The sequence below is a fragment of the Pteropus medius genome, unplaced genomic scaffold, assembly GCF_902729225.1.
Source record: "Pteropus medius unplaced genomic scaffold, Ma_sr-lr_union100, whole genome shotgun sequence".
NCBI lineage: Eukaryota > Metazoa > Chordata > Mammalia > Chiroptera > Pteropodidae > Pteropus > Pteropus medius.
Window position 1 is genome coordinate 28,010,854 of NW_024349802.1, and position 66,666 is coordinate 28,077,519.

The window sequence follows — 66,666 nt, forward strand, 5'->3', positions numbered from 1 at the left end:
TATGGGCTAGCATTATACTAAAAGCTTTATGTACATTTTCTTATTTATTTATTTTTTAAAAACCACACAGAAGGTCACACAGCTATTAAATGGTCACACTAGCCAACCCAGGTCTTATTCATTTCAACACCTGCACTTCTAAAATCTACTGTCTTCTCAAAATGAATAGTCTGTAGAAATTTTGTCTTTTTTTATTCAAGGAGTGAAATCATTTTAAGATAATCAAAAAATTAAAATTCTATAATGTTTTCAACAATACATTGATCAATATGGTATATAACAAAATTTTATTATTACATTTTCTACCCGTTATTATGTTTCCCCCTGCCCCCAGCCTCTTTTTAGTAAAGTCATTGAAAACAACTATGAATTAATGAGAGCATGTGGTTTAAGTCATATTATACTTCAGAGGACCCCTCACCTTTAACTACAGGTGGATCAACCTCACAATTGAGTTAGTATTTCACATCCATATGGAAATATATTCTTTTATATATCCCCTATCTCCCCACTCTAAAAATGTACCTTTTCAGGCCTGTTGAGAATAAGAGCCCAATTCCAAACCTTATTATAAATATTAATGATAATTTTTTTTTAACTACACAGAGACCAAGCTAAAAACAAGAATCCCCAAGAATAAAGGATCTTATAAATTCTTAGTCAAGAAAATTGTCATTTTTAGTTTATTTAGAGAAAGAATAGTTGTTTTATTCTTCTGCTTGAATGCGCACCCTTGCCAGAATGACTGCTGTGAATTTCTTCCATCTTCAGAAAAGCTATACCTCAATTTAGATTTCAAATGGGAAATAATTAAATATAGTCGTGTCAAGGGAGGACTATAACAATAGAGATGTTTACCTAAGTTCATCCAACCTTGTTCACAAGTTGTTTATTTAAGAATGCAAATAAAATAAATAATAGACATAGAACACATTTTTATTATTCATTCAGGAATAGAAACAATATATTATTTTTGTCTTGAAAGAATGTGGAACATTATATAATTGCATGTTTAGAGGCATATCCTATTATACACTGCAAAGAACAAGAATGAACAAGGCAGGCATTACCATATCTAAAATATGGTTTCTATATTTCTGAGCAATATATGGTGTTTCTCATGTCGTCTCACGCATTAGAAAAAACGATCATCTGAAAGTCACAGTGAAAAAGCATATCTTGTGCACTAATTAATTAGGAAGCCATTGTTCCTCCAGATAAGGCCTAACTCCAATTTCAGACAGTACAGTATTCTTTGTAGAAGTAATGTGATATGGAACACAGGCTCACCAGCTGAGAGCATGCTGGCCTGAGTCTCCAAGGTCCCTGCTGCTGAGTTGCGAATGTTACCGGCTGAGTTTCTCCCCAGTCTTCTCCCTCAGGCAAAGGCAGGTATCACCATATCTAAAGAACTTCTGAATTTTCTTCCTCCCCGGGGGCAGACTGCAAAGTATCCCAGGCCTTTAGCTCAGAAGTGGGTAGAGAGCTCCAAAAGGCCATTCCAGTTTCAGATTTGCTGATGCCACTGTGGCAATTCTGTTACAGTCCAACCTCACCGGTGCTTTACCTAGTCCTGCGTTCTTTCCTGTATCACAGGTGTAGATCCCTAATCCACCACGTGCCCTCAAATCATCTCAGAGTCTGCTTCTTGGGAATCCACCTAAGACACCACCAACGTTTTTTCTGTCTTACTAATATACAGAATATGCTTTATTGTGCAAAAGCATCTAAATTTAATATTTTCCCCACATATTTTTTCCATGTGATCCCTGTATATGAGCTTTATCATAAAAAAATGCTAAAGGAACAAAAAGCGATCTAGCATTTGTCGTCCAGGTATTTTATATGTATCATCTGTTGAGCCCCAATTACCAATTCTGCAAAACAAGTTATTTTACAAATAAGATAGCCAAGAATAAAAGAGATTAGCACACTTGCCAAATAACTGTTTGTTTATAAAGTTGCCCATGTCTATATTATCAACAACATACTAATCTCCCTGGTAAATTTACACTCAACTGTCAACAAATTTATGACATACATTTGGGTATTTTCTTATTTTATTGACTTTATGTCATTTTTCAAAGCACTTAACGTACATCGTTACAACAAAGCCAGTGTTTCCTTAAATTTTTTTTCACCAAATCTAACTGCTGTAAATATTTTGTGCAGAATAGAGTCATGTAAATAGATCATTTTGTAATTTATTACCATGTATTCCCTAGTATTCCAGAGATACATTTATTTTTATGTTAGCACACTGTGCAAAGAGGAGGTAAAAAAAAAAAAAAAAGAGAAGGTAAAATACCGACGTATCAGATGGGTAGTCTATAATTGAATGCTTAAACATACAGATTCTATCATATTCTGGAGATTTCATACTTCATCCTCTCATGAAAACAATAAACCAAAGAAATTAAAATACAATCTGCCTACCTTACTAACTTTCTCTTTGGATAAAATTGCTTTTATATTTGATTTTATATTTATGAGGAAGTTAAGTTTTGCAATAATTATTTTCTTATAATAAAAATAAGACTATTCTATCTGGACTGTACAGAAAATGTACAAAAATAAAATAAAAATTACCCAAAATTCTGCAAAGGTAACTACTTCTAAACCTTTTGTCATCATTCTATCAGGTATGAAAATAAATATGAATAAGCAATATTATATGTACAGTATTACATACATTATAGCATAATAGTGTTTGCAGATCATCACATTTTTTATGGATGCATATTTTTAAATTACCCTAAAGAAATTAATAAGGAAGCAAAATGTATGGCTAAATGTTGAGATTGTGATCACGTTTGTCATTTTGCTTTCCAGCTATGTGATATATTCCAAAACGGAAAACCCTTAACATTGTAATGAAGTTTAAAATGAAATATCATAAAGGTTTTATCCAAAAATAGAAATTTGAAGATTAGAATTAAAATGCTTCTTTGATTCAGAAGAACATTTTGGAATACATATTACAAAGGGTACAAGTTTCAGGACGTTTGAAGTTTCTATGGCTAAATAATTTAATTGAATTTTATGTGCTCTCCATGGTTAAGCTGTTGTTAATGCTTGTCGAAGGACTGAGTAATAAGTTGACCTATTCTGGCAGCTTTATTTTATTCACACTGTCTTTGTCATATTTGAGTTATTTTATTAAGCCTGGTTTTCTATTTTTACTGGGCTGAAACCATTGAAATAATTCAGTTTTATCTAATAGTATTCCAGAGTATTTTAGTTTTCATCATTTTGTAGCACATAAATCTGAAGTATTGTCCCCTTTATCTATACTCTTAGCATTAAATGTTCTTTTATTTAACAGAAAAGCTAAATAAAATTTTACTTTCTACCTCTCACTGATCTATTCTCTTTTCTCTTTCAATCGATTGTCTCAGAAGAGGTTTAAAGTGTCAGTAGATTTTCAATTTATAAGATGCTCCTTCTTCTGTAACAGTGCTAGTTAATAGAAACAAAATAGCTTCATAGAATTTTTTGGTTCCCCAAGACTTGATTTTATTTATAAACTCCTTTATATATAAATTTGTTTCATCTTTTGATCTCCAAGAACTATTTGTGCTTTTATAGAATGTCAATAGACCAATGAACTTGCCAGTACATTTGTGGATTCATAGTAATCTATTTTGGGATCATTTTATTTAATAATGAAGACTGCCTTCTTAAGTGCATCTTATCCAAATTAATATGTGACATATTGCAATGTGGCAATAAGGAATATTGCTTTGTTCATACTTCTCTCTCTCTCACACACTGACCATATCCTTTAGAAGGTTCAGTCAAGGGGAGACAATGAAAAAATGCTGATATTAAATTGCTCAACATTATATAATGACATTTTGTACTTTGAGTAACCTAAGTTTCTTTTTTATCATTGAAGAATGAAAATATGGGAGAGAGTAACAGATGCTAATTTTACCATGTTCAAATTTTTACTAGGTTTCTGATTTTTTTTTTTCTCTCTCTAAAGAAAAAAACACAGTGATCATTTCAAAAGGGATAGAGTCTTAGATGCAGCCACTTGCTTTACCTGGACCTAATATTAATTCCATTGGACGATACCATCTTTTTCAAAACAGAGATTTTTTAAATCCAGTCTCTGTCCCTGAAAAACTCCTCTTTACTGGCATAATGGTGAGATTTCACAATCTGAGGCTGATAATCCAGCCTGATCCCTGTCTGGAGACCACCCTAGTGGGCTACTGTGCACAAGAAGTGAAACCTAGTTCTTCAAGACTCTTGTTATCAATAAAAAAGTTAGATGAAATGACCATTAATGAAAGACTTGAGAGAGAGACAAAAAAAAGGATGAATTAAATCATGCAATTTAATTTGGAAATAGAATTTATTTGGGATAGAAGATATTTCCATGTCATTCTCTGTGTGTATATGTACATATGTGTTTGGGGATGTTTGAAGAATTGCAGGAATTGGGAGTTTACATCAGTGGTAGCATAAAACTGAGAGTACATAATTCTTTTGTGCATCTGAACTTCACATCTGTTTAGCACAGGTAGAACTACCTCTTGTTTCCTCACCTTTTGCCTCTTTCAGTTATCAACCACTTCCAGTCTTAGTGGTTCTCTACCCTTCAATCTTAGAAAAATGATCAATTTTCCCCTTTTCTAGGTTTGAAAGTGTGTTTTTATTTACTTTTTTTCTTTATATTTCACCTAAAAGCAATTTGCTCATGGTAACAGGGCTTTAGGTAATAGAGGTGGGATTCTTTCATGTATGCATTTCAAGACCAACCCTATTTAAATTGGCTTCCCAGTTTCGATAGCTTCAACCAGGCACGGCATGCTTCATCTTTTTGTGCATGTTTCTCAAAAACTCTAAGCAATGATATGAGCATGTGACTGTGTGTTTAAGATGGTTCTATTGATTAATTTATTAAATAGACTTTTAAAATATTAATTTTAAGTCTTTAAATAAGAGATGAGAAAGTAATTTCAAAAAAAAAGCAGACTGGATACATGCATTTCCTTTCCTTTTTTCTCCAAATTGCAGTAAAGTGACACAAGAAATTTGAGAAAAGCAAATAAATCCATAGCAGCACTGCACACTTGAGAAGAGTAAAGTAGGCATTTCTGAAAGATATAAAGGAAATGGGATGAAAATTAGATAAATATTAAATTGAAATACAAATAAGGAAATTCACAGAGGTAGGAAAAAGGGCCCTATAATTTAGGTTTCCAACAAAACTTCAAAATAATGCTAAAATTATTCTGAAATAACATTAAAGGTGGGGCTCACTGTTTGATAAACACTGTGATGAGTTTACTTATGTTGGTTTTCAGTTAGAAATGCGACCTAACTGACATGCCTAAGCGAATACTGGAAAAGTGAAGAGCAAATGAGTCTGGGGACTAACAAGCCAGAAAGGTCAGAGTGAACAGCCTGGTGTGGTCAAGGATAGAGAGGGTAGAGGGAACAGACATGCCTAATGAGAATTTTTAATTTGTTACTTTCTAATGTGTGCTATTATTCCCTCTTACATCTTGCCTATGGAATCTCCAGTAAAGACAACTTTATGTGAAATTAGATTTCTTCTTGGAGAACTGAAATGGGCACTAAAACTATCCAGGTTGGGATTGATACGGTGCATGCAGGTAAAAGGACAAAGGATGACTTATGTATGCATTGCCTATTTGCAACTACTTGTATTGGGTAGTGTTGAAATCAAAGATATGAGTAAATACTACTCGCTTAAAATTTGCCAACCATGAGAGGGGAAAGAACATAAACAAATTTTAATTCAAGATTTTACCTGATAGAAAATGTGATAAAAAACACATATGGCTTTACTTAAAGATTTTATTTCAGTGATTCAACAGAAGCATAGAAATATCGAGTATTATGTTAACTAATTGATGAGTATGATGTAAAAAGTCTAAGGTTTCCAAAAGAGAAGAATAAAAGCAAAATTAATGTAAACTTATTGACTTTATTTAACATATATTAAACACTTGTGTATGCAATAGTAATTATAATGAATAATTCATACTCCCCAATTCCAAAGAAGATTACATAAATCTTCTAACAAAAGCCATTGGTACAAAATATATAACTCACAACAGGAATAAATTAGTGAATACAGCCTGAATGAGGAATTTACAAGGTTCTTTATTAGAATCCTGTTTGCATGCTTTGAGGTTGCTATTACATTAGTTCAGAATAATGTGGTTGATGTTGAGAAATTGCACAGAGGGAAAGCTGATTAGAAGGTAACAAAGATGATAACTTGACCTATGTACATATTTGATTTGTACAACTAAGATGTGGATTTTATCCTCACTATTAGGATAGTTATAACTGAAGGAGTTATAAAATAGCCAAAAGAAAGAAGAAAAGGGAAGCAATCTTAAATTTATTTTTTGCAGGAGGGAGAGAAAGGGTATCCTAAGGAGATAATGAAGGTATCAGAAATATAAGTGCTGAGTAACATTTGTTGTGCATTTACTTTGTTCTAGGTATGATTCTAATAACTGTATGCATGTTTATTTAATCAGATTATGAATTGGTATCTATTATGTAGATCGTTAAACCAGACAAAAGAAGTTAATTTGTCCAAGAAAAGGGTGGAGCCAGACCTTGAACCATAGCAAGTTGGCTCCAGAGTCCATAGTCATATTCATGATGCTACATCACTTCTCACACCTGAGAACAACTGGGATTTCTCCATAATTCGGAACAAGGTGATAGTTACTAGTGGGTGCTGAAGGCTTTTTTAGAGAGGTCAAGAAAGGCTACCTCTATTGGAGGAAATTGTAAAATGACAGGTTATCTTTGAGAAATTAACTCAATGAAGTGGAGGAAAGCTGAATGGGACTTTGAGAGTTTAAGACAGTGTTTGATTGTTGGTCTTTACACCACCTGTTTCAGAATCATTGTGTTTTTAAAAATTCAGATTCTCTAGGTATATATTCCAAACTTCTTTAATTAGGATTCTCCAGTAACATTTAATTCAAAGAAATAGAAGATCAATAAGGGGATGGGAGAAACAAGAGAAATGGGATGATCATGGCCTAATTTACATATTTCATTCCCAACAAAAGCTCTGCTATACAGGCTTTTTAGGGACCATCGGCTTTTACTTTAACATGTACTGGGGAAAGACTAATTGCAAGCCTAAGAGACTAAACAAAATATTTTCTTCTTATATTTTCAGTAATGTTTTAGGAACTCTGATAGATCTACAAATTATGAAACCAAATGGCTATCTCCCTCTCAATCTAGCTCTGGTAGTTGTAAGTGGGTAAATTACCTAGTCCTGTAGGTAATTTAAGGAGCAGGTAATCCCTCTATGAAGGAGCAGCAGGATCGTGAACCCCAAAATTTGTCTCTGGTCTTGATCTTTTGATTAACATTCTGACTGTCACATTTTACAACATCATCATAAAAGAGTATCCAAGTGTATATACTTTATCTCCTAAACAACTTCCTTTGGCAATATTTTGTATGTTTTTCTTTTTTCTTTTTATATTTTTACATGTTGAGGATATTGTCTTCATGAAGTGGTAAGTTATTATTTTCCCAGAAGTACATTTACATATTAACTTGATAAATACTCATTGTACAATTATCATCATATGTTTATGCCCAATATTCTGTCTTGTCTCTTTTTCTATTTTCCGATACTTATTACACATATGCTAAAGGCTTTACTTCTAGGATATCTTTGTGCCTGAGAGAGTTACTGGGGCAAACGATCTTTAGTGTTTTTCTTTCATTTCATCCCTTATCTAAAATTCAAATTCTATACTTGATAATTGATTTTAACTCTGGGGTATCGTCATATTCTTTTGAATACCATTACTTTTGCTTATGTTTAATTTATCCATTATTAAACTATATTCTTATTTCAACAAAAGTTGAAGAACTATTACTACTATCATTTTTTTACCAAGACAGTAAGAGGTTTAGAATTATTCTTATTCTAATTTCAAACTCCAGTTTTTAACACAGAAATCATAATTTTATGAATGTAGAAACATTTTTCTTTATTATTTGAATATTTAATCAGAAGTGCCTAAGTTCAAAACAATAAATTAGAATACTGTTAAAGAAACCTAACATATCTTATAGGTACTCAATAAATATTAATTTATGAATATAATCCAGTCAGGCATATTTTATCTACTCAACTAGTCAAGGACCACATTTGTCAACATGACTATTAAAAGTGTCCCAATGATTGTAATTCCTGCTATCAGGTTTTTGGTCTTACTTCCATAAAATACTTTTCTTCTTAAAATTTCCTTAAGAAATTTCTTCAGTTCTAACTATATCTATTGTACAATAGTTTCATGAATATGAGCATCAAGACCTATTTTATTTCTACTGTACTTTTGAGATAGAAATAAAAAATAAAAGAGGAGACCCCTACAACCTATGTGTCTGATCCTGAAATATTTTACCAAACTATCAATAATATTGTCATTGTCCATGACATAAAGAAATTGATTGAGTTATTTGGTGATGTTTAAAAATCTGTCTTTTCTCATTATATTGTTTAACGACTGCCTTTATTAACTTAACATAAAAGCCTACCACCAAATATTATATAACATTAATTTTTGAAGTTCACTTATCATCAGATTTTATAAATCAAACAACATATTTCTTTTAACATCATTAGAAAAGGAATGTTCTTTGTCTCCTGTGGTCATATGGTGTTAGGAATTCAACAGTTGAAGTATTTTCAAATTTAAAGCAAAATAAAGCTATCTAAAATATTCTTAAGTTATTTACTATTATGAGCAATTTATAATCATTTGCTTATCACGTGTGACTTTAGGAGTTGTTGACATTAGAAGAAGGGAGATAGTTATAGGGTAAAACTGGAGGTGAGACAAGAAGTCCCAGAGAGAGAAGATATAGTAGAGAGGTTTATATAAACATTAAGACTTGAAGGAGCTTCTTGGTTCATATTTGATTTAGGACTGTAGAATAATTCTACTTTGTCAGTTTGTGCCAAATTAGAAAAAGAGAACTTAGTTTACACACTAGAGTGTTCCTCAGTTTCTTTCTGATGGAGTGGAGGGACTCAGATACTTCCCTATTTCCCTATACAGTGAAGCCGTGTGTAGCTGAGTTGAGTTGCTATGGGGTCTAGCATGGTGAGGGGCAAGGAAAGCCCACATCATAGACCTGGCTTGGTTCAATGACATAGGAGGGACTCAGATTGTGCTGCGGCATCAACATGATCAATAAAAGTCAGGTTAGCTGGCAGATATACTAATTCCTGATCTAGATGAAAATGACATGGGCTTCATTTCATAGCAACATGACTTCAGCAGCAAACATTGCAAAATACCCTCGGATGGTACCCAACCAACCACACTCCAGTAGACATCAGCCAGCATATTCTCAAGGACCAGAGTTCCCCCTTACTTCTAATTTGTTCACATAAGACAAGTTTCATATACCAAAAGTTTGCTTGAACTGGGGAAGAGAAGATTAACAGAGATTAAGCCGAAAGAATGAATATTAAAACTAAAAGTGACTGAATTATTCAAAAGGAGGTATTTGAATCAAAATACACACATACACAGAGTGTGCTATAATTATTAGCACATTTAGATATTCATTTGCAATTCTGCTATGTGTCCCACATTGTGTGGTGTGGAGGTAAAAGTTATTCTGAAGTTCCTGTTAATATTTAGTTAAGGATGCTGACTGTGTGCAGAACTAGCCACATAATTTTCAGGGCTCAGTGCAAAATAAAAATGTGTGGTCACTTGCTCACATTTGTTAAGAAATTCAAGATGCTTATAGTAGATCATTGAACCAAGCATAAGGTCATTTTGAGTGTAGGGCTCTGTGTGACTGCACAGGTCACAGGGCTATGAAGTTGGCCCTGGCTATGAATTTGCATGTTGTGGTTAAGGCTTCATGGAAGATGTGGCCAGTGGGTGATGGCTGCAAGTCAGACCACTAAGTCCAGCATGTAATGGGAGTCCCAGTTTGACTCAATAGGGACTATGGTACCAAAGACAAAAGGATGAGGCCTAATCAGCATAGGAGATGTAGCTCTTTCTCTGTGGAAGGATTTCCAAAGCAAGGAAACAGAACATGAATTCACCAGTCACAGATTTGTACATTAGAGGTCTGCAGGGAGCCCAACAACTATGCAGAAAATGGTTATATGCAATTAATTGTATGTTAGTGAGTGTTTAACATTTCAAGCTACTAGCATAGCACACAGAACACAAGAGTATGGGAGAAATATACACAATTGATTCTTATGAGCCACTGCCAGGCTGTATCAAATCCCTGGTTGTGTGTATGACCAGTGGGTTTAGAATATAGTACAGGGACTTATATATGTTGAATATTGTAGTATGCCAAATAATATCCCCTTTAAGATGTCCTAATCTCTGAATATATTGCCTTAAACAGCAAAGGAGACTTTGAAGATGTAATTTAGTTAAGGATATTAAGATGAGAAGATTATGCTGGATTACCTGGGTAGAAGAAATGTAATCACAAGGACTTCATGAGAAGGAAGCAGGAAGGTCAGAGTCAGAGAAGGAGATGTGATGACAGAAGCAGAGATTGGAATGATGCACCTTGAAGATGGAGGAAGGGTCTAAGGAGTGCAGGTGGCTTTTAGAGGCTGGAAAAGGCAAGGAAATGGATTTTCCTCTTAGAGCCTCCAGAAGGAAAGTGCCCTGTGAACACCTTGATTTGGACCTGTAGGACCTACTTCCGACTTCTGACTGTAAGATACATTTATTTTGTTTTAAGCCTCCAAGTGTGTGATGATTTGTTACAACAGTAATAGGAAGCGAATGCAGATGCCGTTTTCTTCTTTAGTGTTTATTTGAATTTATCAATGTGATCTCGTAAGAAAATATGAAATTCATTGGTAATAGTAACATAGAAACAACAGAATTCTTTATTACCATAACAGTAGTGGGTAATGTCTTAATTCTAGTGCAAGGCAAAGTATTAAAAACAACTATAAATTATGTTGGTGAATACACAATATAAATAGATGTAAATTGAGAATCATTCTCTCCCTTCAGTGCTCCCAGAATGGTTGACGTTTAGTCCCTTATGAAATAAGCCTTCCCAGGAGCCTTAATATTCAGTCAGATCATCTCCTTAGGGATTCACCCACATATGCACTTTACACATGAGCAGATAGGTCTAGCTTTTCACATGAGCATATCTCAGATTAAGCTAAAGCCTTCACTAGTTATATTTATTTAAATTTTATTCTGGATGCTCTTAGTATATTAAATATATTTTAAAAAACTAATATGTGAGTTCACAGCAAGCTTGTTAAGTCAGGTCTTTACTGCCCCTATCCTTCTGTAATTTAATGTCTTAACAGACTAATTGGATTAGTGGCCTAAAGGAAGAAATTAAAAATATTTATCTCCTACTTAATGTAATGGATATATCTTCTATGTAAAGAATTCCTATTCAGAACCTAGGAGAAAAGAAAGTGAGCATGAATTCTCATTATTAATTATTCATCTAAGAACATTTTTTTTTTGCCTATTTTAATATTTCTGGGGATGTTATTCCAAGCATCTTATACTTGATTTATTTAGGTAAAAGCTGATATAAACATAACTCTTGCCTACTAAGGAATGTTTATGTAAAACTATGCATTTGTATGTATACAATACACACACATAAACACACATAACTAAAAATTACTCTATAGCTTTGAAACATGTGTAAGACCCTATTCGAACATGTAGAAAAAATGGAAATATGGCTATTCTGAAAGGAAGATCTTCCTAAACTAAGACTTTTTTTGCTGTTGATACTTTATTTTCAGTTCCTTCTAATTATTTCTGGCATTATTTTATTTACCTTGCCTATTTAATAAGATTCTTGAAAGAAGAAAATGAGGTAATATAGGTGGAAGTCTTGTAACAATTTATCTTTTTTTTTTACAAAGATGTGAATTTTAATTAGCTATTTCCTCTAAAGTAACGCTGAGTTATTTGAACATAAAGGGTTCCAAGAATTTAATAAGAATTTAATTCCATATCAAAACCTAGAGTAAAAGTTAAAGGAATAAACTCAGAATTTGTGAAATTTCTGGAATGTTTCTTACACACAGAAATTACCCATTACTCTGTAGTACTTAGAAGTGACAACATCAAAGTCAAAAGATTTGGGACTGAAGGACAGTATGGAGGACATGTGGGGAAAGTGCGCTGTCTTTTACAGGTGGCTTGAGAAAGGAGGGGGAAATGAGCAGTGACAACTGTGAGGAGAGAAGCACAAACAGAACCCCTAGGACTAGCCAGAAAAAAATAAATTGAAAGAGTGTGAAGAACAGTTGCACCTGAGAGCTGAATTGACAGACACTTATGTTTGGGGCCTCTATGTTAGTGGTTGTAGTCAGTATCACCCCCAGAACTGGGTAAAACTCAATTCTTGGGGGCCTACCCCAAATTTATTGAGCCAGAAAATCTGGAGTAAGCCCAGCCATTTATGCCTTAAAGAGTTCTTCATGTGCTTCTGTTGCAGCCTCAAGTTTGAGAATCACTGCTCTGTGTAATAAATACCACCTCAGAAGCAATCATTTTTAACATCAAATCCAGTGATTTATGTAATGTGTTTAGTGCAAGCATGCAATTAACATTCAATAAAATAAGTGTTAGCTGTAATTAAGGCTAGCTCTTTGTTCAATACTGAAAAAGTCAAAGTTGAGAAACTAACATATAGATAGTCATAGATTTTTAGGATTTGTAGTGTCCTTAAAAATTGTTCAGGGACCTCTAACACTTTGACCTGCACACAAATTACATGAGGATCGAAAATGCAGATTTTGGTTCAGACAAGTCTGGGGAAGGACCTGAGACTGAACATTTCTAATCAGCTCCCAGGCGATGCCATTGCTACTGGTCCAGGGACCACACTTTGAGTAGCAGGGATCTGGCCCCTTTTACTTCCACTTGCCAGTTCTTTGCAGCCACCAAAGCCATCTGAAACAGAAGTTTGAATCTTCATAGGAAAACTAAAGGATAAAAGGTGGGTAGCAAGTTGGAACTCTCTGGGGTTCATGTGGTTTATTCCTTTGATTTGTAACTTTTGCCTGTCTTTCTTAGGAAACAATTTAACACTTTTCAGGAAAGAGAATTTGTAAAGTATTCATAAATTCCTAAAGTTATATGGTCATTCCCCATTAATTACATTACTTCAGAAGGAGACAAATAGTACTGCTAGACTAAATAGACTAAATAGAAAATGAGACAGATGCATTACACAAGCCATATATAACTACCATTAAGTAATCTTACTTAGCAAACCCATCTAGAAGAGTCAATGCTTCTGCTTTGCTGAATCAACGTTTCACATTTACTTTTTTGAAGCTAAATCTAGTTTGAATTGTTTACTCATGTACATGGATTCTTGGTAGGTAGCCACATGGATCCCACAAGGGGAATATTAAAATAATTAAATTATATTGAATTGTGGTCAGCCCATCCTTTGACAGTTTCAAGGGTTGATCAAGAGATGATTGAAAAGATGGTCTACACTTTAATAGAGGAAGCCTAGTGGTGTTAAGTGGTTCTGTCCTTTAACTAGCATAGTAAGTTTTTACAAGTGATGATGTGACAGACTAGAAATACCCCAGCTTGTTTAAACAGAATCTATTGAAGCATGAGACTTTTCATTGCTTCTGGATTCTGCTCTTCTAGGTCCCATAAATTCAATCGCTCCATCACGCATGGCTGAAGATAAATTGATAAAGCACAATTTCTAACACAGTTGCATTTCCTTGAATTCTGTTTTGTATTAAGATTATTTATACACATTTTACATAATTGGAATTACATTCATGAAGCTCTTAATGTAGAGTGCTATTGAATACTAAGGATTAGCCATAATCAAACTACATTTTTATAATAAATAATCATAAAACAGTTATCACAGAAATGCAATATTTACTTAATTTTGGCCTCAGAAACTTTGTTTTTAAATCTCCATTCCTCCGGTCGACCTTCTGTGTTGAAACCACCATTCACAACTGTTCTAGTCTTCCATTTTTCCAACCCCAAGTTCAGAAAAAGAGACTCTCTTTCCTAGTTATTACAGCAAAAAGCCTCATTTATCACGGAGTTCTATGGTGAATGCAAGACTAGGGAAAATGGATAGTAAGTTCTAGAGTCAACACTGACTCTGTGGAGAAAATATTTCCTGAATGGAGGTATCTGGAAAATTGCAAATTTAAAACCCTTTTAAGTAATTACAGACATTTGAAGGATAATGGACATTAACCAAGCTCTTGTATGGATCAAGAATAAAATCTCCTTTGATGAAAATTTCTATGGGAAAAAGATCACATGTTCTCTGGAAACTCAAAAGGGACATGTTAGTTGTAAAAGAGGTTAGGAGTTCTTCAAATCCTTAGGTCATAGCCTCAGTTTTATATACTTTGTATATAAGTATATACATATACTTATTTATAATTTAGTTGATTATTTGAATTTTAAAATAATTTGAATCTTTGCTGAGAATGTTAATATTTGGACATGGGAACATTTTGTTGCCTGCTTTGCTAAGTTTAGGTTTTAATACTTAGCACTTAGTACAATATCGTATTTTTCATTCACAAAGAAAAATCTTTTCTATCACATCCTAACCCCTTCAAAAATTCCATCCAGGACTCTAAGAGCACTTGAAGAGCTAGTTTATTTGCCGTTATTGAGTGCACATCTTAGTTTGTTCTCAGAAACAGCCTTCTTTTAGAGTTTCATTGTTATAGATAGAAGTTTATCTTAGAAGGAGAACTTTTAAAAACCATATATTATTTGAAAATATAGTTAATTTTACTTCACAAGGCATCTTAATAGTGAAATGGAAGCATTTTAAAGAATAATCATAAGTCAATTATTTTTTTTACGAGTTGATAGAAAATGTAGATTCCAAATGAAATTACATTCTCCAGAGTACTCATTTTAAAGATGTTTTCTTTTTACTAAAATGCAAACACACATAGAGTTTATCCTCTGTTAATTTTTTGTTTAGGAGGATAAATTATATAGTAGACCTTTATGTTATTTCAGTATACTTGATATTGTTCTTATTAATATGATATTATATTATTCGGAACTTTTAGTTGTAAATATCAAGGAAAAAAATCCAACCAACAACTTAAAATGGGTGTTTGACTTATTTAATGAAAATTCAGGAGTGGGGGCCGGAGGTTGGGGTATACCTAGCTTTAAGCACAGCCATTTTTAATGGCATGACCCTCTGTTAGACTGTTCTGGTTCCACTACTTACTAGCTCTATAAAACTGCACATTACTTAAGGTCCATGTGCCTCAGATTCCTCAACTGTGTAATGTGTATAACGTTATATTTTTCACAGTGTTGGTGTATTAGTACACATGAGGTACTTAGAATGAGACCTGATACATATATAGAAAGCTTATGGTATTACCGTAAACATTTCATTTCCAAATCTCCATTCCTCAGGTGAGCTTCCCTCTGTGTTGATACCATCCTTACTAGCAGGTCCAGACTTCCATTTTCCCAAAGCTAGGAAAATATCTCTTTCCTAGTTATTATAGCAAAAGCTTCAGGATGACGTTCACCAAACACTGAGTTGAGTTATGGCCAGTCTCCGTGGATATGTGGTCACTTGCCAACCCTTGGACCTGGCATCAATCCCACACAGTCTCAGAACGGAGAGAGGTAGTTTTCCAAGGAAAACTGAAGTCTTCTTACCAGAAGAAAAGGACGTAGATTTGTGCAGACAATAACAGCAACTATTTATTTTTAAAGTTCTTTGAACCCTGATTCTAACACGTTGGCTACATCATTATGCTTGTTCTCAGTTGTTTGGTCTCTTTTTATTGTAAGTATTTATAGAATGGCAATAGGAATATTTAGTACTATAACTTTAGTTCATTAAACCTAAATGTAATATCAAATTCACTAACAATTAACATGGAGCTTTTGGTTACCAAAATTTTTGTCACATTTAAAGAACTAACTCTATTGTTCTTCTGTTTTATCTCCTATTAAGTAGCAAAAAACAAAATAGTCTCCTGAAAACAAACAAACCAAAACCAAAAATCTTCATAATATGCTTCACGATTTAGAAGAAATTCTAGAAACATTGGCTTATAGATCAAATTACTTTATTTTAAAGATTATCATTAAAGTGTATTATTTTAGTCTGCTCCATAATTTAGTGTTTTATTCATCCAAATTTTTCTTTGAAGATATTTTCAATGATGCACAGATTTTCAGGTTTACAAAATGTCAGACTGAACATGATGTAAATGTAATCAGAAGCAAAAATATTTTATGTAATGTGCTTATTCATTCATTCAACAAATATTATAGAGAACCTCTTTTAATCAGGCAAAAAACTGCCTTCATAGAGTTTATAATTTAGCAAGTAGAGATAGAAAATAAAAATGGACACCATAAAAAGTAAATTATATTGTAATAATATAGAGCCATTGTAGCATAAACTAGAATGGGGACTATGTAGATTTTATTTTAGGTACTGAATGTGATTTATTTCAGCTTCTAGCTTTAAGTCAAAGGGGAAAGATGTACAAAAAATTATATTCTGTCCAACCTATCACTTTAGTCTTTTGCATTATAGCAGTTAATGATATTAATGGAGATCACCTACAGAATGCTTGTACTTTTGGCATGCTTAATTAAGTAATAGGAAATAAAATAATTCTAACTGGAGTTATTTATCTAATATTAATGTATATTTCTATTACATGAAACATTGTAGAAATGTTAGGTCAAATCCTATAAATAAAAATGGATCTTTATGTTTTTATTAGACCGGATGATTCTCCCTTGGGTTAATTAATGCTTTCCTTGGATGCTCGCAGGACTTCGTAAACACATTTACACTGTGCTCGTTGCAGTCCACAGTTTGCTGTGTTTCAGAGTCAGGTGCATGTGTTATTGTCATTAGTCCTGCAGGTCACTCTTTCATTCTCCATTCAATGATTAGTCACACTCTTCAAGCACAGGCTTTCATCATTGCATTCCTTTTGCTCTAAGGCACGCAGTAAATCTGTTGTTTATCTCAGCTGGGATGGGGAAAACCTTGATCCTATTGCTTTATTGGGGAAGAATGTTCCCTTCTTGCTGATCTCCGACTACCTGGAGATTTATGCCTCTCTAACTCCCATTTTGACTTGGACTACTGGCCAGTATGGTCAATGTCTGAGACAAAAGGGTACCTTGTTGGGGAACCACTGGCCTGTAAACTCCATTTTTAGGCTCTCTACCACTCCAAAGCATTATTATTTGTTCTAAATGCACAACAGCTGACTCTTTATTTTTATAAATAAGCTCTTTATGTCTGAGTTCTTCTCTGCTGCCTCCTTGACCCAATCAAGTCTAGTTTTTGAAACTCGAAACCCAGAAATTGTATTGATTTTTTCTTTTTGTCCTATTGAACTATCTCTTCCTTTAGATATAAATCTTGGGATGCCTCATGAGAAGAGAGCTAAGGGTAGGAGGAAATAATCAGAAAATAAGCCTAGAATATTTCATAAATAGTATTCTGCCTTTTATTACCAATTTACCTACTAAATACTGAGTTCTCTTCACAGGCAAAGAGTCTGTCTAGTGAGAAGAGAACACAAGATAGTTCCAACAGTAGGGGCTCTGAAGGTGGGGGCACTTGCGTTCAAATAGAGGTCTGCTTGTAAACTGTAGGCTTGGGCATTTACATTTCCTAGCCTCTGTATCTTCAACATTAAATTCACAAAATTATAGCTATTTTTCATGGCAGTTGTTAAGAATACAGAAAAATGTATATAAAGAATGAAATTAATATTCACTCAATTAAAAAAGTATGCTATGTTTATTAATGTTCAAAGAAAATGCTCTAGTAATAGCTCAGGTTTCATAACTATACATATATATGTATATCTTACTATATTTATCTATTTATCTATCTACCTATCTATATCTCACCAACATTGCATTTTTAAGATTAGCTCTCTCAATTATGGTTATTATTTTTTTTAATAAGGACATGCTTACATTTCTAAACATTTTATATTTTCTGTCAAGTAGCCTAATGCAACCAAAATTTCACAAACCAGAGTTGGAGTAAAGTTATAAATGATCTTTTACTTTAATTTTTAAAATAAAAATAACAATATATTTTATTAAATTTCAACTTTCATTCTCATGTATTTTAACTTGTCCCTTATTTATTTGAATTATATACATATAGTAAAAAGAGCAATCATTGTTGATCTGTATGCAGTATTAGTGATATCAACTAATTAAGACTACCTTAAATTCACTGTCATATCCACTAAAAATATAAATAAATGTCTGAAAAGTATACTTGAGAAGTATGAAATTGCTATACTTTAAAGTGATTTAAACATATCATAAGTTTATCACATAAACATTGTCTTTATATTTGAAATCCAGGTTCTATAAGTATTCTTTGTGAAATTACAATTGTCTAATTTTAACTAAAAATTAAATCTTGTATAATTGTCAAAGTCTGTGAAGATATCTTTATCAAACATTCTCTCGCACTTTAAAAGAAGTTGTATAACGATGATGTTCCAAGTAATGTTTTACTCTAATTAGTTTTTCTATAACATGCTAATGTTGGAAAAACAAAGAAGCATAAATAACACAGACTTAGATGATAGTATTTATTTTGAGCCCCTGTTATTTTTAAAAACATCTTTTAAAAAATTTCCTTAGAAACTACTAAAATTAAAAATGAAAAAGATATCAGTGAGTACAGTATTATTTGTAGAGAAGCAATGAGTTTAGTAGTTAAAATGTCACATGAACTTAAGATCAGAAAGTTTTACTGACCCGGAAGATAAACTTGAACTCCAAACGAAATTCAATTACTAGATCGTAATTTTAATAAAATTGTTTAATGAAGAATATGATCTTGAGTAAGGATTTGTTGAGTCATTTATTAGTTACACATATGGATGTTCATTACATTATTACTGGTAAGAGTATAAACATTTAATAAATCTAAATAACCATCGTAAGAAAAAAATTTGAAGACAAATCACAGAAGACTATATATCAGGATTCCAGTGTACCAAAGAGAACAAATGATCTGAGTACATGTGTGTAAATGGATACAAACATATGTGATGTATATATAAGAACTAGTTGCAATTGCTCCTTCTGGGGAGCACAGAGGTTTGGGGTAAGAGGTCTCTCACCTTACTTTGTCTTTATTGTTTTAATTTTAATGCATAAAACATGTGCATGATTTGGTAGAATACATCAAATTAATCTTTCACCATATGTATTTTATTATCAATCATCTTTCACATCCCCAGGAGAAGCAAATGACACACTCAAAGGGGTGGGCAGTATAAAGAGAAACCTAGGCTATTAATAGTGAGCAGCTATCACTACTATTTGTGAAGGATTGAGCGCAGAGAACTTTTGAAACCCCCCCAAAATGAAGAGAAAAGTCTTTGGAGAAGGCTGTTTTGAGAGTGTTGTGTTCTTAGGCATGAAGACACAGCTAGACCCATGTGACCTGCAGGGAGGGAACCAGGAAGTAAAACACCACAAAACCACTGAACTCACTGACCTCATTCATTTTCCCTGGCCCCCATCTCTTGCTGGGGCTCCATTGACTGAAGGCTGCCAGAAAGCAAGGACACTCATTGATATAGTCTATACAGATAAGTTTGTCAGCTTGCAGATGAGGGTAGAGAAAGATAGAATAGCTGCAGGATCAAAAATGATATAAAAATTTAAACAAATAAATATTTATATATACATAGATACATAATTAAATTGATTTCATCAGTGTATTTTGTTCATAAGTTTGGGACAACTACCCCATTTTGTGATTTCATTTGGTTTTCCACATTGAACTTTATCATACATCATTAATTTAAATTTGACCTTTCTCAGACTTTAAGGAAAATAGATCTGAAGATTAAAAAGAAAAAAAACGAAAGAAAGGAAGAACAGCAGTTGAATTTAAAATGAAACTCAAAGGAGCAGACTCATTATAGGTATAAACTCCCAATAAAAAACTAGTAAAAACAAAACTAGTAAAAACTCCTAATAAAAAAGAAAACAGAGGGGAGAGGAGTGTGGGGGCTGGAATAATGGGGTGAAGGGTTAAAGAAGCACAAATTAGTAGTTGATAGTTGGTTACGGGGAGGAGGAGCACGGCAGACGGAATGCAGCTAGCATTAATATGATGGCTAGGTGGAGGGCCAGGGAGGGAGGAAACAATCGGGGGGAGCGTTTTATGAACAATATAGATATCTAACCAATGTACTGTATACTTGAAACTAATTTAAATAAATAAATTTAAAAAAAAACAGTTTTGTTTAGTAAAAAAAAAAAATACTGAAAAAAACAGTGTGAAAAAACAAACCAATGATGAGAGGAAAAAAGAAACAAAAAACCACAATAATACTGTGGACTAAACATACCCAAAATAGAGATAGTTCCTAAGGTAGGCTTGGATGTTTTCCAGTGTTCCTTCAATCCCTAAGTCTTTTTATGTCTGAGAATTGTACGTTCTCATGTTTCTGTTACTTGGAATAAGCTGTCAACCTGATGATGCTTTTTAACTGTCTCTAAAATTGACTATTATTTAACCATGAATTATGTGGACAAATATTGAAATGAAGTCAGTCAATGTCTTACAATCCATACATGTTCAAGAGGCTATAAAATACCCCAAGGCAAAGAGTACGGCCTTTAAAGATAAAGAGATCTAAATTTGACTTAGCTAATTGTGTGTCTTTGGTCAAAGTATTTACTATCTTTAAGACTTAGTTTCCTCACCTATAAAACTGAGAAATGAATAACAATTTCTTGGGACCGTGTAAATTCCCTGAGATAACACAGAATAAGTATTGGTGCATGTTTATTCAACACAGGTAATTTCCCTTGATGTGCTGCCCTCCACCTGCTTCCCTAGGGCAGTGCTTTCAGTTCTTAATCTGATTCTTTTTTTAAAAAAAAGTAAATTTATTTATTTAAATTAGTTTCAAGTATACATTGATTAGACATCCTGCTGTCTTTTCTCAAAATATAAACAAATCCAAATTTAGAACAAGGCGGATGGGGAACTAATTCATATACTTTTGAAGTGTGTATTTTATAATAATAAAGTTACTCTTTTTTTGTTATCTTTTTGCTCTTTTACTGAGATGATTTCAAGAGAAAAGAAATATATTGTTTGAGAATGAGTCTTGCCAGAGAATTATTACTTTTTTAACAAGAATCGTTGTTTTGGAATTCTTATCTTACCATCCCATGAAGAACTAGTGACTCTATTTGTGTATAAAGCATCCAAGGAAATGTTTAAATTTCTCGTGTTTTTTAATTTCTTTATGAGCTGTACAAATCTCTCTTGTATTTTTAAATAATGAAATATATTGCTTTTTAAATATTTGGCTTCCAAATGTGTTACAGTAAATCTTTTAATCTCTGAGTATTTATTGCATTAAAAATTGCTTAGGAATAAAATTCCAGGAGCCTTTATGTACAATTTGTGTTTAACGATTATATGAGCTTCAATATACCTTATTTTATGTAAACCAAGGGTCAGCAACCCCAAAATATAAGTGATTAAAGAAATAAGGTATTGTCCATTTATCCTTGGATAAAAATGTAACCAACTCTAGCACAAACTTGTCCTGCCCTTGGCCTTCAAGAAAATAATTTTAGAAATGGCAGCATCCTAAGAGTGTATGTTGACTCATATTTCCTACAAATTTATCAACTTTATTTTATTTTTCTGGATGCATTTTAATTTTTTTGTTTTGAAATAATTTGACTGTTAAAGTGATGCAAAAATAGTATAGTTTTTTTTTTAAAATTTTATTTTATGTACCTTTTACCTAGCTTTCTCCAATGATAACATCGTCTATAACAATAGTACTTTATCAAACCAGGAAATTGGCACTGGGATAATACCATTAAACTATAGAATTATTTGGATTGTACCAGATTTTACATACATTTTTTTATTTGGCTTTGTATAGTTCTGTACATCTATCACATTGATAGATTTGTATAATATCTACCACAAGTCACATACAGAATTGTTCAATCACCATAAAGAAACTCCCAATGCTGATCTTTAACTTCCTGTCCCCATCCACAGATATATTCTTCATTACTATAATTTTTTCATTTCAAGAATGTTATATAAATGGAACAATACAGTATATAACTTTTTCAGATGGCTTTTTTTTAATGCAGCATAATGAATTTGAGATCATCCAAGTTATATGTTTCAGTAATCCATTCTTTTTTATTGGTGAGTAGTATTCTATTGTATAGGTATACTGAAATTTGATTTATTCATTCACCATCTGAAGACATTTGGCTGTTATAAAAAAAGCTGCTATAATTATTGATGCATAGGTTTTCATGTGGACATAAGTTTTATGTCTGCAGGATAAATACCCAGAAGTGCAATTAGTCAGTTGTACGGCGATATATATTTAACTCTATAAGAAACTGCTACATCAGTTTTCATAGTTACTGCCATTATGGGTTCCAACTAGCAACACAGGAGAGATACAGTTTTTCTGCTTCCTCATCAGCACTTGATTTAACTTATTAGTATTTTTTTTTCAATTTTGTTCGTTCAAATAGGAGTATAGAAGTATTTCATTGTGGCTTTAATTTGCATTTCCAAAGTAACAAATAATACTCAGTATCTTTTCACATGCCTATTATTTATGTACTCTTGTTGGTCAAATGTCTGTTTAAGACTTTTGCCCCTTTATTAATTGGATTTCTTTCCTTATTCTTGATTTTACAGAGTTCTTTATATATTCTGAAAACAGATCTTTTGTTGGATGTCATTTAGTAATATTTTCTCCCAATCTGTGACTTATGTTTTCATTATCTTAAGAGTGTGTTTCATTGAGAAAAAGTTTTTAATCTGATGATGTCCAGGTTATTGATTTTTTTTTTCTTTATTGATTGGGTTTTTGGTGCTATGCCTAAAAATTCTTGACCCTAGGTCAATAACATTTTCTCCCATTTTTCCTTCTATTAGTTTTATAGTGTTATATTTTGCATTAAGAGTTTTGATTTATTTCTAGTTAAATTTTGTATAAGGTGTTAGTTTAGGTTGAGGTTATTGTTATTGTTGTTATTGCTTTGCCTGTGAATGTCCACTGTGTCAATACCATTTGTTGAGAAGCTAACCTTTCTTAATTTAATTGTTTTTGAACCTTTGTCCAGTATCAATTGGCTGCACTTGTGTGGGTATCGTTTTGGACTCTACTTTGTTCTGTTGATCTATGCATGCTTTGGCCAATAGCACAATGTCCCAATTATTATTGCTTTATCTTATGTTAATATTGGGTAATGTAATGACTCATTTACTTATTCTTTTTCAAAATAATTTTAGTAATTATATCTCCTTTGCTCCATTTTCTTTAAATGAGTCTTAGTTACTTTAAACAGTAGATTCAGCTTATCTATATATGAAAAAATCTTGCTGGGATTTTGATAGAATTATATTAAACTTATTGGGTAGTTTGGAGATTTGACTTTATTATTATGTGAGTTTTCCAATCCATGAACATACTGTATCTCTCCATTTATTTAGATCTTTGTAGTTCTAGCATACAAATTCTGTATATACTTTCTTAAGCTCCTACTTTAGTTTTATAGTTTTGGAACTATTATAAACTACATTCTTAATTTCTGTTTTCAATTGTTCATTGCTTACATAAAGATTGACGTGTGTGTGTATGTATATCTTAGTAAACTCTCTTATTAGTTGTAGGAATTTTTTTGTATTTTTCTTGCAGATTTCTATGTAGCTAATTATGTTGTCTGCAAATAGGCAAGGTTTTATTTCCTCCTTTTAAATCTGTGTCTTTCATTTGTTTTTCTTGCTTTATTGTACTGGCTAAATTTTCAGTATAATTTTGAATAGGAGTGGGAAGATTAATTGTCCAAATAATTGGAGATTTTTCTATTTTCTTTATAAGATTTTTAAACATGATCTTCTTATGATCAGAGAAATACTTTATATAATTTTTAAATATTTTCTGTTTGCTGAGATTTGTTCTATTCGCCAAGATATGGACTCTCTTGATGAAAGTTCTATGTTCACTTGAAAAGAATGTGTATTCTGCTGCCATTTGGTGGAGTGTTCTATCATTTCTATCAGATTTTGTGGGTTGATGATGTTATTTAGATCTTCTCTTTACTCGCTAATTTTCAGTCTAGTAGTTTTAGTGATTACCGAAAGGTTTTAAAGTTCCTAACAACATTTCTCCTTCTAGTTCTGCCAGTTTGCTTCATATATTCTGAAGCTCTATTATTGCATGCATATCCATTTAGTGTTGTAAAATCTTCTTTGTGAATTGACCCTTGGTGATTTTCTTTGTTCTGAATTTTACTTTGTCTAATATTAATATTGTACTCCAACTCTCTTTGATCAATGTTTATATATAATTTTACCCTCTTCTTTAATTTTTTCCAGCTTGATTCATATATAATGAACATATAATATTATGTAAGTTTAAGGTGTACAATATGTATATACATACATATATATACATATATATATCAAAATGATTGCCACAAAAAGGTTATTTAACATGTCCATTGTCTCACATGATTACCCTTTTTTTTTGTGGTAAGAAACATCAAAGATTTATCCTCTTAACATTTTCTTTACCTGTTCATTCATTGATTATTTAACCTACCTATATCATTATATTTGAAGTATGTTTTTTGTAGATTGTATATAATTGAATCTTTTAATCCATTCTGATAATGTTTTTATTGGTCTGTTTAAACCATTTACATTTAATACAGTTATTGATATATTAGCATTTAAGTCTGTCATTTGATTGTGTTTTCTATTCTCTCTAATTTTTGTTTCATCTTTCCTGCCTTCCTGTAAATTACTGAATATTCTGTTCGTTTTTTTTTTTTTTTTTTAATATGGCCCCCTCATGGCTCTGCTCAGAAGATTATACACTGTTTAAAGAATCTCTTTCACCAGTAATGTCATCTCCCATAATTCTCCCTTCTCTCCTTAGGGGTGGGGAGAGGTGCTACTCTCTACTATCATTTACTTAGTTTATGACCATGGAGAGAATGATCAACCAGGTTCCTCCTCACAGTCTCTACAATTCCTGTGTCTCTGGAGAAGGGAAGGATGATGGCTTCTCCTGTGTTAGTGGAGGGTAGGGATTGCTGAAAGATCATACCTTGAGTACTGAGATCTCTATCCAGTCAGCCTTCTTTCAATCTCCTGATGGTTGCTTTAGGTTTCTTTTCCCCAGGGTTTTAGTTGTACTTAGTAGGAGAAATAAGGTAGAATGTGTTTACTTTATCTTGCCTCAAACCAGAAATGTGATCTGTATCAAATTTCTTAATCGTTCTTATTTTAATATGGCCATTGTACTTTGGTCTAGGATAGCATAAAGTAAAATTATAGCAGTTTTTTTTTTTAGTCTATTTTTTATATAGTCATACTCTCTCTCTCTCTCTTTCTCTCTCTCTCTCTCACACACACACACACACACACACACATGCACACGTGCACACACACTTCCTCATAGCCACAGGACACATAGATAGTCTGTGTTCAGTATTCTACTCCATAGTCTAACTAAATTGCTTTTTAAACCTTAGAGTCTTTATGTTATTGAGTAAGATATTAAGGAAACTTTATTTGTGGAGATGAAGAAGAAAAAAGATGTTGAAGATATGAAGTATTTCCCAAAGCCAAAAAATATTTAATTTAAGAATCCATATCCCTTGTTTATCCCTGCAAGGAAGGGAATATTTGAAGGTTTTTACAAAAGATCATTTATATAAAATTAACTACAATTTTATTAAAAGAGATAAATTAACTGTACTTCAAGCTAATAAGCCATTTAAGAGGTTTCATACACATCTGGATTTTTAGTCCCCAGAGGTTCCATTGTGCTTTTCTATTCTGATTCTTTTATTTTAAAAAGGAACAATTTGAGCTAACTTTATAATATTTATAGTCTGACTCTATTGTATTTTCATAAGTTAACAGAATTTTCAATGAACTACTTATACTAGTTAATCTCTTTCTTAAATGTTGAAATACCATTAACATTTTATACAAGGTATATTTTCTGGAATTTCAGAATAGGAAGAAATAACTACTAATACATTATATATATATATATATATATGTATATATATATATGTAAATATACTTCGAGTGCCTTTTAAATCAGTTACTGCTAAACACATGTGGTTACATTATTAAAATTTTTAAGTATTAATGTATCCTGGGCACTAAATCATTGCAGTAAATTTCTGCAATATTAATTAAAGACCATTAGTTATTATTATTCACTAATGCTTCTACAATTTTTCTACAGGATTGTTTTTACAAAATGTATTTAATGGAACACTGGTTGTATAGTACTTTGAGGTGTATGTTGAAATACATTTGGGTTAAACAATTCCTTGCATTGCTTTTACCATCTATCCACTAAAAGTTACCTTTATCTTGTTCTTAGTTCTCTCCTTATCTAGCTTAAATTACACATTTTATCATCATAATCACTCCTGTGCATATACCCTAAAATTCTTTCCTTCCTTCTCAATTGGTGGACAACACATCTACTAGTTCAATCATGCCACTCTTTTTCTACTTCATGTCTACATTCACGCAGGCAAACATATCTGATTCATGCACATTTAAAATTAATGTTTCATTTTAAATTAATGACCATTTACTTCCAGTGGGCTCTCAATGGTGCTGAATAATCATACTATATTTTCTTGGTTTATTTTTTTCTCCTAATCCACTAGATGACTGTTTTATGTTTTCCTCATTCCTCAAACCTTGATAGCCTTCTTCCCATCTTTATTCTCAGCTGATGAATTTGCTGCCTGTTTCATTATAAAAATAGAAGAGATCAGCAAGGAACTTGCATGAGCTTCCTCGGTGGCATCTTCCTATTTACTTGTCTCTGTGCCCATACAAAGTGTTCTATCACTCCTCTTACTCTGGATAAGCATTCATACTCTTGGCAATGGCCTTCCCCTCCCTTGTGCCCTAGATCCTGTCCTCTTTCACAGTCCCAGTCAGACCTGCAGCAGTCTTCCCCGTTCTCCTCTGACACATCATTTTTTTTATTCTCTCGTGGGTATTCCCTATCACTATTCAAACATCCTATTTATTCTTTCATTTTAAAATTATTCTCTTCATTTTTCCCTTTACCTTCAACTCCACTTATCTTTCCCTTTATAGAAAAACTCCTTGGAAGACTTATTTATATCAGCTATCTCCAATTTCTGCCTTATAATTTCTTTTTTGAATCTACTCCAAACAGGCATTCCTTCCTTCACTTATTTAGTTAAACTATTCTTTTCAAGGTCACCAATGACTTCATGCTCATAATCCAAAGGTCAATTCTCAATCCTCATTTTACCTGATTTATTAGAAGCAGATTATTCCCTTCTCTTTGAAAGATGATCTTTTTATGTCTCTAATCTTCTGGCTTTCCTCTTATCTTCCTGACTACCTCTTCTCTATCTCTTGCTGGTTCCTCACCTCCCTGACCTCTGAATGTTGGAGTACTTCAGTACTCAGTACTTTGAAATTTTCTTTATTCTATACATATTGTTTCCTTGGTAATTTCATCCAATGTCATGGCTTTAAGTGTTCTCTAAACATTAGTGATTCACAAATTGTATTTCTAGTTTGCATCTCTCCTCTGAACTCAGATAGCCACATAGGATCAATATAGCCAATTGCTAGTTAATGTCTGTATTAACATGTAATCAACAAATCATTCTCTCAAACTTAGAATGTATAAAACTGAGTTCCTGATCTTCCTTCTTTAATATCTGTCCCTCCTAACTTCTTGACAATGTGATATTCTTTTCTGTTCTGTTCCGTTCTATGCTATCCCCCCCATTCCATTCCATCTCACCCCATCCTATACTACTCCAATAACTCCCAATAATCTATCCTCAATATATCATCCAGAGTGTTTCTTTAAAAACAAAAGTCAGTTTATGTTTTTTTCCTTTCTTTCTTTTGCTTAAAATCCTCCAGTGGCTTTCCATTGCACTTGGAATAAAAGCAAATCCTTATAGTGACCTCCAAAGCCCTATCTATGTAATTTGATTCCTACCTTTCTTCATTCCTTGATTTTTACCCCTTTCGGTTATAGCATACCAGCCATACTAGGCAATTTCTTTTGCTGATGCAAACCAAGCTTGATTTCACCTCAGGGCCTTTGTACTTGTTTACGCCTCTGTTTAAATAATTTTTTACCCAGAAAATTGCATGACTCTTTTCCTTACCAAATTAAATTTTTACTGAAATGTCATCATCTCAGACCTTTCTTGGCACTTTCTATATCCAAATGTGACTCTTTCATACGCATACTTTTTTTTTTATTTCTCTCCATAGGACTTATCATCATTCAACAAACTATACTTATTTGTTTATTTCATTTATTTTTCTCTCTATACTTGAAACTAAGCTCCATGAAGGCAAAGCATTTTATTAGTTTTGTTCATTGCTATATCTCCAGTACCTAGAAAAGACTCTGGATTATATTGTACGCTCAATAATATTTGTAGAGAGATTAGAATAAATGAATACTTCATACAGGAAAGGAATCTATTCGATGTAATTGTTATAGCTTTATTTGAGAGAATACTATTGGGAAATGCCAGCTACAACTAGTATCTCTGCAAAACCCAGAATCAATTTTAGTAGAAAAAACAAAGAATTTCTAGGGTAAAAATCGAATCACTTTTAGGTCTTAAGGGACTATGTTTTGCAGGTTATCTATCTTGTTTTTATTATAAATAAAGGCCACATCATTTAATAACTTTAAGTGTTTTTTTAAGTTCATGAACATGATGACCAGTAGGCATTTTTTATGTCTTGTTTTGCATTTGTGTGTTGGAAACCCTTTGAGCATTGTTCACACTGTTTATGTTGCCCAGCAGGCTCGCCAACTCAAAGCATTTTCTTTTCTCATCTGAACAGGTTACCATTTTAAGATTCTTTAATCAATACCTTTTTCCATTTACATCATATTAAGAGGCAATTTAAAAGTTTAATCAAAGACTTCAGCAATTGTTGTTGATTATGCATGCTGAATTAAATCCGGGGGCTGCTGACTGTGGATTGATTCCTATATGAGGTCCTCCATGGTAGGAAATGAAGGGAAGCATGATTTCTCTCTGTGCTGTAAGCACTTGCAGGAGGAGTATTGATCTATTTGCCTTTGTGCCTCAGTGCTTGCCTGGTCAATTATTTACAGATCACTGAGACAATGATTGTTCAGCAGCAGGTGAGAGAAGGAGACTGAATTTTCTGTGCCTAGTGTTTGGCGTTAAAGATGAGGTTGATAAAATGGAAACACACTATTTTAAAGAAACACATATCACAGAGGGTAACAACCAGGTGGCTTAATTAGGGCCTCTAAATAAAAACAATTTGTATATAAAGAACCCTGCATTTCTATGTGTTGTTTTCAGTGGGCTTCCATATATTAAATATGGCCCAGTCGAAGGAAAAATATGAACTTTTTGACTGATTTTGGTTTATGGGTTTAAAAATAGATGGTCTAAAAGCTCCTTTCTACCATTAAGAATCGCACTTCTAATACTGTACACGTTTTGTACAATACTTTTACAAGTTGTTTGTTTCAAGTCCTATGTAATGTCCTTGGAATACAAGAAGTAAATAAGCATTTTAAAACATATTTTTCTTTAGGAACTACTTTATACGGGTGTTATGAGTATTAAATAAGTTAAGCAATAGTACTATGAACTAGATTATGTTGTTATGTATTCACAAAATATAGAAGAAGTTAAGACAGCTTTCTTTTCCTTTAAATGATTTGTGCAGTGTTATAGAGCTAGTAAGAAGTGGATGTGGAATTCAAACTATGTTGGCCTGAATTCAAAGGTGGAACATTTATATGCTATGTTGTATACTATGGACTAAATTGTGTCCCCACCCCCCACCCAATTCACATGTTGAAACCCTAACCCCTAATGTTACTATATTTGGAGATAGGATCTTTAAAAAGATAATTAAGGTTAAATGAGATCATAAGGGTGGTCCCTAATCTAACGTGACTGGTCCCTTTATAAGAAGAGGAAGAGATATCAGAGATGCAGAGAAATGGCCATGCAAGACATAATGAGAAGGCAGCCACCTGCAAACCAAAGAGAGTTACCCCAGGAGAAACCAAACCTGTAACACCTTGATCTTGGCCTTCCAGCCTCCAGAACTAGGAGAAAAAAATTTCTATTGTTTAAGCCAGCCAGTCTGTGGCAATTTGTTATGACAGCCTTAGCCAACTAGGACACTACATATTTCCCAAGTACCCAAAATTCCTCCACATTTTTATAAATTTGCCACAGTACCTAGCATGTATTAGAAGCTGAATAACTAGTAGAGGCTCATCAAACAGCTCCCCAAAATATTCAGTAGAGGGGTCCCAACCAAGCCTGTGATAGCAAATCCATTGAATTGATAATTGGTCTATTTTCCAATCCACCACCACTTGAGAGACCCTAGCATATGACCTGCCTGGTGACTGAAAGAGATTATAAGAAAGCCCTAGAAGCAGAGCAAATGATTAGAAGCTATTGAAGGAGAGACAGTAACTCAAAGGTGATCAACTACTCTAAAAGTGTAGTTGATGAAGAGCCTACTGTAAAAGCAGAACCAGTTAAAGAACTAGAGACCAGATCAATAAAGCGTAATGAGAATTATTAATAAAAATTATTTGAACATACACATACACAAACATACTCCCCCCTCCCCAAATAATTTCTAAATATTTCATGGACATTCTAAATGGAAGTAAATCACTCTAGAATGGGTTCCAGTTCATGTGCCAAGGAAATGTGATTTTAGAGTCGATGTGTTAAAATTTGACATAGCTCAATGCCTTTTTTAATGTTTACTTAATATTTCTTCTAAGTTTATAGTAATGAAGTTGTTCACTTTTAGCCTTAATCCTAGTCGAGTAGCTGACTAGGTATTTATCTTATATTAAGTTTCAAGCAAATCCCTTTTGAAGGCAGAGCCGATGGCAAAGTTTATCTGGCAGGTGGCATTCCTGGCAATCCCACACAGGCATCTCATTAGTGAGCTCAGTAGCTTCCCTAGAACAGTTAATCTGGACTCGATTCATTGTTCTCTAATGTTTTCTTCTTTTAGAGTTAGATGATCCCTGAAGAAACAGCACAAATAGCATGTGACAGTGTCCCATGTTTTGGGTCATATTCTATGTTCAACAACTAAAAGTGTTTTCAATTCAGTCGACAATATTTTAAGGCTTATAACTGTTTCTACAAATTTTAATCAAAAAAGTTGTAGTAGAAAATATATGTGGAATGCTTGTATTTCTATGATTGGAATGAGCTAGTGTTAAAATCGTGCTTCCATCATGTTCCTAAGGCCTGTGACATTCTAAACCTGGAATTGCTACTGTTAGCTGAGGATGTGCTAAATTGGGTCAAGAATGTTATGCTGCAGAGATATTATACCTATCAGCTCTTTGCTCATCTTAACTATGCATAGGCTTCACTTACACACCAGTACCAATGAATTTTTTAACCTCCCAATGATATCATTGAGAAAAAAATTTTATTTCTTAATTCAAAGTATTAGAAGTCCTAACGGCATAATTTGCATGTGTGATATCTTTTAAAAATATCTTATGTATACAACACCCTTGGGAGAGGTAGTCTCTAATCTGTACAACTGTATGCAGCAAACTTCCTCTCATTCCCTCCCTCCACCCTTATAACCAAAATCTTTTACTCTGAACACCATGCTTCTATTTCTACTTATACTGCTATTTCCTAAGATTTCTTACTTCTTGCTCAATGAAGGAATTTATCAATATGACAGTACAATTTATCATTTAGAGTGATTACCAACTTGAAGTCATTTGTTCTCTGCCAGTCATCCCAGATTGCCAAACTCAGGGAAATAATAGCATGCTTTAGAATCATAGGATTTCAGAAGTGAAAGGGGCGTAGTAATTCCGTAGTACCACATTTTTTTAAATTTACAATTATTGTGAGTGTCTGTGTCTAAACATTTTGTGATATTTACTGTAAATATAACATTTTTCATGAAGAAAATGGCACTGCTTTTTTATTTTATGGTGGTACTGTTACTTATCACAGGCTTCATTTAAACAAAATCCCTTTTGTTAATTTTTCTTGAGGCGATGAATTTATTCTTTATGCTACTTGTATAATATCCAGGAGAGGGCAGTAGAGTACCTGATTCAGATGTTAAGAAATTGTGCCACATGAAATTCTTTTTTTAAAAAAATTGCAACCTTTGAGTGACTATTATGATCATGTTAGAGTAAAGAGATTGAGACCTTTGTCAGCTAAATGCTGTGATATACAAAGGTGAATATTTTTCTTAATTTCTTCTTTTATGTGAAATTCTCTCATGTAAATATATTTTATTCATTAATAATAATCACCGATAATATTACCAGCAATATTCATCAAGTTAGAGCTTTATAACCATTAAGGTTATTTGAAAGTAAATACCTAAAATATTCAATTTGAGTCTTTTTTAAAATTTGATAAAATATTAAGTGTTTGTTAAAAAAAATCAGTGGTGTGAATTAGTGTGAATTCAGATGGCTTTTCTATTTAACCTGTTACTTAATTGTTTAATACTAGTTATGCTTTAGTAAGATGTCTATGCCTCGTCTTTTCCTCCTGAAGCCAGAGAAATAAGCATTTTCTTACTTACAAAATCATCATTCATATAATCATCCCCCCATATTTAAGTTCACTCAAAGCTAGCATTCCCACACAGCAAGTTAACTCAACTACAAGAAACCCATTCTGCAACCTGCTTATCTTAGAGGGAACATTATGAAATTATATTGCTCAAAGGAAGGCTTATGAGTGGTTTACTGAGTTCCTATTTACTCTAATCTCTCAGAGAGGACAAATCTCAGGATATCCAAAACATGCTTCTACTTGTAACATTTTAAGGTATTTCTGTAAGCTCCATATTGCTGGTCTTTTCTGTTTGTAACTACCTAGATATCATGACATTTGACCTAACTAGTGGAAATCCTAGAGCCGAGCATCTTAGAGCCTGAGTTTGGAGTCATCAGTTTGAATCTTGTCCACACCCCCTATGGATAAGTGATCCTGGACAATTTATGTAACTGTCCGAAGCCATTTCCTTGATCTGTTGGAAAAGGTAATAATGTTGCTTATTGTAAGGTAGTTATGATGGGTAAATGATCAAACACTTAATAAATTGACTAGTGTGTAGGAACAACTTAATAAATGTTTATATTATTAGTTTTAGTGTTTCATATAGTCTTTCTAAAGAGACTATTAGAAATAGCTTTATAAATCCTATGGTCTAAAAATATTTTTGAGGACAATGTCACTATATTACTGAGCCCCATGGAAGAATTGTGTCTCTAATTTTTATCACTGATACACCTTAGATTATGTTGGCAATTTATTTGGCTTTATTTGATAATCACTTTGAATTAACTATCTGTCATTATTCTGTCTTTCCATCAGTTTTTAGAAAACTAATATTCAAAATTTCACCTCATTGCAAGGAAATTTTGCATAATTTACTCTCTCATATTTATTTATATCTTCTTTATATGCATTTTTCCCTTTTCTGTTTTATTAATTCCCTTTTGTTAAATTTTATTGTATATATTTTTGCAAGAGGCTTTATGTTCTTCCTCGGACTAGTTATGAAGTTTGTACATCCATGCAGGCAAAAGAACAAAATTAATCTAAATGATTCCTGAGGAGCAAACTTTCTAATTTATTGGAAAGGAAGGTGGTATATATTAACCACTGAAAATTTCACTCTGCGAGTTATAGTAATTATGACCTCAATAGTAAATATTATATAATATCATGTCCCACACATAAGACCTTTCTCATTTTTACTTATAAAATTATAAGTAATATTATATAATATCAAATACTAAATGTAGATATATAAGAGCATATATATAATAGATTTAAGAGAAAAGGCAAAGGAAATAGTATAAACTTTTATTTTTGTTTTCTCAGTTATCTACTTGCTTCATGTAATATCAGCATAAGATAATTTAATACCTAGATACAGTCCTTTGTCACAATAACTGAGAAGAGTAAAAATTTGCATTGTCCTTCATATGCAGAAAGACCACTTAAGCTTTTTTTACACAGGTACTTATTGAGACTGATATTGCATTCTGAGTTGAATTCAATGCAAAAAAAAAAAAATCTATCAAGATATTGTCACTTTAAACTATAAGTACAATATATCCTATGTAATTGCTATGTTGAGAAGAGAAATCAGATATAGATGAGGAAAAAAGGTGCTTCTGTTATTTACATATATGCTGAGTTTTATTAAAGAAAAAATTGGAATGGCGTTATTTATGAAAGTTTTCTCTTTAAAAGGCACACATTGTGATTTTGCTATTTATAGTCATGTGCTTCATGGTCTGTAGATCATGGAAAACATTACTATTATTTAATCAATATCCTCAGAAAGTCTATATAATAATTTTATATGAAAATTCCAAGTATTACATGTTCACTGTAAAAAAATGAAAAAGAACATTTTACTGTAAAATAAACATTACATACTCTGATGTACTCTAAAATAACATTTTAGCATTAAATTATTAATCATCATAATTGCTGAATAGTCTTGAACATTATGAACAACATAAAATTGAACAATTTAAAAGCTATCTTTCCAAGCATTTATCAATAGTTTGTATTTCTAGAAAAAAAATTGTTATGTACATGTTATTTCTTAATCTCTCAAATACTACAATTCTCATAACTGTAATATAGAGTTCTAGAAAAGGTAGAGCTTTTGTGATTTTTTTAAAATTATTTAATCTTGTGTAATTATTCTAGTGATTATTATTGAAGTTTTTCCTTAGTTATGTGAGGGATTTTTTTACCCTCTCAGATTTTTGCCTCTTTCAACAAATCATTAATCTACTTATCATGGATCTTAGTATTAAAAGATAATTTGAAAGACTGAAAATGTTTTTTCAGTAATTCTTACCCTGTACTTTAGTACAGCATAGAAATACATGAAATGAGTATTAATACTGTACTGCTATGCTTTTAGTAGACATCAATAATCAATCAGAGCATTCATTCCTACTGAGAGCATAAATATTCTTCAAATCTTTCTCAGTATATGTCTCCCGGAAGCTCCAACCAATGAAACGAAGCTGACAAAATAGATTAGTTCAGTTTGTCATTTCGAACATAGAAGTAACCAAATATAATTTATGTGCATATATATGTAAATTGTATATCCACATACATATACATACATATCTATACAGCCTATCTAACTACTCACATTATCTGTATGAAAACGTATATGTATTAATACTTATACTTTTGCCAATATAAATATTTAGTATTACATAAATCCTTACCTATAGATGATTTTTATAGAGAAATATACAACAAACAGAAATAATTACTTTCATTTAGCCTCTAATAGTGATTTGAAATTTAGACATTTATATGTTCATTCAATTACTATAAACATCTAATTTTAAATGGTTATAAAGAATGTGATTTATATTTTCTTGTTTTCCTTATTAAATATTTATTAATGCATTTTTAAGACTGTTAATACTTATAATGCTTATGTAATCAGATTTACTGCTCTTCTCGATTTGATTATGTTAAGGGAAAATAAAAACAATCAACTACCACCATGGCTAGGATTGGTGACTTGAGATCTGATGAATAGACTTTAGTATTTTCATTTAATTTTTCTGATCTAGATTAGCAAAGTAAACACATGCACTTTAATCTTGGGTAGTAGAAATGATCTTTTGATATATTTATTCTTGAAAAAAAGACAAATTTTCTTTCTTCCTTTAATGAAACAGATGCCGAGTAACATTGTAGAAACAGATGGGTTTCTTTTGTATCTGGGTGTCATTTTGTCTATTTCCCACCACCCACATCCATGACTTCTAGACACATCCATAGTATTTGGCAATAAGACCAGTCCCATGATCTCCTAGTTTCTGAATTGCCTACTGTCTATTTCAGTCGGCACTACTCTTACTGACAGTGATGTCCCACACATAAGACCTTTCTCATTTTTACTTATAAAAACATATTTATCACAGATCTCACTTTTTCTAAGATCCTCTATCATCATAGGTTAACTATATTAATCAATTAACTTAAACCAAGGTGTTAATGATTAGTAATAGGTCAATCTGACAATAGCTGCCTTTATCACCTAACCAAAGGAATATGAACTAGAAAAATTTAAACACAGTGTAAGGCAATGCAATTGAAGGTAATAAATTTTTAAGCACTGGGAACTTCCCTAAAGTCTGTTAAAAGATTGCCTGTTTCTTCTATGTGTTTCAGCATCACCTATTATCTTGATATTAAATTATAGAGTCATAGAGATTTAGAACTAGAAATTACCCAACGATAAACCAATTCAGGAGTAGCAGATAAGCAGCACTTGAACTGCCAAAGCCTCTATCTACCCCACCCCCAGTTCTTACTCACTGAGCTGGGACACTAGCTCACAATCTATTTCAACAGAGAACACCAAGTAGCTTCTTCTAACCTACCACTATTGTTGCTAACATGAAATGATTTGTCATTCTGGACCTAATCTACTTCCTTATTTTTACACATGAGATCCAGAGAGATTAATGGGGGTGACCAAAGCAGCACAGCTAGTTAGATGAAGAACAGAATAAAAAGCCTATACTTCCAGGGAACGTTCACTTTCATTACCCATGTATGTTTTATCGCTATCATGTTTTCATCTCTGGATTGACTAAAGAGAACATGAACTGGGTAGAAAAAAATGCTTCTTTATTTTTCTCCCTTGGGAAAAGTGACAGTTCAGCCCCTGAGAAAACAGAAGCTTAACCAAGAATAGAACCTGTATTTCTTGATACTTCATTCAAATTTTTTCCTTTTCCAAGAGTGGAACTCATGTCTCTTGATCCTCTGTGCACACCTTTCTTAGTTTACCACCTAGATTCATCGTTTCAAATTGCATCTGCATATATCCAGCCCTCATTTATTTATATACAGTAAAAATAAAACTAATTCATAAAATAGTTCTAAGTCCTAATAATTATGAAATTGGTATAAATAATTATAAAATATATTACTAGATTATATATGTGTAAATTGATAATATCAATAAATATAATTTTATCAAGAAATAAAGAATTAATAATATGATTAGTAAAGTCATCACCCACTATCATTCTAGTTTTGTTCTAAAAACTCTATACTAGATAATTGTTCTGTGCTATTTTTTTTGGTTTCTGATGTTTAGAGGAAAATGGTAAATCTAAAATTATTAATTATTGAAAAGATTTCTTATGGTTACTCATTAATTATTTTAATTTCCAAGACTATAAAATTCAAAAATTATTCTATTTATAATTTATGCAAAAAAGAGACTTAACTTTGCATCTAAAGCTAATCAGATATAAGGATAATAAATAATACTCTATTAAATAATTGCCTTAACAGTTTCTGAGTTCAGGAAACTGCTACTCTAGTTGCATTTACATGTTAATTTATGGTCTATTTATTGGCTTTTGCTGCAGCAAAATTAGTGTAAACTGAAGTAAATTTGGTTGCAAGCTCTTGAGACTAGGGTAAATGTGGGTAAAAATTATCTGATTAATTTAGTATATTATTGCAGCCAGCTTTTCTACTTTTTAATGACTAGAGTACATATGGCGGAAGTTGACAAGCCAGCATTAAAACATCTCCAAAGCTTTTTCATTGATCAGTTGTTTGTTCTTTATCCTATAAACACGGTCTGTGTCTCTGTGCTTTATAAAACCAATAGAACAGTGAGTTAACTCCATGTTTTATTGTTCAGATTTTCATGAGAGTCCTGAGCAAAAGCATCTGGAAAATGGTTAGAAGAAATAAAAGAGAAAATAAAAGTTTGATCTTATGCCTTAGTCTGCTTTTTATAAGTTTAAGCTTACCATCTACTAACATCGTCTAAGTCTAACAACAAAGCCATACCTTATACTCTTTGCTGTACCTGTAGGTCCCTTGACATTTTTAAAATTATTTCCTTCACCTTTGCTTGTTCCATTAGGGAAAAAGAAACTATTATTCTGCCAACAGCCCCATTTTTTTTGGCAAATACCTATGCATTACCAAAACTTGTTTAAAAAATCATTTGCTCTAAAAAGCTTTCTCTCCACTGCCCAATAAGAAGTCTTCTTCAAACAGCTCAAGCTATGTACATACTTCAGTTATGACATTTATGGCACATTATAAGCTTATATCACATATCTGTACATAGGGCAATATCTTATGATTCTTCTTTTTTTTTTTTTAGTGTCTGTTTATTTATTTATTTTTTATCACCTACAGCACCTGGTCTTCCTAGGTGGTCTCCTATCCAAGTACTAACCAGGCCCAACCTGCTTAGCTTCCAAGATCAGATGAGATCGGGTGTCTTCAGGGTGGCATGGCCGTAGACTGATTATTCTTATATGTCCATAGCTTTGTAATACCTGGCACATCCTCGAGGATCAATAAATTATTAGTGAGAGAATGAATATAAATGACTGACTGACTGACTGAATGAATGAATGAATGAATGTAGAGGATTGGGCCTCTGGCTGAGTCATACTCCTAAAATGGCCTGCCATCAGTAAGAATTAATTTTGGTTATCCGTAGATTCAAGGAGGAGAAGTCAAGTAGAGTTTCTTTCCCTTAGGGGTATACTTCAAGGTCATAGTGGTATTAAGGTAGGAGACAAATTACAATGTTTTTGCCTATGCAATCATCTTCGCTTAGTGTTTTTCATATTAATCTTATTTAGAATATATAACAACTCTATGAAATAATTACAAATGATATCCATTTTGCAAATGAGAGAACTAAACTCAAAGAAGTTAAGTAACATTTGTAAGACAACTCTGATAATGAGTTGTAAAGCCTGAATTTGAACTCCAATTTGTCCAACTGCAAAAACCTTAGCTCATACACAATGCACTAATTTAGCAATCATTTCACGGTGATTGGGATCAGAAATGCATCAGAAATGAATTCAAAGTATCCTATCTTTGTCCCTGTCAAGCTATAGCATCATTTCACACCCTTACTTTCCTTCTTAAGGAATTTTATGCCTTAACAGACCATGCAAAAGAACCTCTATCATACTTACTCAGCTTTTGTGTTTCTCCCCTCTTGGGAGAAAACCACACTCTTGATAGCTGTTCCAATCAAAACTGTGGTTTTAAATGAAAGGGAAATTGCTATTGAAAATAAAGCAAGGTAAAAAAATGAAATTAAGTTTGTATATGTATGTGAACATACAAATATTTCTGTTTATTCTGTATGTAAATATCTACATTAATCAGCATTATTAAAATTATACTACATGTATATTAAATAACATGTATTCATATAGTTGGCATCAAACATCATATGCACAGAAAAAATATCTAGAAGGAATTATACTAACCATTCATAATTAGCTATTTACAAAATTACAATTTTACATTAAATTTACATACAATTTTACATATGTATTTTATAGTAACTATACACTGCTTTTATGATTTAAATAAAGTTATAGAATTATGGTCATTGAATAAGTCAATTCATAGTAGATTTCTATGTGCATATAAAACTTTTAATTGTTAACTGATCCCATTTTATTTCAGAAAATTATAGATTTTTTTAAAAGTTTGGTAGTTTCTAAAATATATTTCCATGTATAACCTCTGTTTTCTTTTCATCCTTTGAAAAAAATATATCAGCTCCTTTACAGTCTTTACTCTCAGAAAGAATCTAGAAAGTTTAACATAACTTTCTGTCAAAAGGGAGCCTGCTTTTTAAAAACTATAATTGCAGATTTTTTGCATAGTTAGGTAAGGTGCTGTATTGGATAGATGAGGACCCATTGAGCTTCTATTATAGAACTTTAGAGAGAACAGCAACAAGCAGGGACCGGTGAGAGTGGAAGAAAAGTTAGCTGACCCCTCCAATGAAGACTGAGTGTCCAAATCACCAAGCTAAGTCTTCACAGTGACTCAGTTTACTCTGTTGATACTGATCCAAAATGGTCAGGCTTCTCAGCATCAGGTAAGAGAGAGTTCTATTTGAAGATGAGTCATGTGAGGCAATTCGAGGGGACTCAGGAAGACAGGTCTAATTGTAAGGGTGAGGGCCAACAAGTTTCGTACAAGTGGTCAGGCCTTCAGCCAGCCAGCCTCAGGTTCAGGGCTGGGCTTGTAGGAATGGGTATCAAACTAAAGAAGTAGGCACTGGTGGGAGAGAGTCTCCAGCTGACTAATAGGAGCCTCAGAACAGACAAACTGAAGTCACACCAAGAGAGAGGACAGCAGACACTTTCTGGATACTCACAGACGTTAAAGCAGGGAGTCCTAATATGCTGCTCTTTCGGGTTCATTCTAATATATGAGAATGAGCCTGCAAGATGCCGGTTTTTAGTCTATGCAGCTGTACCCAAGAGAACAGTCACTAAACTGTTGACCATTTTTCAGTTTCCTCAACTATCAAATGAGAGAAATAATTGTCCCCACCTCACATAAGTGCTGTGTGGAATAACTAATGTGTGTCAAGTGCTTAGGTTTATTATTGAGAAAACTTGGTTATTTTTGATGACCAGTTCCTATATAACCTAATGTTTATACCAGTGGTTTTCAACTCAGGTAGCAAGTGAGAATAGCCCGTGAAGCTTTTTGCAGCTGCAAATTTTTGAGCTTCACTTCAGTCCAATTGAATTAGAATTTCTCAGGCTCATGTCTAAGGATCTCTAATATTCAGAGAGTTGCAGGGCTGGTTTATCCTGTAAAGATGACTAAGCATATAGTAGTGACACTGCTTCATTAATCTATTAATTTATTAATTGTTAAAATTAATTATGATTATTTAAAGTAACACAAAAATTGTTTATGATTACTTAAAGTAACAAAAGTAACAGATGTATACTATTTAATTAAATCATGTTACAGGCTAACTGAAATAACTACTAAACCAGTCTCTAAAAAAAAAAAAAGAGCAATCTGTGTAATAAACACCGAGATTAATTCTCTTATGTGTGTTAAATGTACTATTTGCTACTTGTATTCACAATAGAGAAACGTATCATGCTACTGATACTCTTTCATGATTTTTATATACAGGAATAGTAATTCCTTCTGCCTATCTCTCACAGCCCTTCCACATACAAATGAATGAATTAATAAATGAATGAAAAATGTCTAAGAATGGACTGCAAAAATGAATACTTACCCTAGTTCCCAAGTCTCTTCATAAAGGAATTTCATTTCTTTTCATTGTTGAAACAGTTCCATTTCAAATATATCAGCAATTTTTAATCTTCTGGCCCCTTTGATCCTCTAATAATACTGGGTCAGTGTAAAGGTGTCATGGGAAGAAGGAACAGGTTTTAGTAAAATATCAGCTACTCAGAATTCTCTTCAGTAACAGCAGCAGTCACCTGATTCCCTGGGAAAAAAAAAAATCCCCTTCTAGTAAATTCACTCAAGTTTAGAATCTCTTTTTGTGATTTCAGACAATATACTTTCAGGCAGTATGCCTCGTGGCGCAGAATACAATTCATACTTGATAGATGGTTCAGTTTATCTCCCATAACAATTCTTTATTTTCTAGTGCTTTTGATTGGAACAATTTTTATTTCTTTCTAGTGTGGGTAGAGAGAAACTAACCACTTTGGGCTCATTTTTATGCCACTGTTTCATGTAATTTTTAAGGAGAATGCACTAGAAATTTACAGTTCTAAAAAATGGAAAAAAATAGAAAAATCACTAAGAAGTACATATCCCAAAAGGAACTGCCTACCAAAGTCAGGGAGTTGTAAAGTATGGAATGAAACATTTACAGTCAGTGAAATAGAAGAAATTGATGTATTAAAAAAACGAGTTGAAGCATCATAATATTACCTGCAGAAGAATAGCATTCTTCTTCTTCTAAAGCAGGGCGATGACAAAAATCAACAAAGTAGATTATAGTGGACAAGTAATAAAACATTCTCTTTTTTTCAAGCAGTCTTTGATAGAAGGAGGCATACTTGGTGAATTTTAGTGCACATGAAAGCTGAGAGTGATAACACTCTACAGAGGATGCCATATGTAGGAAGAGAGAAGTTTTCCTTAGATTCATCAGCTGGAATCCATCATGGATGTGATGGCAATTGCATTGGCAGAATGCATTTTCCTTAAGAGCTGGACCAGTTTGTTTCCAACTTGAATAATGTATGGACACCTTTGAAAGAAAAAAAAGGAAAGGCTCTCACAGACCTCCTTCCCTTCCCACAGTGGGCAAATTATTTTTATAATATGATTTTACATACTGTATAATGTATATGTGTATATCACATATGTATTATACATAATATATAACCTATGTTAATTATAAGTGAAGAATAAATTCTTAATTCTAATAGCTTTTATATGACTAAAGTCAAAACTGATTTACCTATTAAATTCAAATAAAATTTTAAAGTGATACAATTTAAGTTAATTATGTTAATAGGATAGATGTTAGTGTTCTCTCAAGAAGAGATTATCACTTTCCATGTGAAAATAGCCCTCATGACTATGCTAACGCATAGTTTACTATTCTGACATGAACCATATGAGAACTTAATATTTCTACCACTTGTTTCTGGTTGTACTATCATAAGATTTTTATTTCACCAGCGATATCGCTTGACTTGCACATGGTATCAGTGTGACCACAAGCATCCACCCAAACATGAGCACTGCAGTTACAAAACAGGATTCAGTTTTATTTTTGTGGATCACTCAGATGATCAATAACATTATGTGTTGGTTTTCCAGATCATCAAAGTGCAAACAATTTAAAAATAAATTATTGAATAGAATTTCTTGATATGCTGAGATTATGTCTTCAGACTCAATTTGAGTAACAAAGAGGTAGACTGAGAACTTCAGCTTATCAAAATAGCCACATCATTAATAACAACTGTAGGGCAGCCCTGGGCAGCTTGGGAATCTTGGGTAGCCTATGGGTCAAATATTTACTTTGTAACACTGTGATTTCATTCTTACTTCTCCCCAAACATTTACTGAATATCTACTGTTCAAGGCAAAATGATAGACACTGGTGAGCTAAGGATAATTTACATATGGTTCTTCCCCTAAAGTTTATCAGGAGAAACAAACACATATTTTGAAACATGGCCCCACTGAAAATAATAATTTCTACTACAATGACCACAGAAGTAAGTACAAAGTGCTATGAGCAAACATAGAAAGTTAGGTGACATTTCTTTAGCTAGCAAGAACTTGGAGATCAATCTAAATACCCTCGTAGTTTAAAGATAAGTTAAGGTCTTTTTTCAATCAAATTTATTGAGGTGACATTGATTACTAAAATTATAAAGTTTCAAGTATACAAATCAATAATACATCATATGTATATTGCATTGTGTGTTCACCACTCAAAGTTAAATTTCCTTCTGTCATCATACATTATTTAACCCCTAGTTAAGGCCTTCTCTTTCTTTTCTCTCTATCTCAGTTGTCTTATTGTCAATGTATATTTTTCTCATCTTTTCTTATACTTTGTTTAGTCAATGACACCAAAGAAATTGCTAACTTTCCTAGGAAGTTCTTAATTCTCAAGAGCCGTCCTCTTGTGCTTTTAAAATATATTTTGAGTAAAAAAATTATACATTGATGCTCAGGAATGTGGAAGATAAGGAACTGGTTTAGCATAACCATAAAGTACAGGGACTCTTGGCTCAAACTGAAGAGATTCAGATTTCAACTCTTACTGTCTGAGCAACCTTGGCCTCATTGCTTCTAGTTTGGTTTCTTCACTTTTCAAATGGGAATAAAAATAACTACCTATTCATATTGTAACTAGAAGAATGAAATGAAATCATGAATGCAAAGCAATGAGCACAGCATGTAGCACATATCCAGTGCCTCAATAAATATTGGCTAATGTGAGAAGGACTGCCAGCCCTCAGTGATACAATGGATAAAAAGTATTCCTAATGAGGGGAAAAAACAGAGACAAATCAACTCCTGACTATCAATCCTGGGGCATTTGGAGTTCTAAAGGAGAACTTACCATGGTTAATGCTTTTCTTTCATATCAGATCTACACTTTGCCATGTAAATACTTTTATTTTTATCCTATTAAGAAAAAACCTAATGTAGTTTAATGGAAAGGTAATGTCATAATACATTCCATAAAACTTTATCTCATAAAAGTCCAATTTGTCCACTAACTCGTTACTACTTGGAGTAAATCATATTGCCTCTCTGAGCTTTTGCTTACTCATTTGTAAAAAGAGGTCTATACTCAACATTTGATTTAAAATGTGTCTGTGGATTCATTCTAAGATTTCCAAGTTCACATTTTTTGATAATTGATTTGATCTTCTTTCGGGAATTTATAGGCACAAGAGCACTGCTGACTTGGTATTATTTTTGCCAGAGAATTATTTCTGTGGTTTGTAGCTCAACTGATACTTTTCAAAACTTTCATACCCCTATTATTTTTTTCAGAAGCTATAGTTGGCAAAATCAAATGTGTTTCTTCTCTGGTATTTCCACTATTAGCACAGTATAAATAGAGCTTATAGGGAAATGGTTCAGTGTGGGAGTAGTACTCTACTATTTTTCAGTCATTTAATTTAATGTTTAAATCCCATTTCTACTCTTTACTACCAGGATGACAGTAAACATGTCATTTCATCTCTTTGAGGACATCTAGTATGTAGGTTGGTACATGGTACCTGCTCAGTGAACTGACATTTCTTTGTTTATGCCTTTCTGCCAGCATCTTATATACACATTCGTGGAAGTCTAGATAGGTAGATAGATCTCTTTATATATCTTATTGTTTTGTACTCTGCTATAAGTTAAGCATTTTTATTCATTGCTTTATCGTAAATTTTGGTGCTTTTTAAACTCCCAAATGCATTTAGAATACTGCTAGAGGAGACAGTAGATTATTGATTTTTATAAAAAATTTTAGTCCAAATAGAACATTATTTATCAGCACTAAGATTCAACAAAATCTCATTTTCACTAAGCTTCTATTAATTAATAGAAGAAACCATATCATTTCCCACATCAGATACCATAGCATTGAAAGCTTTTTGGATAGCTCATTTATAATAGCCCCTTGTATTGCATTGTAGACCTGAATATTTGTAGTCAATAAAATGTTTCCTGATTTCACATTTACAATTTTATTTATTCCTAAAATCTCTAGCACAACACTCAACTATTTTTGAAAATATCTTTAAAACTGACACTTGATATTGAACATTTTTTATAAAGAGCACTTAGAATTTCTGTTCTTTGACCTAGCATTTTAAAGATTCTACAACCAGACCCCAATCTACTTATTCTTGTGGTAGTAGGTCCCACTCATTGCTAGTGTAACCATTGGACTCTGGCCTTCCCAGGGACCCAGGATATACCCATCTTTGCTGGTACTGGGTCTCCTTAACATTCAGTCCATCTGTCAATATCCCTCCTATGCTCCAAAGTCCAAAAGTTCAATGTCTTCATAAAACTCAGGATGACTGCTTTACCTTTGTATTTATTTCATGTGGACACATGAGGGATTATTTCCATTTCCACTCAATTAGGTTTATCACTGAAATTATTTTTTTAGTCCTTTTAAGCACTTGTCATTCACTCACACTTTTCCTATAAATCCCAGTCTCTCTAGATAAATGCAGTTATCTCCATTCTCAATTCATATATTAAGACTTTGAGACAAGCTGAAGAATATTGTTTATTTTGGTTGACTGCTATCACTGTAACATTCTGATCATTAATTACAACTCTCATTTTTAAGTATATCAAGAAGTTCTTTACATTATTTATGCCTGTTGTGTTTTCTTTCCTACGTATCTATTCCATACGTTCAGCACTTTGCTCAAGTCATCTACTCCACTTTCACAGATTATATTCATATAGATGTATTATATATGTATATATACATGCAATGAAAACAATAGTGTAACATTGTGCCTACTATTTTGTAGTTTGCTGCTTCACTTAAAAGATTATTTTCCCACATCAATTGACACAGTTGATTTTCATTGTCTACTAAGCATTTTATTGTTTAGGAATATCGTACTTTATTGAAGCAGTCCTCCAATTTTGAACAAGTTTTTTTCTATTACAAATAGCCTTGTGATAAACATGAATAAATAAGTTGTGCAAAACTCTAATTATGTCTTTAGTATAAAGTATTAGAATTGAAATTGCTGGCTTAAATAACATGGAAGTGTTAAAACTTTTGATAAATGGTGCCAAATTTTCTTCCAGGAATTTTTGCCTAACTGAATTCTTAGTATTCTTTTTTTTTTTTTAACTCTGTTACTAACATTGTACGTGATTCTTTTATGTTTATCTTTGCTTATTTGCTACTCAGAAATATAATCTCTATTTAGGTGTTATTTTCTTGATTATTAAGGAGATTAAACAACTTTTCCTAAGCTTACTCAACATATGACATTTCCTCTCTTAGAATAGACCCTCATGTCATTTGCACCCAAGACTACATGACAAGTCCCTGCTTCCCAGGTAGGAACTTCAAATGAGGACTATCTAATTCAAAAACAGAAGCCTTGAAGCTTTCCATTTGGTGTTGATAAGATGACCATTGTCAAAGAGACATCCAAGACTTAAATCAATTTCAAGTAACCCTCAAACATTTAGTGTGTTTTCTTTCACTGAAGTGGAAGAAAATCTTCCCCTGTCTCCAATACTGCCTTCTCTTAAACACTGAGTTGATAAAGTGTTTGAAAAACCATTCTCTGTAAGTTGAATGGTGGCAATCCATGCGCTTAAAGTTCTTGTGCTTTCCTAAAGTGTTTGACTTGGTCTCACTCCTTCCAGAACAACTGAGTCAATGTGAATAGTCAACGCTTCTCATACAACAGTGTTTTTTGGGAGTCGTCGTGGATACACATTTTTGTCCATGACGTAAGACTGCAAGTAATAACATATTTTATTGCTCACAACAGTTTAGTACACTTTGAACTCTGTTTCCTCCTAGCTAGGAGGAAATTCTTCTTTACTCGTGTTTTGTGGATCTTTTCCCTTAACATTCACCATCACTCTTACATACACACCTTGGGTATCTCCCTATGCTCTGTGTTGCTAGCAATTTAGAACATTGTGGGTAAATTCCTCTGTTTTTCAATGGTCAACATTGGCATGCTCTTTGTCCAAGCCCACATGAGTTCCTAAACTAATGCAATTCCACTATCTCTGTGTTATTGTGGGCAAGGGGTATTACTTTTCCTGACAAGACCATAATTATGCTAAAGCACTCTATCAAAGGCCTGCCTTTCTAGGGGTTTCCAGATGAAATTGAGGTTCCTGGTGCCCAGAGCTCTTTCTCTGTCACAAGGTATACAGTACAAATTATTTCAAGAGTGCCTGCTTCCTCTTTCAATTCTCCAAGCACACATCTTTTTCCACTCAGAGATGATTTTGCATAATTTCCCATATGAGGACCTATAAAATCATAATACTGGCTTTTATTTCTTGGGGGACAAGAGTGGAGACATAAGCAAATCTTCATTCCATTATTTTACATTTTGTTACAGTGGGAAGAAGCCAGGTAGAATATCTTTCAACAAAAGCACCAAGATAAAATAGATGATACATATACAAAATGAGATATCAGACCAAAATATAAAGTTATCGAACTATATATAGTTTCACTGCTATTGTACCCCTAAAGTAAGAAGATCTTATCTTCTTTCTAAATGGAGTAGAGGGCCCTCTCTTTCCCTACTTTAGGTGTAGTAAATAAAGCATTAATTCTTGGAGAATTATCAATTCACATGGTATTTATAATTAAAGTGATGAGAAAACTTTCTATTTAAAAAAAATCAACCAATAAGCAAAGGGGCCTACTGAATTCCAAGATTTCATCCTGGATTAAGAGAAAAATAGGCTTCCCCTAGATTTTAAAAGAATATTGATACACAAAGCTAAAGTTATATTTTAATTATATTCCATTTTATATGTTTATTTAATATTTCCATTAGAATTACATACATAAAACATTTACTCTTAATTTTGACAGACCTTTCCAAGATTTTAGCTTTACTAAATTCTTAATATATTCAATATTTTATCAATAAGTAGGACGAAATTGAATCTTGGACATTCTTCTTATACAAGTTTTATTTTGTAAATCTAAATTTTGATAGATTTACTAATTTCAATTCTACTTAACTAACATTCAAAATAATTATTACATCTAATGTACTTTAGATAATATTAAGAATACATGACTGATAAATGATAAAGTACTGAAAATGAGTGATTCCTGAGGGATTCTGCTTAAATCACTTCTAATTTTAATGCTTTCCTTTTGCCCAATTAAATTATTAAAATTTTAAGAGGTGTATCAGTCAGGATTCAGGAGAAGATTAACCCACACAGAAATCTGAACATCAGAAATTATTTACTGGCTAGCAATGAATAAACAGAACCGTAAAGAATATAGTAATAGCAGATATTGGAACAGGGCCACTATCCCTAGGTCTTAAATAGCATACAGTAGATAGAACAGGATCTTGAAGAGGCTCCCAACCCCATACTGAGATCCAGACTTCATTGGAGAAGGGCAGAGTTTTCTGAGGCTGCAGAGCTGCTCAAGGGAATGCCAGTAGAAGCTATCCGCAAGGAGATGTCATGGCAGCGGTGCTCTGCCATGAGCATCTGAGAGGCTCCACAGTAACTACTCTGTGAATGTCTGGAGCTGGGGCCCTGCAAAAGCTGTGAATGTGACTGAAGCCAGACACTGCAGAAATTAGGTGTACTTCAGGAATTGCCTCGAGGAGCATTCCAGAATCCAGAGGAGAAACCCATCTCTCCTTCAGTTTCCCTTTAGCACTTTCTACTGACAAAGCTTAACATTGTCAAGGGAGAAATGTTTACAGGTCCAGCTCCATTGTCATAGAAAAGACAACGAATTGTGGATTTGCAACTGTTGCTGTTATTTAGCAACTCACACAATTAAATATTGTGTTTGACTTTCAGCAATATCAACCCCGTGGCTATGATAAAAAATATATATTCTTTCATGGTGGTCTTGGGAGCTTGCTGGTTCTCAGGCTATGACTTGAGCTGAGAAGTTGTTGTGCTCAAGTGCACTCAGAAAAATCTGTGCTACATCACTGTCCTTATAGTCCTCATTACTGCTGTAATGGTCAAGTGCAGCAAGACACTTGCCTCAGTTGTCACTTTATCACAATACACTACAGGTGATAGTTTTAATTGTGATGTTATTGCATGCCATGGATTTCTAGAATCCCATTTGCCATAGCAAGGTGCTCAGTACTTCAATCAAGCCTGAGGGTACAACCAAACTACTCTCATCTTTATGGGTCTACCAACTGGGAACACATCCAGAGCAGAAACCTCACAGTAATTTGAACAGAAAAAGTTTAATATAAAGAATTATTACTTACAACAGGGAATTAAGGTTATGGGAGGCAAGCTAATAATGACCAATGAGGACTCTAAATAATACAAGAAGAGCACATACAGGGAGCATCTATTATTACTTTGGCTGAGATAGTGTAGCCAAGGAATCATTAGGAGTTGGAAGACATCCCTTTCCCAGGGCTGGGATCTAAACCTCATTGCAGAGGATGCATTCATGGCACACTGAATAGCAAATGTTCACTGAAGTCACAAGTCATCTGGGGGAGTGCCAAGGAGGTTGCTACCAGGGAACTGCTGTGTAGTACTAGCCACCATTGGAAGCATACCTGCAGAAACCATGCAGACTGTGGGAGCTAGGTGTTGTACAAACTGCTAGTCCTGCAGAAGCCCGGCTCCAGAGCTCATCAGAACCAGGAAAAAAAACCCTTTCCTCCCCCAGTGTCCCATTAGCAGCCTCTACTAATAAAACTTAACATCACGCCAGGTAACAAATTAGAAATATTTAGAGTCCATCAACAATATAACAGAATAAGCAATGAAAGGTGGATTTAGATTTAGCCTAAAAAGTTAAAAATTAATGGCTATCACATAATTAACATTATGTTTTCATATAAATTTACCCAGCAACTATGAAGATATGCTCTAATATAATGTGGAAAATGTAGGAGTAAGTGAGCCATGGTTGTTTTTTTTCCTTTTTCTGATGATAAATAGGTGAAGAAATCTATATAATAGTATTGGATCCATGTAGGATCAAGATGATTATAAAAATAATTATAGTAATTAATAAAAAAAAAAAAACAACAACGAAAGAAACAGAAGAATCTTCAAGGAAAGCAGCCTATTCAATGCATTTGTGGCCCAGCCAACATGACATTTTAACAAATGTTTATAAGAATAAAAGGAAGCTCTGGATAATCTGAACTTGGAATAAATTGATAAATTTATCTCTGAAGTTGCCTAAAGGAAGTTTCCAATAATTTATTCAGCCTCATTCTGTTTCATGTTGATATAGCTCTTTTACTCTTTTCCACAACTCAGAAATAATCAGAGATATAACATAAATTATTTTAGTCTTTTAAGAAAGTTTTCTGTTCTAAAGCTCTTTGGCACACATTTTTAAAAAGCAGTGTCTGGCATGCCTTCACTTTGAACGTTGTAAATATAGTGATCTAGCTAATTAACTCATCCAACAGTTAGATGTATAAAGAAAATGTATATTGGTTTTTCTAGCTTATCTAACTTTTCTTATGATCCCTACCCACTGGGTAAGGGAAAAAAATGATACAATGTAAATTTTACAATTTACAAACTTCAGTGAAATTTTTTAAAAATATTATTTTTGATAAACAGTCCTTTTAAATACAATGCATAGTCTTATTGATCCCTCCCCACTTCCTGTGGTTTTCTCTGGATAGTCTGTAGGTTTATGCAAGGCAGCTTAGTTGCAGTAGGGAAAGATGAATCTCAATTCCCACTGCTCACTGTTTTCTGAATTCTCATTGGATCTTGCTTCAATGTTGTATGGTTTTCTCCTTTTACTACTAATGTTCCATCTTGGGTTATTATGGGTGGGGCAGTGGCTTCCATCACTGGAGCCCATGATTCCAGAGGAAACCCCACCTGCGGTTCCCATCCATTTCGGGTCACTGACTCAGATTCACTGATACACCCCTTTGCTCTCACAGGATGTTGGATGATTCCAAGTGGAATCTGACATGAAGGTTATCCAATGTTTTAACAAAGGACAGTGTTCAACAGACTGTGTTGTCAGGCCCTCTCATGTGTTAGTTCATATTTTGTTTTCTTTTTCTCACAATCTGTTGAGCCGGGAGAGGCAGATTTTGAATTTTCTCTTTCTCTGTAGTATATGTACATCATACCTATGCTTACATGCCGTGGCCTATCATTCTGGGTAAAAGGGTATCTCGAACTGCATGGGAGAAAGTCTATGTAAGTTGATTAAATTTGTAAAATCCTCTTGTTCTAGACAAAGCCCTCCTTCAGTACTAGCTACAGGATTTTATCTTGGGCATTGGAAGCTGAGTATTAACATGTTTTCTCTTTGCATTTCTTCTGTAACAACCCTAAACCTTTTCTGGTCAAGTGGTGCAAGGATTTTCATAAAAGGAAATAAGTCAAGAGTCATTAATATAGTTCAAAAATATTATCCTGCTTACACAGGCTTTTGGATAGTCACTCCTCTACTCTGCTGTTTGCTTTTTGTTGTTTTTAAAATTATTCTTACAGTTCTATTTAATATTGCTTATTATTAATAAATCACTAATTTCTAACTCACTTATCTAGTCCATCAAATAGAATTAAGTTTGGCCTCAAGTGACAAGACTCAAAATAAAAATAGTTTTAAAAGTTGAAGTTTGCTTCTTTTTCCTATAAAAGTAGACAATCCTAGGGAGGTTTAGTGGCTCAAAAATCACCAGGGATTCAGGCTCTTTGTTTCTTGTTGAAGAATCATTCTCATTAACTACTTTCCACCTCAATGACCAAGAAAAATTCCTGAGATCCAGCCATTACATTATCTTTTAGCAAATAGAATAGAGACAAAGGAAGGATAAAGCATCTTCTTCCACTCTTGGAATTTGCGTATCTCATTTTCACTTACTTTCCTTGACCAGAACTTAGTCACATAAGATAAATATTTGCAAAGGAAACTGAGTAATGCAATTTTTTTTTTCTTCTGGACAACTGTGTGTTTAAAAAATACATGCAGGGCTCAAAGGAAATGAATATTGGCAATAAGCAGTCTCTATCGCATGCATATTTTATACATGGTGGCCAGAGTGAGAAAATATTATATCATTTAATTTTACTATATTGTTTGAAATACAGGACTTGCAATTTTCAGAAATAATTGGTGATATCAAATAATCAATGCTGTGCAGAGATCTCACAATCACACCTTCTGCTAATTAATATCCTTCGATCAGAAAACTCCTAACATTAATTCCAAGCCATTTATTTTTATTGTTAAATTAAAATTATAAAAGGAAACAAAAAAGTAACCATGAAACAAGTAATTACCATTGGAACAATTAGAGAAGAAACGAACATAATTTTTAGGAGAATGTCAGATCATTTTGTTAGCTAAAATAATACTGTATGTTGTATCAAGAAAATCAAACAAATTTAGTGCATCAACACAATAATGGATTATTGTTTTGCTAAAGTAGAGGTTAACAACTTTTCTGTAAAGGGCCAAATAGTAAATATTTTAGAGTTTTATGGCATAGAGTCTCTGTCATAACTACTTAGCTCTACCATTTTAGCACAGAAGCAGCCATGGCTGATATGTACATAAAGGAGTATGTTTATGTTCCAATACATTTCTACTATTAAAAACAGACAGCTGGCAGGATTCGGCCTTTGCTTAATGTGAATATTTCTGGCCAACAGGTGACTAAATGCTCAATCTTCTAGAATACTGGTCTCCTAGGAAAGGGTAGGCTCAGGAAAAAGAGGAAACGGCTTTGAAGTTAATTCATTTCTGCGTCAGCATTATTTTTACAATATCTTAACTTTCATATTATTTCACAGTTCTAAAAGCCCTTTCACATATATGTATGTTTCACCATTATACTATAAATTAGAAAATTTGAATTTTGATACAGTATTTTGTAGGATATGATATTTTGATGCAATATTTTGTAGAAGGTTAAGTAAATTGCTCAAAAGAATGGGGCTATTGAATGTGAAAACAAGGATTTAAACTCATGTTCTCAAACTGGTCTAATAGCACATTACTTCCACCATTTTAAATTGGAATACACAGGTGGATGGAATATAGGAAGAAGGTAGGGAGAATTTTGTGTAAAGAAGTTAATAAGCTACCCTGAATTAACCACAAGCATTTAACGAAAATCATTAAATGTGCATCTGACAGTTTATATAGTAATGTGGTACATAAAAGATGTAAACAGGTATAAGATATGCTTATTAACCTTCAGAGATTTTCAAATTAGTTCAATATACATTATATATATGATATGTAATACTATATATGCACATATAATATAATATCACATAATGTGCTAGAATAATTATAACAAAGTATATTAATAATACACAATATATTATTAACAATGCAAATATAATATTTTAATATACTTATAAGATATAAATGAATATGTTTAATATGATAAAGTATATAATATAAATAAAATAAAATATATATTATAAATATATATTGTATACTTATTAATCTATTTTATATAAAATCTATAGCTATTATAGCTGTGTAAGTATATGTATAGAAACATATAAAGATAAGTGTTATAATGTATAGTGAGTGGCAAATAACTTTTTTAGCTTTGAATTACATGATGAATCTTAGTTATTTTTTAAGCTTATGAGTTTCTATCAAGATATGGAATAAAAGAAGATTCTTTATTTCTTTACTTGTTATTTATTGGTCATGGACATTGGCTTCTCTAAAGACAAAAGTGGAATCAGAGTTCTCAGCATGTGAGTTTAAAGCAAACATATCAGCTGCACGGATAACTATGTCATTTTACTACATTAAAGACCCCCACGTCATTGCCATGATCATCACAACTCTGAATTGTTAGGACGTACTGTGTCAATAGCACTCTAATCTGTATGATAAGCAGAACAGTTTTTAGGACCCGTAAGGTAGACAAGGAACATTTTATAACTTCCTAAGTAATCACACGACAAATTATAATGGCAATAATGTTTTGTGAACTGTCTTCATTTACATGGGTATGGGTAGGATGTCTGCCGTGTAAGTATATTGGCTTTAATATTCTTCCTCTGAGCATATATTTGTCAGAAGTGGAATTCATGAACATTTTCTGTAAAAAGGCTTTTTCACTTGATAAATGAATAAATAGTAATCTATCATTAATGCATCTGTTAATTAAGATGATCTTTGGAATAATATTGTATTTTGCCTATTTTTTTTTTTTCATTTTTGCTGTTATTATAGACAGGAGCTAAGGCAGAAACTTTGAACTGCCCTTTGAAACCTCTGCCCTTTGAAACCTCTGCTGAGAAGAATTAGTGTATGAAGGGACATAATCACATTCAGCATAGATGATGTATTCAGTTTTTTTAACTAATACTACACAATTTCAATTTTATCTTCTCTGTCGAGTCTAGGATACTTTTTAAAATTATTTCACTTCTAATACCAAAAGATGCTCTTTTGAAGGTAGCAGAAATAGGCAGGAAAGAGCAGAATATAAGCAAAATTCTTTATGGGAAGAGAGTCTCCTCTAGGTGAATTTATACTTAGTATGGCATAAAACAATGAAGTAAAGAAATAAAACACTTATTCAGCCTTTACAAAACAAAAAAAAGACGCTAATACTAAACTATAGCAGCATCCCGCGCTGCATAATTGTTTGCTAATGTTAATGTTTTTACATTTGTTTTTTTTGATTTACTATTAAATATGGTTATTATAAATATTGAAGACCTGTGCTTTCCTGAAGAAAATGTACATATGTTTTTAAACCAGGGCCTCTAACCAAAGATTTCTTAGAACTTAGAGTGTGGCTCATATATTAAACTCATTTTACTCAGAGGTAGACAGGAGTGATTTTCTTCCCATATGTTGTTTTATTTGCCTGTTTTTTTCATTTGTTATGGATATAAAGAAATCATAATTGTTTCGAGTCAAGTAATAATAATAGAGATAAAAGGTGGACACATTTTAGATATATTTTGCAGTTTGAATCTGTAAGACTTGCTGATTTTCGATCATGGAGAATTAAAGAAGGAAAGAATTTTCTTTAAACATTCAGAGATTGACATTCAGCTCAAGGACTTGGGTGGATAATGATGATATTAAGTCAGCTGAGGAAGATGAGGAGAGTAATAAGAACTCTGTTTTGTGCATGTGAAAATAGAGATAGCTGTGATACTTGCAAAAGAAAATACATTTAGGCATTTGAATCTGAAGCTCAGAGAAAAATCGGGGATAGATTTGACTTTTTTACTCAGATAATAGTTAAAGCCAAGGGAATGGGTAAAAACTTCTTTGGAAGAGTATCCAAGAAAGAAAAGAGGACCAGGAATAATCCCTGAGGATCTCCAAACTTCAGCAGTTGGACAGAGAAGGACAGTCCCACAAACGATACTGTAACAGAGTAGTTATACTGGAGGAGGAGTTCCAAGGGCACAGAGTGCTATGAAATCCAGCCAGAAGATCTGTTAAGGGGAAGGAGAAAAAGTCGCAGGGGATGATGGAGGAGCACGATCTAGGTTTGGCAACATGGAGTTCCTTAGCAACTTTTGCAAGAGCACTTTCAATGAAATGTTGAAAAACAGAATTCAGATTGGAATATGTTGAGGAGTGAAAGAGTAAGGATGAGGAGGTGATTGTGTTTCAGATCCATAGTATCTTGAGGGGAATCTGGAGGGAAAATTTTTTTAAGTTAAATGATTAGGATGTACATGACTGTTTATGGGACTCATCCGGAGCTAGGAATGAGATTAACAATATAGGAGAGAGAAGGATTACTGGCATCCGTGGTTCAACCCTAATGTCATATTAGAATGATTTGGGAAGATTTAAAAAATATGAATGGTTGGGCCCATTCCAGACCAGTGAACCAGAATCTCTGGGACTGAGGCCTTGGAAATGGCATTTAAAAAATTTCTCTACACAATAAAAATATGTAGTTAGTGTTGAGAACCATTGAACTACCTCAAAGATTTCTCAAACTTCCAAGAATCAGCCTCCAGAGTTTCCAATTTCTTACCTAAGTGATGCTGATGTTGCTGTTCTGAGGCCCGCCTTTTGAAAACCACTGAATAGAATGAAGGTACCTCCATATATAAATGTATGAAAGGGCAGTGGTCCAGAGTCCAAGTATGCACCCTTGACAGACAGAGCTTCACTTCCTCCAATATCACAGGAAGGTAAAGAGATGATGGGAAATATAATATTGATCTGTGATAGGAAGCCAAGGATATGGCCATTTCAGTGAAGGATATGTGAGGTAATCAAATGAGGGTTGGGTGGCAAACTGGAGCATCTAAGTTTGGAAAAATAGGACAGTTGTTTTCTTATAGTGTAGGTATTAAGCAAACTATGGAAGTATAGTAGGAATACAAGGTAGTCCCCATTTGAGGTTTGAAACAGAAAATGTAAAAGAAGAAACAGTCAGCTGCTTATATAATTTTCTCTTACAACAATCAGAAGTGACCAACATGTAGGATTCTTGTTCAACTACCATTTATTAGTAATCTTCTAGTAATAGGTAGTGGATAAGATGCTTTGCTTAGATTCGTACATAGAAAAATTGAGAGCTGGCTTCTCTGCCAAGAGCTAGATGATAGCAATGGAGAGTATTATAGCCATTGAAACACTGCAAAAGCTGTTTATGGTAACTATGTATCTAATTATTCTTGCATTGACATAATCAATGCCTTCATTCCAGCTGATCATTGTGGGATCAGCTTGTCATTGCCTTTTCTCTTCAGAGCAAATGAGCTGGCACAGGCAAGCAAATCATACAGCTGTGGACGCTTGTTCTTGAAAACCCTTTGGGAATGTCACTCCAGATGTCTTCATCTTACAGGTACACAGTCACAGAAAAAAAAAAATCCTAGGAAAATATTAATGTCTACCGAGAGTTACTTAAGGTACCAGAATATTCAGGAACTAAATTTGAAGATCCCTGGAAATGTACAGGGGACATTAAATTAGTCTACTTAAGTACAAACAAAAGAAAATTTTACGTAACAGATTTTTATTTAATGCTGTTTTTTTTAAATAGGTGAGAATAAACAATACTTTAAAGGATGCAAAACTTTTCATGGATTATATAAAACAATCTTGATTGTAAAAAGTTGTTTTATAAAAGAGAAATGTTTATCTTCGTATAAGTGAGCATATTGCCTTGGAAAAGTGTATAGGATTGACAGTTAACCTCTTTCTGCATATGTTTTAATGATACTAAAAATAGTGTGCTTTTACTGTTCAGAGTTTCCAAATGTATTCTTCAACTCAGCAAACAGTTCTTAATTCCTACTGTGCAAGCTCCCTTTTCCTTTAATTTCCACTACAAAGTTGTAAGATAGGAAAGCTAATATTATGTTTCTTTTACAAGTGAAGAAAAATAGAGCCTAAATTATTTGTATAATCTTGTAGTTGGTGCCAGCAGTAGGACTAAGACTCATGCTTTTTGATTTCTTGCCAATGTTTATCTCCCTAAGAAAAGTTGTTGTGTAGCTATGTATACTTTTTTAAAAAATAAAGCAATTATTAAAATTCAGGAAAGGTTGAGTTTCTTGAAATTTAAACTACATTTACCCTAAGGAATAGAGCATTAACAATGGGGAAATCATGGCCTTTTACCCTTCTCACCCCAATCTCCTTTAAAGGAAATTATTCTCATTTCCTTTTCTCTCATCGCCAGTTCTTCCTTACATAAAACTAATTTTAACTTAAAGTAATTTAGAAAATGAAAAGCAGAGACCTGAAAGGGAAATATTATTGGATTTGTCTCCAAATTACGATTCTAGTTAACAATTTGGGATTTAAAGGTCTGAATTTTGACCAAAACCTAGCTTCAATTCCAGCGGGTGTATTCTGAGGGCACGTTCAGCCTTACGGAGTCTGCTTGTCTCTGCCCTGAGGAAAGCTGCTTTTTTATGAATGAAGATCTCCTAGTTCAATGGTGATTTGCAGTGATTGGAGCTAGAAATCTGAACTTCTGAAAAGAATGAAAGTGCCTGGAAACCATCTGAGAGTCATGACCTCTCTTCTACAGACAGTCTGAGCAGGGACTTTTAACTTGGCCCGAGTCTTCTGGGGACCCGAAATTACAACCAAACAGCACAGCTTCAGGGAAGCATGTGTATTCCAGGGCACTAGGAATCAAATTTAGACATTTTCTTTTATTCTTAGTTTCCTTAGTTCCCCTCCTCCATTCCACCTTTCTCCCAACCTTTACTACTTTCTCTGTACTATTTTCTTCATCAGACTTATCTTGGTCACCCTTCCTCTTCCTTCTCTTCCCTCCCTCCATCCTTCCTTTCCTTCCTCCTTCCTTCCCTCCCTTTTCCTTTGGATCTAACTTCCATCCCTTTCCTTCTTTCATTCAATTTTGCTCACTTTATATAATAACATATCTTAGATTTTAAAATTATTTTGCTTAAAAAATTTTTTTAACTCTGTAACCTAATCTATAGAAGAAAATTTAATAAGTATACTTCTTTTTGTACCAGCTCTTCAGCAAGCAGCTGTTATTCTGGAATTCTAGTGATCCTTGATGACATTCTTTAGAGAACACTAGATTCTGCTTGAAGGAACAGAAGAAGCCTCTTATAGGACCAAAATCTTGAGTGGTTTAATATGATGGTCACACATCTTTTTATTTTTCAATCACCAAGTAACTTCCAGGGAGTATACAGAGCCAAAATTTAGTCACAATAGTCTGTTGCGCATGGCTTTTTCTAATATCTAATAAAGGAATTTTCCATATTCAATAAAGAAATTCTACCCTTTCTCAGAACTTACCACAGGACGGCTTCAGTTACCATCTATGAAACTAAATTGGAATAAAAGAGTTTAATTTATGATCTCATAATTCAGTTTCCCCAATGCTTAAATTCACCATTGTCACTAAGATGGGGAAATGAAAATAAGATTTTTTAATAATTTACCTACCATAGGCATTACAGGTATAAATTATTGTCCTCAAGAAAAAAATTTTATATCATATATTTTTCTGAATTTAATTGCTTCCCACAGATACCCTAAAAAACAGAATTAATTACTAAAGGAACACATCACAGGGCCAAGTGCGTTCATGGTCTTCGACTTACTTCATGGGAGTGTGTGATGAGTCTATGATTAAATGCACTACCTATCAATGGCTGATTAAAAACACAGCCTGAGCACGTGTATTAAGCATTTAACTACACATCTAGAGTGGGAAACCTAGATTTGGGGCTTTTACTGATCTTTGGGTTTTTAGATAAAAGATATGTTCTGTACCTCAGCTTCCTCATCTGCCAACCCGAGAGAATGGGGGCTAACTCAAAAATAACCAGGGATATTTTCTAAGTACATTGAAATATAGAGCTAATGTTTGTTCTCTGGAAGTTGAAAGGCATATAAAGCAATGAGTAAAATTAACTTCAAAGGTGGCTCCAAGAGAGTGGAGAGAGCACAAGTGATGGCAGATTTGCAGCAGTTTTGGTAATCAAAGGTACGGTTGAGAGGCAAATGCCAACATTTTCTTTTCAGTCACCCAGTGGCCTCTAGATTAAAGGTAGATGAAATCTTTTTTCTCAGGTTCGTGTCTAAACTACTGTTTCATAGTTTGAGAGAAATATTAGGCTGCTCATTGTTCAGATAAGTTGCCATCTACCATGAATATTATTGCAGTTCCTGCATTGTGTAGAAGTTTGATTAAGATGATCAAGAGATTCTCAAGAGTAAGATGAGAACTTTGGAATATTATTTGTCTGTCAAATATAGTGAATTTAGTTCTTAGAGTGAATAAGAGAGGAAGGTAAGCTACAATACAGAACTATGCATTTTTTAACCCTTTGCAAAGCCAGCACAGGAAAGCCATTCCATTCAGCATCCACAATTGACCTACCTCACAAATATCACGTTACCTTTCTGTTTCAAAGTGTTCATTCAATCCACTTTGTATTCTAGTCATAGATTTGGTAAATATACAGGTAGAAAGGTTTCAATTTTGGCCAACTATAGAAACTGGTAGATTCAATGTTTTTTTCTTAATATAGGTTTACACCTACCTTGTTCATAAAACTATTTCTTAAATGTTTCGATGTAGTTAAGGCTTTCCAAAGACACGTAAGAAAAGAGCTTAATAAAAATGATTGAATTGCATATAGTTGAAGTTATAAGTTGTTACAAATGATATAATTGAAAGCGTTCATTAATTTTTATGCTTTTTATATTTTTATAACTTGCCCCTATATCTGGAGATGCTGCACAGATTTGCTTTGGCAATACCATTTATTTAGATTCCTTTGAATCTTAGCGTATTTTCAACATTATAAATATTCTGATTTTATTTGAAAGTTTCATTTATTTCTTGAACATTTTTATTCTGTATTTTTAATGCCCTTTATCCTTGAGTGACTATAGGATTTCCTATGACTAGAACAGCTGTTGGTCCTTTTGTAAAAAGGCTCATTCATTTATGTCCTCTCATCATATACCCCCAAACGAGAAGAACTCATAAAAAGTAATTTCATTTTTCTAAGTGTAAATTTGAGATAATGAGCAGAGTACACATCTCCTTATAAGTTATAACAGAATCAATTAGCAATGTGTGTGCCATTTAATGGCATTTAATATAAAGTTTTAAAATTTAGAAACAGTGTATCTGGAAGCAGTTTCTTTACAAATATGTATTTCTCTGCAGTATATATTGTCTTGGTGCTATTTTAAGTATTAATAAAATATACAAATATATATAAATTAAATAATTATTTAAATATTAAATATATATTGATTTTAAGTAGTGCCATTTAAAAAATAAGTGGACTTATTTCTTTATCTGGGACCTAAATTGTGCTTTAACTGAATGAAACCACTGATTTTTTTCTTGTTTAATGTGTGAATAATGTATAAAAAAAATAAGCTTGCTTATTTTTAAAGTTCTAAGTGAAATATTTGTGGAAAATTATTAAATAAAAAAAATTCAATCTGTTTCCAATTCTAGCTAGGGAAGCACCGTTATCAATGTGAGGACATACTATGGAGCTCAGTTAATTTATGACACAAAAAATAAAGCCATAAGAATAGTAGAGCAGCAAAAGGCTCATTTACTCTAGCTTACTCTTCCTCTAAGTGCAGCGGAGAGCTTAGCATCCTCAAGCCCATTGTGTACTAGGCAGCAGCAGAAAAGCAACAGGGATATGAAAGGAGCGAAGGAAGGTGGCTGCCTTCAGTCACAGTTTAGGCTGCCGGCTTGCTCCTGGCTGTTTCACGGGACAAAACGGGGAAGAAGACCATTTGGAAGAGTCCCAGTTTACTTATTACTGTGTCACATCTAATGTCCACACCTAGAAAAGGGGTCCAGAATCCTGGAGTTTGTTCTTCACTCCTTTTCCTTAGGGAAAAATTATAGAATGAGGGAATCATCGTGGATATATTTTATTTCTCCTTAGAGACCAAAATGTTCTACTAGGTACCATTCTAAAACACGGATGTATTTGCACCATTTTTTTGTTTGTTTGTTTCAAACTCTTCTAGTAACTTCAATTTTCTAAAGAGTTAACTCCCAAAATTTTAGTATGCCATTTTTGTTGTTTATTTTACCTTCATTTTATCTAAATTCTATATAAACCAGCCCCTTTGGGGTCTAGCCACATTTTAAATATATCCTGTTCCTCCTCCCCAACCCGAGACTGATGCTGTTGATTGCTTTCCTAAAAAGTATTCTGCTCCCCACCCCCTCGCCTTAGATCACTATATACAGATATAGGCCCTAAGAATGGCTTCTTGAGTTTTAATGCCTAAGAGGGGAGAAGAATTGTAATGTTGCTAAAAGGGTTGAGTTGGAACTAAAACTGCCAGTACCCATTTCTATGCCGAGGCAGTTACCAAGTGCAACAAAGAGTAGAATTAGCACCATAATATCTAGAAATAATACATCTATTTGAAAGAGCCTCTAAAGCAACTGTGTTTAAACTAATAAAATTGATACAAGGCAGATAGTCCATAATAAAAAAAAAAAGACCTTGTTCAAGTTACTGAATTTTAAATCTTATTTAATTTCAATTGATTTCTATTTTTATTTCAATAGTCACTGGTGGCTGTGTTGGACAGAGATGTCTTAGGTATTTTTGTATTTCTAAATGGTTATAGAATAATCGCTTCTTTGCTTTTTTCACGTATGTAATTTGAAGTTCTGAGATAAAGAAATTTGATTTATTTGCATAATAATATACATCAAGTTTCAAAAATTTAAGTGTACTACTTCTGAGATTATGAATCATTAGAAGGGGAAAAAATGAGAAATATACTTCTGTTTTGTTATAGCTCAAAGGAAGATTTCTAAGTCTTTTCTGAAACTATTGCTAACTCAGAAACTATATTATACAAATCTATAGTGACTTCATTATCTGGTACCTGTTATTGCCCTGTTGAACCAAAATAAACTGTTGTATTATGTGACCTATAAAATGGTATTAGGCATTTTATTACTTGCTTGCTGTCAACTTGAACATGAGACAGTTATTAAAGATTACGCCGAGAAGATTCAGAGTACTACAAATGTTATTTTATAGAGCTGACAGGTTGCCTTTAATGTTTTCAGTCATAAAAGAATAGAAACTGGATAAATTTGAAGCCAGTGATATAAATTCAACAGACAGTGTGATGAATAAAACACAGACATGAGCAATCTTCCTTTCTATATTCCCTTTATTTTTCTAATGCCTATGCCATTACTTTAACAGCTTCTAACTGATGTAGATTGGAAAGCAGAAACATTAAGAAAGTAATTCCACTGAGGAAAAGAATGCTTCTTTATAGTCACATTAGGTGCCAGAGTGTGATCTAGACTTTCATAATCCATCGCTGAATTTATGGATGTCAGGAAGCAGAGAAACTAAATAGGAATGGGGCACTTCTGATTACAGGCACCATTGATTTTGATAAAGCATCCAGTAGAGGTGAAACTTGTTTAGCAATCGGGATTATGTTTCGAAAGAAATATATTTTCAATTTCTTTTTCTTTTTCATGTGGCTTACTTTTGTCCTAGAATAGACACATCTCAGGGCAAGAACAATCATCTAGGGAACACCACCTAAACGTTACTAGTTAAGTGCACACCATGTAACTTTAGCAGTCGCTCCTTAACTCCATTTCCTCTCCTGGCCTAGTTACTGCCTACGACAAATCCGCCCCGGTCTTATGGCGCCTCCTGGTGCACAGATAGGAAACCATCTCACCTAATATTGTTTTGCCTGGTTTTTTTTTTCCCCCTTCTTATCAACAAGGAAGAGTAGATATTTTTTTTCCTTCCCTTTACCTTTGCTCTTTCAAAACTACGTTTGTTGTCTCATAAGCAGTCTATTTTTCCTTCTGCTTGGAAATATCTTTTAACTCTAAACGCATTTATTGATTGGGCTGAACATAATATTCCACAGGAAAAAAACTTTAGTTTTTCCTCCCATTACTCCTTTCAGCGTTTCTCTTGGCTCTTCCTTCCTTGCTCATCGAAGGCATCTCTGGAAGATACAATATCTCTTATCACTTTCAATAATCAGAACAGTCTTGTTTTTGATAATTCTCACTTTCAGGAATAAACAATTTTTAGGTGGTTCAATTTCAAAATTGAGCCTAGACACTACTCAGACTCTTTCCACCCCCCCCCACCCCAATTCTATCGGGCTTGGACCATTTTACATAGGGTTGTGATCTGTGCTTTCATTCTCTATATTCCTTTCCCTTCTGACTTTTCCAAAATCAATATGGAGAGAGTAGAGATTAGAAGAAAGATAAAACATTTTTTTTTATGACCAGTACAATTTGTGGCTACTGGTGCCCTCAGTCATGACAGGCATCTGCTTTGTGTGCTGGTTTTTTCGTGCAGTGTGTTTTGTGTTTTATGTTCCTTGGGCACTCCACCTTTCCACCCCTCCTCACACACACCCAAATTTCTGGTCCTGTGTATTTGTCTAAATGGAGCAATGCGTACTCCAACTTACCACTCATGCACTCTCACACCCATTCCTTTCCTCAACAACTTAATCTTTTCACCATGCCCAAGCAAGAAGCCCTTTTGAGTTGAGGGTCCATCTGGCTGGCTTACATTTATATGCTGTTGAATGCCTACCCAGCATCGGAAACACTCAGTTATCCCTGCAACACCAACATGTGTGTGAACTCTTGTTGCCCCTATTCTTTATTCTTCCATTGTGGGATGCTGTTCCAGCTGCTTCCCACCTTCACAGTTTTCTGGAGAAGCTGGCACCAGTCCTTACAATCAAGTGGAGAGACAAACTCTCCCAAGCACTTTCTTTGGACATCTGAATTCTGGTATTGGTTTGATTGTCTTGTACCTTTGAAAGTAGGATCTTCATCTCAGTCTCTTAAAGGTCCTCATTCTCCTTCAGTGCTGCTCTGTGTGTTTCCCTAACAGCAGCCCTGCGAGGAGGGGCAGAGAATACCCCAAATTTCTCTTTGAATCTAAGTCTTATTAACCATATAACTTGCTAAATAAATTCCTCTTCTGTATATTTTTAAGTTAACATGAATGTTTCTATTAATGTTTACATTATGTTTGTATTTATCAAATTAACTCAGGTTAAGGGCAGATGAAGTTTATCTAGAATACAGAGATGCTTATATCTACTATTCTCATGTTCTTCAGCCAAATTTCTGAGACATAAGGAAAGGTCCCATCATAAAACATTATGTTATATTTCTTCTTTCCTCCTGTCTTTTAAGATGACCCAGTGCAAACATTAGAAAAATCTCTTTCACTTTCACTTTCTTCATCTATACTAAAACCAAAAATAATCACCATGTGTCAAGGTTTTATGACGTACCTGACACACAACCAAGTGTTTTATAGGTATTTCATTTAGTGATCACAATAATGCCCAGAGATATAACTCTTATATTCCTCATTATACAGATACGTGGAAAGCTGAGAAAGAGTGACTAATATATTTAAGGACTTAGAGCCAGTCAATAGTGTAGCTTGGATTTGAGCTCATATTTCTAAGATTCTAAGGGCTGTGATCTTAATTATGACACTATACTGTGTAAACATGATTTGCGCACACCTAAGTGAATCATACTACTTATACTCTAGCATTAAGGAAACAAAATTTTTTAAGAAAATAGCTATAATAAGCAACAAATCCTCTACTTTTTAATCGTTCTTGAAATTGTCCTTGCTTTAGCATGTAAATTGTCACAAAAATGCCTGCCCCTCTGTGCTCTTCTAATTAAATTTCCTATTTGTTAAACAATAGCGACTAGGTTAGAGAACAGTCTCTCCTTTCCCCTAAGGAGATTAACCCTGTATTGCCTGGGGACTCTGTAATGGGCTCTGTAATATAGTTACCAGGCAAGACAATGCTGAGTTTCCTCAGGGCCTGCTCCCACGCCCCTCTGTGCTTCCACACCTGCAACTAGACTCAAGTCCCAGCAGGACCCTAAAGGCAAGGTCAAGTAGGAGGAGAGGCACTACACTCCAAATGTCACAATTTGAGTTCCCCAGGAAGCAGATTCTGAGAAGAAGATTTGCCTGCAGAAGTTTATTGGGGCATGATCTCCGAATTGAGAACTGCTGGTTACAGGAAAGGAAGAAAGTTTGGGCAGAAGGAAAAATGAGGCTGTCCTATGGTCACCACAAAGAGCTCAGACAGTCCCAAGAGAGCTCTGGAGTTGGGATGCTCTTCAAAGTTGTACTGAGTTGAAGCAAGGGAGCTGGACATTTACAGCCGAACATGAACCAATCCTTGGACGCTGGCTGCCTGGAGAAAGGGGTGCGACTCTGGGTAAGGCAGCTATCTTCTGCAGAGTATAATTCCTGGAGAAGCCTGGGAGCTAAGGACTGTCAGCAGGCAGCATCCCAGCAGCAGGACATAAATCCTTCAGTCCCAAAGGGGCATCTGAGCACAGAATGCTCTGTGTTATCATTCCATTGTTATTTTCAATTTAACTACTTTGAGGACTTTATCAATTTTAATAGATTTTAGTGGGCTTTCCATTTTTTATACTCTTTTTACCTAGAAGTTTTATTGAGAAAATTTATTTCAAATATACTGTTTATACACTAAATTTTGCATCATGTTACTTTTAGAAATTAGTCTCTCTATAACTCCAAGGCATCACTCCATTTGTAATTAATCTTTTAAGATAATATGTTTGCTGGCTCCTCATTGATGAAAACATTAGTACTTTGAAATTAATTAGTCAATGTTCTGGCATCGTATGCATAAAAATTATTTAATCTTCACGGTAAACCAGTGTAATAAATAATATTCCCATTATTCAGATGAAGACACTGAAGCTAAGAAAGGTTAAATTGTCCAAAATTACAGATCAAGGGGCTGCTTCAGGAATTCTTAGTGAAAATCGTACTTTATGTGTCTGTATTAGTTATACATGACTGAATAACAATTACCCCAAAATTGGTTGTTAAATAA

The 66,666-nt window shown here is 33.4% G+C and overlaps 1 pseudogene; it reads right to left on the minus strand.

Moving 5' to 3' along the window:
• Positions 1-38,414: 38,414 nt before the first annotated feature.
• Positions 38,415-38,532, minus strand: LOC120581672 (uncharacterized; annotated as a pseudogene).
• Between the last annotated feature and the right edge of the window lie 28,134 nt (positions 38,533-66,666).